The sequence below is a fragment of the Schistosoma mansoni genome, chromosome 3 (genome assembly GCF_000237925.1).
Source record: "Schistosoma mansoni strain Puerto Rico chromosome 3, complete genome".
NCBI lineage: Eukaryota > Metazoa > Platyhelminthes > Trematoda > Strigeidida > Schistosomatidae > Schistosoma > Schistosoma mansoni.
This window is the reverse complement of record NC_031497.1, coordinates 24,494,783-24,566,871: the sequence shown is the minus strand read 5'-3', so window position 1 is coordinate 24,566,871 and position 72,089 is coordinate 24,494,783. Positions and strand designations below refer to the sequence as shown.

The window sequence follows — 72,089 nt, the reverse complement described above, 5'->3', positions numbered from 1 at the left end:
AACCGATCACCAACAATTGATTCATACGCCATTTGTTCCTTCAGGATCCTGGGGCCGATGTGCACCATTGGTTTGGAATCAGGGTTTTCCAACTCCCCTAGGTGAACATTCCGAGTCCACCAACCCGGTTAAGGCGCCTGACATTCGCTTTTGGTTCTCTCAATTTCGTAAACAACACCCGTGGTGTGAGAAGGCAGTGAGTAGGACTTGTGTGGCAGAGGTTATATATTAGCGTGGCCATGTGAGAGCATTTGGAGGAGAGCGGACTCTCCCCACTCTCGGCCGTACCAGGGTATTTGGGGGCCCAGTAGTGATCAGTCATGCTATTTTCGCATTTAGAACTTCTATCAGTCAGTCAGCTATAACGTAGGACCAGGCGCATATCAAAAGAAAGATATCGTAGCAAATAATAATAAATTTTTGTATTACAATATCAAAAATTTCAGCAGTAATAAAGTTTATTTAATGATTTGTCATATATCTATATATTTCTAGCGGATCAGTAGAAGTCTAGTAGTTATGAATAAAGGATCATAAAGAAAAATAATGAATCAAAATAATTCATATAATAAGAGGCAAATATCAATCGGTTCATTTGTGAACGCTTTAATCATATAAAAAAAAATTCAATAAAATGATGTGGAAACCAATATCCGTCTCATTCTAGAAATGATTTTATAACACCGGATCAAAACGTACACCTAAACTTTCTACACCACATTCATCTGTACCACGAAGTATTCGAAAATAACCTTGTTCACCCCATTCAACACCCCAACTATTTTTTACTTTCCAATATGGTTCACCGGATAATTTATCCACACCATAACCAACCAATAAAACAGCATGATTAGTTAATTCGAATGGATTGAAATTGTAATGATCGTTCTAGAAATAAATTAAAAAAAAATAAAATGTACCACCAGTCAGTGATTTGATGGTGAACAATGGGGTACCACCTCTCATCTGCCCTCACTGTAGGATACTTTTTCTTGAGGAAACTAACAAGGAAACTAGATAAGTAGTAGTTGCAGCGACCTGAGAGTGTGACCTCGGAGTCCGAGGGACAGCTGCTTGAGGCCGGTCACACATGACCTTTCTGTAAGCGGTATTTTTTATTTTTCAGCTCCGAGCTTTAAAAAGCCCTATCGACGAAGACGAAATCCATGGGGTAAAGTGAGATGTGAAATTTCTAGAGCTGACCTTTTCTAGCCCTTTCCTTCCGTTATGAGAACGTGGTGTCGCTTCAGATCCTAATTGCCTGAGGGATACACCTTGCTGTTGTTGCACCCTAGCACAATCAAGAGTACGAATTCTCCCTCGGACTATGAGTTTGTTGCTTTTAGTCTTACTGTTCTCCGACCGACCTGTCTGGTATATTAGAACTTGGAGGATTAATTGTTTCAGACAATATAGCTTGATCGGATCATTACGATAGCCAAGCTCGATCACAAAGTAAAGATAGCAGCTACGATCATAAAATAAGAGGAATCATTTTCTCCTAAATTTGACAGTCAAATGAACAAGTCTGTGGGCTTGGTTTTGAACAGGATCTTCTCATCTGTATGAGGTTTAGCAATAATACTTAAATACTAAAATTGAAGTAGGTGAATTGGAGTCCATCGAGTCATCGCCACCACAGATTATTTACGCAAATATTTAGAGAAATAATAATAATAAATTCAAAGCAATAATTGGTATTCTAATTTTGTGATTTAATCTGTAAACTACACAATCAACAGTGTTAAGTAATGACGACAACTAGAGGAAACTTCAACTTGTGATCTAAGTAACAGTCTTGAATTTAGTTGTAAAAAATTGTTTCAACAATTGGAAACAACTGGAAAGGAGAGCCCATGACAGAATTGGTTGTAGAATTCTGGTGAGCGGCCTATGCTCCTCCATAAGGGGTAACAGGCGTAAGTAATTGAGAAAATTATACTATTATTCCAAATACTTTACCAACTGTATAATGTGAACTTCGAATGTTAGATGAATTGTACAAATGATTTACAAAAATAGGCATATCAGAACTAAAAGAAGTGGAAATAAACTACGTCATTGATTTCCGACTTGAAAAACAACATGAAACTGTACTTAAAACCAGCTAAAGACGACTGATAATATGATACGAAAATTTTTGGAACAGACAGGTTTTCAGCTAACAGTGAAATTCAGTACATGGGTTACGTTTTATTTGGGACTTTCCAGTTGAATGTGTATGGATTCACTTGTTTGTGACTACATTGAGACTTGAACCCGGTATCTTTCAAGTCAAGGGGTTATCATCCACTGAGCCGCTGGACTCAGATAATCAATATCCTGTTTAAGAAGATGAAACGAGCACCTTGGATCACACTGCTAGCGAGAATCCATCAACTTGAAAAACTTATCATCAAATAGCTACATCGTAGCAATCCGCTCAAAATGAATGTATGGCAACTAGGACGAACCAAAATGTAGTCCCAAATATCAACAATCGGATAACTTAAATCTTTAAAATGTCAAAGAGTCGATCAGTAATACATGTAAAATAATACTAAACATTCATAAAAATAAATGAAACAATACTAACTTGAACTGTCGTATGGTGGTAGATGCCTTCTTTATAAAATTGAAAATCTTCATATACTTCAAAACCCACAGGAAATGGACCATTAGAAATAAGTTCTAACTGCATTAATTTCTCATTAGTAGCGCCATAATAACCACCAATATAACTATAATCTGTTGTATAGTAACGTGTACAGTTTTTTGATACAGTACACTTTCCAGTATCTTCACCAGTATATGGATCACAATTTTCTGAGACAAAACCAAAATCTTCTCCATATTTACCAGCAATTAAGAAAGGAAAACCTCCATTACATCCTAAATATCATCAATAGATGAAACCACATATATAAACAATGATTTATCACTAAAATAATGTGTTTGAACGTATATGTGATATATAGGGATTAAAAAGAAAATTTATATTATTTAACTTGTGATTTTTGTTTAAAATATGATATTCATGTATGAAATTAACATGAACTATACTCAGCATGACACTTAGCAAGTGATTTGTTATAACTGGAGTTCTAGTGAGAAGCAGTAACCAGTGGAGTTCAACCAGGTCTGTCGTGAGATATCAACTCACTGAAGACAATTGGTGAACGGTTGCTCAACTTCGTGGATCAGTTGAAGTTAGACATTAACACCGTTAGATGCCGGCCGGCTCGGTGGTCTATCGGTTAAGTGCTCTGGTGCGAGACTGGTAGATCCTGGGTTCGAATCTCGCGAGTGCGGGATCGTGGATGCGCACTGCTGAGGAGTCTCACAATAGGACGAAACGGCCGTCCAGTGCTTCCAGGTTTTCCATGGTGGTTTAGCTTCAAATGACTGATGCTTTCAATTATCAATTAGTTATCGAGTAATTTCACTATGTATACTATCAAAGAATTTTTAAATTTCGTTTTCAATTCTGAAGATATTTGTTCATATGTTGACATTTCTAATAAAAATATTAAATGTACTTTGTAGATCATTCTGTAACTTCGTAGTGAAATGAGGAGTCCCATAATAGGACGAAACGGCCGTCCAGTGCTTCCAGGTTTTCCATGGTGGTCTAGCTTCAATTGACTCGTGATCTCAACTCTATAAAGATATAACAATTGGCGACGCAGTCATAACAATATGAGTTAAACATCAGTTCGATTTTAGACTAGTTAGATACATATCTGCCTCATAATGAGTGATAAACGTAAATTGGACGAATATTATTCTGATATGAAACCCTAGATACAATAGAATTATGCTACATGTCTGATGAAATATCAGGATCGATTTGGAGAGCTCGAATGGCTTTGGGGAGTTGCATTACTTGTGACATGGGTGAGATGTTTGCCTGCCAACCAAAGTACGAGTTTACTGCTAAGCGATTCCCGTTGTTCTACTTTATAGGTGTGAAACACGGCCATTAATGACAAAGGATACTCGCAGGTTACTTGTATTCAATTATAGGTATATTTGAAGCATCTCCCGAGATCATTGAGTAAGCAATTCAGAGATGTGGTGTAGGATACTGGCTAAATATGGTAATTCGATCATTGAGGTAGTGAATCTTCATCAAATGACGTGATTCAGATATGTATTACGTATCTCCAAACACCGCCTACCTCGACGGACGATGTTGTCTGGTGTGGATCTACGAGATAAATAAAACCAGTGAGTGGAAACCACCCCACAGTTATTACAATAGCGAGAACTCACACAAATACATTATCTTTCAGATCCTGAATATTTGACTGTTCTGCATTTGATTTGCTTTTATACTCAGATTATTCGTAATATCTTTATGTTTCGCTTGTTTTTTTCTTTTAATGAGTTCTCGTGGAGTGTGACGAACAGCGCCGATCAACCTTGAGTGAGATTGTATGCTATGTATCTCTGTTTAATTAATACGATGGGCATGAAATAAGCCTAACAGTCAAATCTTAGTTTATTGGCGAGTCAGTAGCCACCAGTCGCTCATAGTGCTTAATCATATTTAGTTTTGTATCCAATATTTTGTATTTAAGCATGTTATTTCACCGGACAAAAATGTCTACTCTACCGGCTAGTGGTTTTGCCACTGATCTCATCCAATTTCATAGCCTATGTAAATAATTTGTTCTTGTGGAGAGTTTCCACTTCTCTACATCGTATCAAAGTGTATCATTTAATAATCAGCACTTCTATTCACAACACCATCGTCTACATGTTGATGATCTGAAAAACTATTGTAACATACTGTGATAGTGAAAAAAACATTCAATTCTGAAAAAAGATAATTGAGAAAACAACTTGATTTCGGTAATCAAGAGACCAGGGAAACGAACTTTTTTGTGATAACTATCAAGTACTGATACCCTATTTTGAAGTAGGTTTAAACTGTATATTGTCATAGAGTGTATAGGAAAGGCGGAATAGTTTTTATGGCATCCTAGTAGTGTTGCGTGAGGAACCAATACTTTGGGCCAATACATAAATTTAGAAATTCGTGACTCATAAATATTTATACAAAAAATCAGTATTCCTCACATCATTCAGAAAGACTGATCAGTATATGTATGAACAATAAACAACCAGAAACTTCAACATATTACGAATAAGTACAGCTAATAACAGGTGATTAAAATACCTTCGGAGTAGGGGCTACAGTCAACCACAGCTTGAGGAGACAAGATAGGTTGTTCGGAAAAATTACTAACCAAACGAATACGAGCTTCTAGTGCAGCAGCAGAGGCGAATGCATAACAACTCCCACATATACCTTGGTTACGAATCGGTGTAACAGGACTTCTAGAACCGTCCGGTGGACTGGTCCAGTCAAATTCCAAAGGAAGATTTCCAGTTAATGAAATTAGTTCTTTTGATGGAGTTTTCCTATTTAGCACTGAAGGTCTGAAAAAGGGAGCAAGTTTATGAGATGGTGCAATAAAGGTACTTCCCAATTAAAAATATTGAGATTTTTAAGATATCATATGACATATAGAATAAACCAGTTCACGTTTTTCAGCGAGAATGGAGCTATTTTTATTCCATACAAGTTAAAACATTAGTGAACGCATATATGCAGATGATATGTTGCTGACAAGTTCTGACAAACACGAAACCCTAATCTACTTTCACGTAAAGCATGTAGTACAGTCTAAAGAGTGAACTGACTTTTTGATTCCTGTTAAAATATCTAAAGAGAGAAATTTCCCAGATTTCTCTGTTAAGTAACGTGAAACTGCACTTGCTTTATGTACAGCCAAATCTTACACTGTTCTGTGGAATTAATAATAACATAGGAATTTTAAGTTTTGAAGGATTACAATAAACGATCACGAAATTAAGGACAACAAAACCAAATCGTGGTATCAATTCATGAAGTCATTGACTGTTGGTCTTAAGTAGGTTGGTAGACACAGAATAATTGGTTGGGGTCAGAATGATAATTACGACCGGTGGTTGAAGACTGAGTGAAAAAATTGAAGATCGTTCATAATGGCGCAGATGCACCTACATCTTATCTTCTTTTCGATTTTGAATTTCAGTATTCCTTTACATATATCTTTCCAGTGTCTTTTCAAACCATATTCCAAATTTTAATCTTTCTATCATCGTTATTTCATAATCATCATTTTTTGCCATTATTATTCGGTCTTATTGTAATATAGTGATTTCCACCAGGTCTAATCACATTAAAAAATCAACTTATTGAGATATTATCTATGTATCATTTTAATTTGGTTAAAATTAGAAAGCTAAAATTTGGTTACAATTCTTATAAAAACCAGTGTATATCGGTGATCAAACGTCTTGAACGATATAGAACGAAAACTTAAATAAGTTAATTAATTACAAAATTGTTTGCAATGGCGAAGGTGTATCCACACTTTGTGTTCTACCAAATTCTAATCTTCTGAATTCTTCATGTCTCTATCTTTTTTTTCTTTCCAAATTTATTTCACTGGATTATACTCCATTAATAACATCTTCAAACCCTAATCTTTCGGATTACTGCTTATACTATTACTACTTCTACTACTATGGGATTTGAATCGACAACTGCATCTCTGTGTTAATGTGGTATGGCAACTCGAACTGGTGTACGTACGTAAGAAGTTCTACGTTGTGACTGGTTGACTGAATTAACTTAAATGTACTTTTAAGCCTACTGGGATCATTATTAACAAAGCTTCCGTTACAAAACTGAACTTCATACTCTAGTTAGTGGATTAAAAAAAAGAGAATAGTAGTCTCGTTTACACTAATGAGGGTGGAGTTACAAAATACCCTCTTAGTAAACGAACGTATCAGCTCAAGGTATAAAATGTTTACATGTTGTTTGTCACGACAGAATACAAAGTTTACTGTTTAAAAGGTAAATAATGTTTTACCTAGTAACCATAGACTTTACACCACCAGCTCGATTTCTGAGTTCATCTATTGTATACTTTGATAATTCTGGATAAATTTCTGCTCGCCAAGATTTTTGATGTGCATTTATTTTGTCGACAAAAGAAGGGTTAATGTGGTAGAGAGTTCTACCGAAACTTTTTGAACCAAATAATTTATTAATATGAAACCTGAAATAGTATGGATATGCATTATTATTCTAACAATAAATTAATAAAGTATTTGTAACCAAGGGTCAGTCAGTCTGTCAAATCCATATTTTCATGAATGTGCTTTCAAACTTATATACTAATGAAAGTAATTACCATGAAAAATGTTTTCGCAGTTTGTTGTTGTGTACGTAGAAAAAGGTATAAAAACGACAAAGTCCTGTCTTTTTAGCTTTCCAGACATTAAGCTCTTTGATGAAGCAACTCTACCATCACATATAACTCTTTATTTTCTTAAAAGACATTTGCAGGGAAAGTGGTCTTATTACAAACTGTTTTAAAATTCTTATCTCTTGTTAATGGTTCTTTGGATTTCAGAGTATAAATGAATACGCAGTAGGAAACCGAACCAGTACATTAGTGTGTAGGAGTCGATTTGATAACTTGTCCGCAGTATTAACATGGCCAACGTATGTAATAAACAAAGCCACATTAACTATCCTACTATTGTCACTGCTCAGCACTTACCACTTAGAAATCGTAAGGATATATTCTGAATTTTTATCATCAGTTTTATGAAATCTCCCGAATCAGTTCCTCTTTTTTTATTGTTACTAACAACGACTGAAGCTGCCAGGCTAAATAATCTTCTACATCTGAAGCCGTGCCTAACTAAAAATACGCCCTGGTACGGCCGAGAGTGGGGAGAGTCCACTCTCCCTCTCCAAATGCTCTCATATGGCCATGTGTATATAGCCTCTGCAAGGGAAGCCCTACTCACTGTCTTCTCATGACATTACTGTTGTTTACGAAATTGAGAGGACGAAAAGCGAATGTCCAGCGCTTTAACCGGGTTGGTGGACACGGAAAGTCCACCTAGAGGAGTTGGAAAACCTTCATTCCAAACCAATGGTGCACATGGGATCCAGTATCCTGAGGAAACAAATGGCGTATGAACCAGTCGTTGGTCACCGACTACCATGGGACTGAATCTCACGATGTTCCACTGCCTTGTGGATCAGACCTTTAGGTCAAAGGCTCGGGGTATGGCCCACTGAGAAAACCACCTGCTTCAGTTTGGGCTCCTGGGCAGTATTACAGCCCTCACACAAATGGAATGAGATTTGTGCGGTGTATATGTATCTGGTGCTTCCTTGTACAAATATTTATGTATTTAAGTAAATAAACAAATAAAACTAAAAATACACGCAAGTGTATAGTTTGGGCATACAGTCACTGCTGTGTTCACTGAACCAGAGTACCCCACGGTTACTTACATATTTGCCCCTTGATTTACAATATACGCTTGAGTATTTAAACCAACAACTATTAGTAATTCAACCAAAGTTTATGTCTTTCAGTAGAACCCTTTTTGTTCAAGCTGCATATGTTTGGAGTATAAGTCAAAACTGTGAACAAACAACGGCCCATTACACACAGCAACTTTAGGGTTTTCATCACGAACTGACAGCTATAATCCCAAAACTCTATTTAGCCGAATTGATGAGTAAATTTCGCGCCGAAATTCGAGACCTAACATCATTTACTTGATTGATTCGTCCATAAATAACAGTCTCGCCGAATTTTCTGCTTAAAATTTAGCAAACGATATTTTTATAAACAGACCACCGTCAAGACGAAAATCACCTATAATAGAATACCAGTGCGAAAATCACTTTAACCGTTAACTAATAAAAATTATTTGAGAACAGCCTACTTATCATGCACTCCAATCTTTTCGGCTACAAAACACTTCCACTGTCGAATTAAAGTGTCATGTGTCCACATTGGCATAGATTTATGGCAATTAAATTCTCCATTTGATTTGTAGGCGAATATAACTAGCCATTTGCGATGATTTATTGTTACTTCGAACCCCTAAACAAAATGCATAAAATTCATCTCTGAACATACTTGATTATAGATTAGAGTCCAATGCCCTCTATTTCCAAATTCATCAATAGCTATATCCGGGTATAAGAGACTGATAACAACAGACTGTTTTGAATTTACTAAAAGGAATTGGAAAAGCTATGAAAACGTGACTTACACTTCTCAGGGCATTTAGACTGATAATCACCTATATGAAACTTCCAACGACCATGCGCATCTTCATAAGTACAGTTAGCAGGAGTATCAGCACATGTAAACCGCAAACATGCCAGTATTATTAAAATGCAGTGGAACACCCAATGCATTTTAAGGAATCTGTTACAGCAAAATACACTGGTTACAGTATATAGACTATGTATTTAGATAAATTTTAAGAAGGGTCAATTCAAATAAACAGCAGTAAGAGCAGAAACAAAACACCACAGATACTTCATAAAACGATGGAACAAACACTTCTGTATCATAGTACAGACCAACACTACGCTAGTTTATATATTAAACGTATTGTTTTGTGAATATACACTGGATAGCAACTTAATGCTTAAAGCCATTCAGGTTTGAGATTATAAAGCTGAGGTCCCAATATTCATTTTCAAGTGCATAAAGAAATGGCATCCTCTTCTGGAGGATACACTGACAGTACATTCAGTTGGCTAGCCCAAAAGAAGGTACATTATTCACTTTAGATTGTAATTGTACTGTTGCAACAGTACATCTGCAGTCTCCATGGATACTAGATGTTTTCTTATACTACTTCTTTCATTATTAACTAATGATTTATTATTCCAGACTCACAAAGGACCAAAAGTGAGCTAAACTTCTTTGTGATCAAGCGACATCTTTTAACAGAGATTCCACACAGCCAACGGTTTATTACCTTTGCTCAGTAAAGTTTGAATTGAAAGGGGAAATAATGTATATGGACGACCTTAGACTACATTCTAGTTAATGAAAAAAAGTTCATAGCTAAGAAACAATTTATGATAACAAAGCAGTACAACTATATTTGATAGAATTTCAATACATATAATGAATCTTACTGTATGAATTATTGGTGTTTTCAGCACGTTAAATATAATGGAAGAATGAACTTTGAACGATAACCTGGTTGCCTCGTCCATATACATTAATTCTCCCAAATTGAGTTTTATATACTTACTTTAAAAGAAATTCTATGATAATAAAGACATACCTCGACCTCAAACAGATTTATGGAGAGCGAACATAATAACCACACGGGAAAGTGGTGCGACGGATTAGTCAGTAAATACTAGCTCGTCAACTGAAGAGCCATGGTCCATACTGAACGGTAGGCTTGGTTCAATTAAATCCCCGTTAATAACGCACTTAGTATCGCGTAGACCTAATAACTGTCCACCATGTGCAACCAAACAGGTCAAGAAACTTCTTAGACGTACGATAAAGCGTTTCAGTGCGTTTATCTATCACCTTATTTAAAAGGTGACTCGGATATCTTGGAAGAAGTAAAAAAGGCGAACGCCCATGCAATTCGAGAACTCGTGGGTATACTATCTAAAAAGCGGCTTGAGAAGTTAGACCTCTTTCCTCTGTCCTATCACATATTAAAAGGTGATCTAGTTTTAATGTATAAAGTACTGAGAAATGATTTCGGAACTGATATATCTTCTCTTCTTCCTCTTCTCAGATCAGAATAACTCAATGGGCATACCAGGCAGATACAGAAGCCAAGAACGAACAAATTCCTCGTGACATACAGGTATTCACATCAAGTCACCAATTCTTGGAACCTGTCACCCTAAGAAGCAGTGTCCCCTCATGCGATCCCCCGATTCAATAGAATATTGGTACTCATAAGCCTACAGAAAAAGGGCTAGAATAGGCTATGAGCCTCCTGATCTCAATACACGATTCTACATAGTAAATCGGCAGATAAAACTCATGACGACTGCTGTTACGGGAATGAAGTCTGGTTAGAGTCTTCAGGCAATAGAATTCAGTAATTAATGAGTAGTGATGTGTAGCTAGGTGGAAAAGTTTCAAATGAGAGGAAGATTGAAGTTGTGATGAGGAATTTTTTATTAGAATCGAAAGTGCATCAATAGAGAGTTAAGTGTTCAGAAAAATCAAGAACTATATATTCTATTGTCTGCTATTTTATTATTATTGTTCTCATTTTTCCATCTGTCAGCCTGTCAGGCCATAATGTAAAATCATGGTTTAGCATGTCATGAGATATTTTAGTTGAATTGTACATTTAAAATATAATTGGGAACATGAGTCTGAGTGACCAACGTAGGAGAACAACCTCATTATCACTGATTGGTCGCCTCGTCCTCAATCATGAAAGCTTAAATCGAACAAAATGTTCTGTCTCATAAACTTAGGTAGGTTAATATCATCGCTACCACAATCAATGTTTGCTGGTCACTAACTTCGCTAACATCCTTTTGTCATGTTGTGCTTTATGGGGTTACTTGTAGATAAAATATTGTGTTCCACAACATTCTGGTGGAAAGCAGTATCTCTATAAGTGCCATTTTAGGAGCTTATCAGGCGTTTACAAATTAAGGACTATGGGTAAGGGGTCGATGCAATGTTTTAAACAACTATAGTGTATTATTATATATTTCAGATTTTTAAATAGTGTAAACATTAAAAATGACATAATGCAGGGCAAGTGTTCACCGAAGTAGACGAAGAGGCGCAACAATATGATAATTAGAGATAAGATAGTAGATCATGAGATGAAGTTAATAGTAAATCAACAAAGTGCACGCGAAAGTAGTAAACTGATTTTAAAAATTAGCAAGAAGGAACTCTCATGAACTTGGTGTTCATGGTGTGTTGTGCTATTTCAACTGTGTGAGGTTTTACAGGCTCCATGGGCCCAGGACCACTGGCAGAAGGCAAGACATTTTCGGGCTCATTTGAAAACTCTTTGTTATGGTAGTTAGGTCCCATAATGGCCGACCACAGTTGATCAGTATCAATAGGTTCAGTGAATTGTCTCTCTATCTTATATGCAGATTAAAGAGGAACATGTAGCTACGGAGACATGTCTAATACAACTGTGAAGAAGAAAATAAATAGAAATTAAACTTGAAGTTTGACATGGTTTGAACATATACAGAGCCCATGGTATCTAATAAGGACGTATGTTTATTCATGTATGATAGTAGACCAGTGCGAAAGAGGATTTCGTCAAGAAATCTTAAAAATTTATGCCATTCATCTGCCATGTGTATTTTGGAGGCAAGACTGCTTCATTTTAGTGCATACTTGATAAGAAGTTTTACAGTGTAGTCGTTCTATATTTTTCAAAGTTGACCTTCTATACTTTGCCTCAAAGGTTGTATATGTGTGATCCTGAGGTAAGGACTACATTACAAGTGGATCAAGAAAGATTTCTAAGGCGACTGGGGAAGGGAATCGGATCGGACTACAACCTTCTTTTCCAAATAGTTTCAAGTCCAGATATATGGCATTGGAAGTGCTTGTCAAAGAGTTAACAGGTTTGAAGCATTTCGCTATTGAAATCCTAGTGTATTCCTTTCACCTTCAGGATATCATACTCTTATCATTCTTTCAGTAAGAAAAGTCTGCGAAAGATGTTTCAAATCATGGATGTCCCTCAAAATTTGACTTTCGTCCGTGAGATACAACCGTCAGAGAAGATGGTAAGACGACACGTGTTGCATAAGAAATAATCGAGAAATGGTGAATTCACGTAAAAATTTGTTATAACTTCCAACATTCGCTCTATCCGGTATTTTACGTTAGGCATAGTAATCATGGATTTCGACCTACTGGTCGGTTTAGAAGAAAGTGGTGTTATTCGCTCTGAAGGAAATTACGTAACGTAATTGCAAGCTGATTGCACAAACTGCTCATCTAATTAAATGTTGAGTAGTGGTACTTAGATATTGTTAAGGGTTTACTGAATATGCATTTATGATAGTGTTTGTAGGAAGGAAATTCGAGATAATGTGTGTGGTCATTAAGTGAGATAGTAACTATCGATTGACCGTTTAAGTAAGTTATATCAGGTGAAAACCACTTGTCATTTTCGAACGTTCATACTCGAACAAAAACCTCATTGACGAAAGTCGACAAAAGTTGCGTTTTAATTTATAAGTGTTCTTCAAAACCTACCTTTCACAGGTAAAATGTAACCCTAGAATAAATTTTGACGGAAAGTTGTATCAAGTCTATATACAAGTGAAGAAAAACAAAAAATGACGTGTTAAAGCTCGATAATAACAAATCCAGATTGGGTGTGAGATTATATACTTTGTAGAAGTATTGGTTCTTAACCATACGATTCTCGAAGCTGAACATATGGTTACTGGGGATATCGACATTTTAAATGTGACACTTAGAGGAAGTCAGGAATGGTGGACGCGGGAATAATCATTAGAAATGCCATAGCTCAACCACTTAGTCGTGGTAACTCAGCATAACTTGTTTTTTCTATCTAATATATTGCTCTCTATCAAGCCCAAATTTGTTCTTCAGAAGTGTTGTTATTACTATTAATGTCGTCGTGTTGCTGACTTCACGATAGGATAGATCATGGGTTACATAGGTTAATTATATTCATTTTCAACGTCTTCCATATCTTCGACGTTAAAATTTCAAATTTATCATTACGTATTTTGAGGTGTCAGGCAAGGTTGCTTACTCCCACTTCTTCTCTTTCTCCTGGTGTTCTACTGGATCATGAAGACGTCAACGTCTGGAGGGAAGCACGGGATAAAGTGGACAGCTGTGGTGCAGCTGGACGATTTAGACTTCACAGATGATCTGGCTCTAGCTCCCGAAAAGCCGAGGTTGGCCAAAAACGAATTCAATCACATGATAGACTTGGGAATAATTCGACCGTCAAATAGCCCATGGTCGTCTCCTTTGCACATTGCCTTTAAAGAAGAGAACGGTGATTGGCATCCGATTGGTGAATGTCGGCGATTGATTGTGAAAACCATTCCTGATTGTCACCCGTGGCCTCAAGCTAACCACTTGACAGCTACCTGGAAAGGTACAACTGTCTTTTCGAAAATCTAATTGGTTGAAGCCCATAACTAAAAACCGCTATCATCACTCCCTTCGGCCTCTACGAATTTTCGCCGATGCCTTTCGGCCTATGAAATGCTGCCCAGACTTTCCAGAGGTCCTCAGATGACTGACCAGAAAGCACTGATGGTGAGGGCGATGATTTCAATCCACCCGTGTTTGTAGGGCAGAACATTTTGTTTGTATCAGGCTCTTTATGGATGAGAACAAGTCAATCAATCTGTGATATTGAGGTTGTTCTCCTACACTCACCATTCAGACTCATGTTTCTAATTTTTGTGCTGGATTAACTATTCTACTAAGACAACCTTTAACATGCTAACTCGGACTTTTACATGAAAACTGTGTGGTAGGCATCGGATGATGAAAAAAACAGACTGTAAAGGATATGGTTGTTATTTTACTCAACACTCTACTCTATATATGCACTCTCTGTTCTTCCTCATTCCAACCTTGACTTCCCTCCTTCATTGGAACCTACTCCACCTTGATAAATATCACAACTCATTGTTCGTTATTACTGCATTCTCTCCTCTGGAGCCCCTAATCACAGTTCACTCTTGCAACATGAGCTAGTATCAATTTAATCTAATAATTTATCATACCTCCATCTGTTCCACTAATAAATGTTAAGCATTGGTTATCGTTCATATCCAAATGCCTTGCTGCTCCTTGGTTTCTTTTTCCTTTTTTTCTCTTCAGAATCTTGCTCTGAGGGTGAAGCTATTTAACTTCTGACATCTGGAACAAGCTCGACGAACGCGCTTCCCCAAGGTCATAGTTCGAACCAGGCGCTCCACAAGCCTACTTTATAACAACTATAAACTTAAAAAGCTGCATTACATAAATACTTAGCACGACTGAAACCCTAATACGCTTTTTGTCGAGATTGGATCTGGTATGTAACTTGGACGCCATGCCCCTTTGGAAACTATTCTTATGAAAACACATTATATCTGAACGAATGAACTGCTATCAACTTTTATAGATTATAATTACCAAACAACCTTGCTTGGGATGCATACCGTAAACCAGTATATGTTGTAAATTGTAGATCATGCCTGTAAAAATGGCGTGTGCCTGCTATTGCAGAAATATATTATTATTATTATTATGACGTTTTTCGCGGTCTCAACTTTGTACATGCATGTGTTGATGACTGCTTGATAGAAAGTCCGGACAGAGAATCTCATCTCCAGCATCTGGGCATTGTGTTCGAACGACTGCAAAAGCATGACATTACTGTAAACATCCAGAAATACCAAATCGGAACCGACTCCTTAGATTTCCCAGGACACACTATTGATGAGCAAAGCATCCGACATCTCAGAGGCAAAGTGGTGGCCATTCTGGATTACCCAGAACCGACCATAATAAGGCAATTATGCACATTTAACAGTGTTGTAAGTTTCTATAGACGGTTCATACCAAAATGCGCATCCTTCATGAAACTGCTAACCGACCAACTTCGTGGAAGTGCGAAATCCATTAATCTGGACGACACCGCGCGAGAAGCATTCTCCACAGTTAAGGAACTCATCGCAAGGGCAACCATGCTAACACATCAGGACACTCAAGCGCCCATTAGTATCGCAGTAGATGCATCCGACCAAGCAATCGAAGGACTCTTACAACAATGGGTTAACCACCCTTGGCGACCTTTAAGATTTTTCTCGAGACGGTTGCTGGACGCTGAATTTTGGTACAACACTTTCGGTAGGGAACTCTTAGCTATGTATTGTACTGTATGGCATTTTCAACACACTGTTGAAGGCCGAGAATTCACTCTTTTCACCGACAGCAAGCCTTTCACCCTCTCTCTTGGTTCATCTTCAGAAAAATACGTTTTTGTAGAGCCTCGATAACCTGACTATATTTCGCAGTTTACTTCAGATATACAACACATTTCTGGAGCAGACGATGTGGTCGCAGACCCACTGTCCCTTATAACTTCCTCGAACAATTTCCAAGGAATCGATCTTCTTAAACTCGCCCAGCTTCAAAAAGAAGACACTGATCTTCAGCACGAGTTATCTTCGACAACCCTTAAGCTGCACATTAAAAAAGATGAGAAAAAGTATGGAAACCTTACTATGTGACACATCTACAGTTAAGGATCGCCCAATCGTGCCGAAACATTGCCGACACAGCGTCTTCAATACGTTGCACAAACCTTCACATCCAGGTGTTCGTGCATCCATCAAGCTCATAGCAGAACGGTCCTGCTGGTCTTGTATGAATAAAGACGTGAGGGAGTGGGCACTCTCCTGTGTAAGCTGCCAGAAATCTAGGGTGATTAGACACAACGAATGTCCATTGGGCTCGTTCAAAACTCCTGGTGCTCGTTTCGACCATGTTCATCTGCATTTGGTAGGACCCATATCAGATTCAAATGGATACTCTTATCTTTTAACCTGCGTAGACCGTTTCACTCGATGGCCAGAAGCAGTACCTATTAAGGACATTACTGCTGAAACAATGGCTCGCGCCTTCGTCGAACGATGTGTAGCAAATTTCGGCTGCTTTTCAACCATCATTACTGACCGCGGACGCCAGTTCGAATCTGAACTTTTCCGTTGTTTGACCACACCACTAGGAATCACAGGCTTCTGAACAACCGCCTACCACCCACAAGCAAACGGGTTGGTAGAACGCTTTCACCGACAACTGAAAGCCTTACTATCAGCTGCAAACGTCTCACGGTGGACTGACGCTCTTCCACTCGTTTTACCAGGTATTTGCGATGCAGTGAAAGCTGACATTGGATACACTGCAGCTCAACTCCTTTATGAAACGAGACTTCGACTTCCAGGAGAATTCGTAGATCCTTCATCTTCTTCATTGAACATGGATTTAAACTCCCACATGATCAGGCTTACAAACGCAATGCGTCCAGCTACACCTATTTCCATTCTACCTCAGTCAACTGGTGTTTTCGCCCAACCTGACTTATTGTATAGTACACATGTATTTGTACGTCGAGACTCATTTCGATGACCTCTCGAAATAGCATACGAAGGAACTTTCAAAGTTCTTCAGCGCGAACCTAAGTACTATATGATCGATAAGAACGGGAATAAGGAGGGCATCAGCACCGACTGCATTACAGAAGAGTATTTTGAAGGAAGCCCTATACATATGGTTTTTCCTTCAGTACAATCGGAAGACGCGAGTACCACATTTACGATAGCCAACAAATATGATAACACTCTGGTGGTATTTGAAAACAGACTCAAAACTATGCGTTCTGGAAGAAGAGTAAGGTTTCCAGAACATCTAAATGATTACGGCAAGCAAGGTACTACATAAAACTTTCGTCTCGATTTTTCTTTGCATTGCGCCAAAAAACTATTTTCAGTAAGCTTATACATATTTATTCCAAAAGAAAAACAGTTATTTTTGTTGCTAATATGCTCGCTTATATGTGTATATTCTATCTTTTCGAAAAAATCCCAAGAAATTCATTCTGAAGAAATAGTTTTCATGCTATTGCATGTTTACGAAACTCATGTATATGAATTTATTTTCATTTTTTCGCCCTTTTTGTGCCTTCACGCACGTACGAGTGTAATTCCACATGCACTAATATACTCTCTTATTCTTTTTCAGGACGGATGAAAAAGACGGGAAAAAACAACGAAGTTTACGACGAATCAAACTTTTCACTTCATCCGTTTTTCATTGCTATATTGTACTGTAACAGCTCAGGTTGGTTGGTTAAGAGTTGACCCCAAACAACCAAGCATATGCTAAAACAGTATTGTTCAAGTATGCATTCACTTCCTTACCTTTTGTAAGCGTTATATTCCCTACTATCTTATATGGAATGTTGAGAGCCTTTGTTTGTCTGAACAGATAATCCCACGCTCCACTGTGACTGCGCGAAGATCGAAATAAAGACCTATTCACTACTTCTCTGGTTTCTTCTATCAATAGCACGAGGGTTACCTATAGGCACGAAAGTGGTGAGCCCTTTTTGATTATAGTAAGGAAAGACGAACAGACGCTGCTAAATAAAGCAAGCTATCAGGAGAGTGTTTGCCTACGACAAACTTGTTGAGTTTAAACTTCTGGCTGGCTGCGTCTTAGGATAATTACTACCCCACTAGCAGGGGTGTGTGATCTGGAGAGGTAAATAGATCCACAAAATCGATAGCTCTGTGGGTTTTGGATACTGACCACATTAGTTTTCATGGACTCATCTGGCTGAAGGCACTGAAGGTGTTACTGGTTAAGGTGTTGTCAAACTCAAAATACTTGTGACATCTTCAGATCGTATCGGATTTTGCTGCTGGATGATTTCAACGTTCTTGATCTCTTAACTCTATATAATGTTTACCAAAATGTTGCAGAAATTGAAGGTTTAATTGGTGAGTCAAGCTTGTTTGAAAAAGTAGAATAGCGCACACTGTAGTTACAAAATGGCATGACCAATAGCCTGGATTACATCTTCTGTAACCAAGTGATCGAATTTGTCGATTTGGTAGTACTTTAGCGCTCGTAGTCGCGTTAGCAAACACCAAAATAGAATAATTCAGATAAGAGTGCGTTGGGCTGGGTATCTTCCATACGTTTATTATTGAACACAGACAATAAGAATTGGGAAGCAAGAAGGGTAAACTTCTCTGCTCACCGAATGATGGGTGAGTCAGTCTACAAATATAACGAACTGTGTATAAATAAAAGCCAAACGATTGGAGTGTGGATGATAAACACATAGGGCGAGCACACGTTGACAAGTACAAGATATGAGTAACAAGGTTGTTGACGACAAACTATGTAAAAAAAATCATAAAATTCCAGAGCGCGTTAAAACGATATATTTAGGGACCAAACAAAAACAAACTACATGAGTAAATGACAAGTGTTGCTTCAATGTCATACCCTCTTGATCAAAGTGACCACTCATTTTTACAAATCAGTAACCACATAATAATAAATATATTCTGAATATAATAATTACAGAATTCACGCCAGTTTATAGGCACGGTCAATTTGATATAAATAGTAACATTAGACATAGAGAACAAACATATGATATAAGACTGTCCTAAGTTTGCTAGTTCAGTAATTGTTTTGGTAGTTTAGCTATGACATGTATCACAGCAGGGAACTTTTAAGTTGATAGCCTGTTGATTTATGAACAATGTTATTTAAGGTTATTTCCTGCGCGGCAACTAATTATTGATAATTATCTACATTTTGAGAAGGTAAAATGAAAACAGAGAGCACGAAACAACAAAACAATGATTACTAAAACATGTCAGTCAGGTTTACCACTGTTCATGCTAGATATTATTCAAATAAGTTAAGGTCGCTAGGGACAGTGTTAGCCGAACTGCTCATAGAGTGGAACCTATTGTGTAAAAACTTCCGAAGAATTGATCCCCATACTATTGGAGTTGGACTCTGAAGGACATCGAGCGAATACAACACCGTTGAAGTGAGATATTCCTTCCAGTCTGTCTATCGATACATATCTCGTAGCTGGTCATATGCCAAACCCTCTAGGTTTCCCTCTTGGCCAAAGTTTAGCATCGGGAAACTCATCAGGAGTAAGTGCGTCTCTACAACGGCACAAACGACTGTTGTTTTCTTTAAACGCTCTTTAGCCACCTTATGACTGGAAAAAGGGAATATTGACGTCCGTAAACAATATGAGCAGCATGATGGAAACTTCCAATCACTAACCCATTTACTTTCGTTCCAAAATAACGGACATCGTAAGACGAGTTATACTCAATTGTCTACAAAACTATCAACCAGAAAACTATTGTCTGATTCATGGCGAGGTTTTTCCTTATGTAGATGATGTAATAAAGACTTTTTAAAGGTCTAGAACAGTTGACCTCTTTCAGTAGTGCACTACTAGCCTGTCCGAAATAACCTCTCAGATTTGTTGAACAATTAGAATTAGATTCCGCGTCTGTAACTGAGATAGATGGGTGCCTGATAGAGTCGTTTTTAGACTACATATATGCGGAAACAACCAGCGATAGGCATCTACTATGTCATGTTTAATTGTTTTTCAAGGACAAGTGGGTTGCCAAAAAGTTTAATTCTTAGACCACTTCTCTTCATATCAAATATCAACAATTTATCTAGATCACTAGACTAGTAGGCTCCTCCATACCCTGCTTGTTTTAAAAGTTGAAATAAGAGCTTACCTCTTTAAAGAGACTTGACTGAGATATGTGGCTGTACACAAAGACATAAAGATGCTACAGGTGTTCGTATTTTGACAACTCCCTTACCAGTAACACCTTCATAATCTGAGTAAACCAACCTAGTCGAATTAGAAGTCACAAATGAAGAAGATCGAAGATATATTTGGAAGGCTGTCGATGTATCAGGAAGGGTCTAGTCTGAGTTGGCTAATAGTTGCACATGGTTCATAGAACTACGTACTCACTCGTGATCTAGTCCGGGTACGTGACCGAGCACCTTCAGCTAGGTGTGTCCAGTAAAACTAATGAGATATGCATCAATGTTGGAAAATTTCAGAACTATTTATTCTGGAGATTTATTTACCGGTACATATGCCCCCTCATTCCCAGCAATATCAGGGTGAGAATACTAGTGGACAAATATGGTCACAGTTCTTTTACCCTTGCATTCTAGAGGATTAGAGGATGACATAATTCAAGCGATATTGTAGACCATCAACGTTGATGATCTATGTCGATTGATTGTAGGCCTACTCGAGTTAGACGGGAACGGTGTAACGAACAAACTAACTTCGAAGTCACAGTTCGCGTTCAGCATCTACCGTGGTTTACCCTACTCGACGTATTAAAGTACTATGTCTGCTTCGAAGACTGTATAACACAAAGAGCGTGATTATGTAAATATATTAGTAAGAATGAGTACAGAGATTTTAATGAGACCACCATGGAGTCCATGGAGTATGACTAACTGATGCGCTTTAACAGGGATTGATGATCTGTTCGATATTCAGATACTCAACTGCCGGATGATTTGGCTAGGGCTCAGTGCCATTTCACTGACCTTACAATATAATTTAGGCACCTCTTCCCACCTACATGCTTCTGTTAACAAAGCATTTTCATTCTTAAGGTCTCTTTTCAAAACGATATCTTCTGCGGAGTCTTCTTAGAAGCTCAGATGTTTAATTTAGTCTCGCTGGTCCATAAAGTGACTAATCCAAATATTACCTCAGGATCACTTCTACTATTTTCAGATAACTTGTTCTGCTCTACATTTTCAGGAGCAGTATAACAAACATTATGTATTCACACAGTGAAGGACGCTCTATTACTACCCAGATGCAGACTTCAAGAGATAATAGTCAGCTGAGTCTGTTCAGAGAAGTTTGAAGTTTGAATCTGTGGACTTAGATGTTCTTCGACCCTTCAAGGTTGTTCTCAGTATTTATGGTTATTTAAACGTTTTGTCACATGGTTCTACTCCATTCGTTGAACTAACGGGTTAGTTATTTTTTGAGTCCACTTCCTTACTTACGCTTTATATCAATACACTTAATTGTGCCCTATATTCTACACCGATTGCTGTACAACTTGGAGATTGAAGTAATAAGTACCCACTTGTATTGTAAATCTGAGGAACCGACTTTAGAATGTTGTGTTACTCTTTGTTTGATGTCTTAATATATGTCACAGGTAATTACCAGTAAAGGTAGGTGATTATATAGATACACAAACCAACTATATAATTACTAAGCTGTTACATTATACACATGTGTAATGTATAATAAGTATATACTTATTCTTATCATGCACCTACATATATCACCTGAAAGCCATCAAAGTTTCGATATTGTCTAAAGAAAAGCTAACCAAATGTTTTTTTTACCTACAATTCTATTCTAGACGAAATATGGGATGTGAAGTTTTCCATTTTTCAAATTTAATAATATTTAAGCTCAATATGAGTAAAAATTTACAGTCGCTCATGCTTCCAAACCACTATGATACTTATTAACCTTACTACCGAACAGTCATGATATTTTAACCCTGTTCTTTCTGTTGAAACTATAAAAGAGCTACATGGTACCAGAAAATAACATGTACTAGACTAACTCCAAACTATCATATTTACATTGAAAATCAACAACGTAATAACCGAAATGAGTATCAATATCCACTGTCATTAAAAGCTATCTAATTGGAAAAGTGGAATTTACGATACGACACCTGTGATCAAACTCTTTTGCCTTACACAGGTCCTCTACCTTCGTCTCATGGTCATGGAGAGATACTGAGTAGTGCTTTATATGAAGCGATCTCTTACAAGCATATTAGATAAATCTACTTTACCATAGGTAGCGCAAGCTAAAGCAACCTATGTAAGACTCGTATTTATTCCAAAACTTCGTTAACCACCAATCCACGAGGGCTTGTGAGGATTGTGCGATAGGTGAAGTAGTCAACACTTTTCATCAAAAATCAACCATAAGGCAACGCTGTACTTGAAAGGAGAGAAACGTATTCTAACCAGTCTTGAATTGTTGCTAAGCGTGCTCAGGTGATCCAAGATCTTCCAACGGGGTCATTTACGTATTCTAAATAAGCGAGAATTCGATTAATTATGAGTCAGTTTGTCAACACATCGCTTCTGGTAGCATATCTATATCAGGATCAAATGTAAAGTGCCGATCAAGTGACGTTCTGTGTACGCTAGTTTCCTTCTGAACCCAAGTTGTCAACCACATTAAGACTTCAGAAATAAATTCCAGTTAAAATTGCCCCACGGAACCCTCGTAATTAAGCCAGTGTGTAAATGAATCCAGCTATTTTACAGTTGTCTCCGCAAAAGTAATCCTACCCCGATATTGACAAGTGTTTTGCGGTTGCTTCAGCCTGAGGACATGCGTATCGTTAACCACAGACCTGATTTTCTGGTTAATTATGGTGTTTAAGTGGCGCAGTTGTAACTTGGAGTACTAGCTCAACCCGATAGGACTTGGCGTTGTACTTATTAGTGTGAAGGTTAATATTCCATAAGGTTCCATCAATGTTTTACAGAATATCATTTTGCGAATGTCATCGGTCATCTACCGCAACGATTGTTGCGGCGGTGTTCAAGTATTTGTTCTTACCATTAATCTATCTTCAGTTGTTTCATTGCACAACCATCCAATATTTGTTAATTCTATGAGTTATAATCACTATTCCAATGTTCCGGAACTTTCCCTCCGAAACTTTATTTTTCTGAAGCAAGATTTTTATAACCTTATTAACTCTATTAAAATCTTCGCTACATTATGATACATATATTCATCTTTAATCGCCTTCGTATGTATAAGTTGTAAGCAGCTGATGAGAACAAAATAAAATAAATTCATATTATCCTGCACCAATCTTCGTTCTTGCTCTCTTTAAGATAATAAAGGGAAGTATGTGTGTGAAACATATGTTCGAAGGTGACGACTCTGTGATGCCTTTTGTGAAGCCACAGAGGGCTTTACTCTACACTTTTGTGATGTCTTGTTACTGTAGCTAGTGTTCACCTAGTTTCCCGGGAACTGGCTTTAAACTTAGTCCGGTTCGAAATTTGGTTTCAACGGCAATTGTGGTCAGATTATGTGCATCATCCCCCTTAGGTTCATGACTTCTTTAACCACTCACGATAATTTCAGTGCATATTATAGGTTGATTGAAGCCTAAGTAATGAATTCAAAGAGAGCTAGTCTTGTACACATTTTTGACATCAGCTGCTGATATCAATACGTTCAATCTTGGTTCCAACAAGTCTTGTTTTCTTTATTGAATGGAGATGTATACAAACCCTGTATTTATTTTATTATTTTATTTAAACATATATATTGGTACAAAAGGGCACCAGATACATATGCGCCACACAAAATAATGAAAGTAGGAAGAGAAAGGATGAAAAGATAAGGCGGACTAAAATGTACAACCAGAAAACTCTTTCAGTTAAGAAAGTTAGAACCACTCTTTATGAAGAAAGTAAAAGAAGGTTGCAGCAGGATCGCCACTGGCTTCTATTCTGAGCCATATCTGATAACGTCTCTAGCCACTGTGTTGCACCATCTCTCGGACCCCAGCCAGGGAGTCGTGAAGGACCAACAGAAGCTAGCCCTTTGCAGCTTTCTTTCATGCCACGACACCATGTCATACACTGACCTCCTCTCCGCTTTTTCCAACCAGTCCCAGGGTCGGCAAATAATGCACGACGTGGAAGTCTCTGGGACGACATTCGTAAAACATGTCCAAGCCACCGAAGTCGGTGTTTCAAGATGGCGACACCAATTGAATTATCGTCTCTGCGCCCGAACACACGGTGCCGAACCTCTGCATTACTAACATGGTGTTGCCACTGGATGTCAGCAATCCTTATACAAAGCGTGCTGGGCCCATACAAACCCTGACTGATTAATTTTGTACCAGAGTTGATATAATCTCAACTACTACTGTTGTATGCAATCTAGAAAGTCATGTTCCCAATCTTTTACTCTTGCACATTTTAAAACTGTTCAACGACGCTATGCACTCTTGTTTCTTTCTCAACTTTGTTTTGTGAAAGTCAAATTTCGCAGTCTTTAAAAAATATAATGAATCAAAAGCACTAAGCGTTTGTCTGGATATTATATGAGCAAATGAACCATCAAATCGGCAATCGATCCGAAAGCTTATTGTCTATCTGATCAAATTGTGCTTGTAACTGCCGATAAGCATTTCCTACTAACCTTTTCCAATGTAAAAATAATCGGCACGAAAAAATCCTTGAAAATCTATAATATAACAATAATGGTTTTATTTATAAAGATACAGCAGATCTCAATATCAGATTATAAGACAGTGTTTTCTGTGTCAAAAAAGTTGTTGAAGAAAGGGGTCTGAGATTTATCATAAACAGGATTGGATGTATATTCATGTTGAGCCTACTTTTTATTGATTTGGTCCATATAATCAGTTTGGTAATGGTTAGTATTTTGTATATCTTCCGTTTTTGTGAAATACAAACCACCCATCGGTAATAAATGTCGAAGACTATTTGCTGCAGAAAACGCTGTATTGACCTTAACTCATCTGGTTCCTATTGAGCTGTATTGATAGCAAACTATTGCATACCAAAAGTCATATCACCTCAGCACTATTATTCAGGCAAAACACTTATTAGTTATTGTTTTTTACAACCGTTGTATTTTATTAATGTAATCTAAGTGTTTTATTATCCCAAAATATGTATATTGATTTATTCATTGTCAGTCACTTCACTCGTCTCTCATCTGTTGACTAGATTATTTTGGCTAACAACTAAAAACTTTACTTGATTACATTTAAAGGTTTTGTCGATTTTTCCGTACCATACTTTGAAGTAACTTCCGAATTTTCTAACACTGTTTCACTGTTTTATGTGTGATTGAGGAAGCTAACATTTCCTTTACATTTATCCAATTGTCGAATGGTTTTATTGAGGTATTAGCGATTCAATCCGAAGTTTCACAATTTCATATCAGGATGTTGTGAGTGACTTGTATGTTCATTGGTCTGTGTAGCTGATTTTAAGCAGTATTTTGGTTGATAATAATTTACGTTTACTAATCCCGATGAAAAGCATAATACTCGAAATAGTCCTCAGTTCATGTCATTTTCTAGCTAATGTGAATAACTGTTTCAATGTTTCTTACTACAACTTACATAGGTTAATTATATTCATCTTCAACGTCCTCCATATCTACAACGTTAAAGTTTCAAATTCATCATTTCGTGTTTTAATTGGATTCTATGTCTGCAGTCAAGTTTACACTATCTAGTGATGACCAAGACGGTGTTCCATGCCCAGATTCTATTCCATTGACAGTTGACGAAATAACAAAAAGTATAGTCGGTCATCTTAAAACTCAGTGCTCCAAAATTCTCTCTGGATGCTGGTCTGATACAAATAATTTCTGTGTTGAGCTATCTAAGTAAGCAAAGTCAGTCTTGATAAATATATTAAATGTTTATTTTATCTAGCCGATTTAATTAGGAAGTAAAAATATATGTTTAGTTAAAACAGTTGAGATCATGAATCAATTGAAGCTAGACCACCATGGAAAACCTGGAAGCACTGGACGGCCGTTTCGTCCTAGTATGGGACTCCTCATCAGTGCGCATCCACGGTCCCGCCTCGCGAGATTCGAACCCAGGACCTATCAGTTTTGCGCGCAAGCGCTTAACCACTAGACGACTGAGCCGGCATCCGATGGTGTTAATGTCTAACTTCAACCGAAATTGAACGACACATCCACCAATTTCTTCAGTGAGTCACTATCTCACAACAGACCTGCTTGAACTCCACTGGTCATTGCTTCTCACTAGAACTCCAGGAAATACCTCTTGAAGCCGGTCACTAGTGAGCATATGTTGATTAATACCAGAAGGGGTTTTGTAGATATTATAGTAATTTTAACAGTTGAGATCATGAATCAATTGAATGGTTTGCTCCAAATATAAAAATCTTTTCAAAAAACACTCAAACATTTGTATATTGTAGTAGTGTTTTTGTTGAGTTTTCGGAGCTAGATGGTTTAATTGCGAAGCTTCCATTGTCGTTCTGTACATTATCGGCTTCGCGATTAAACCTTCCAGCTTAGGAAACTTAACAACAATAACAGCATCCACCTGAGCCGTAAATGTTTATCATTTCAGTGTTTGTACATCCTTGATATCCGATGCTTAGATGATGATTTAACACTTTATTGGCAAGTCGGTTATTCTAACTGTTATCTTTTTTATTCCTAAATTTAATTGTTTTGCTTACTTGGGGAAGTGAAGGGAACAATTCTTTTATCTTGTAGATGCATAATTAACTGAATTAGTAGGAATATTTTTTGAAAAATACTGTTTTAGTTGCCTGATGGAAATGTCCTGGTACTTCCGAGAATGGGGAGAGTCCGCTCTCCCTCTCCAAATGCTCTCAGATGGCCACGCGTATACAGCCTCTGCCAGGGAAGTCCTACTCACTGCCTTCTCGCACCACGGATGTTGTTTACGAAATTGAGACGATGAAAAGCGAATGTCCAGCGCTTTAACCGGGTTGGTGGACACGGAAAGTCCACCTAGAGGGGTTGGAAAACCCTGATTCCAAACCAATGATGCACATGGGCTCCAGGATCCTGATGGAACGAATGGCGTATGAATCAATCGTTGGTCACCGGCTACCATGGGACTGCATCTCCTCACGATGCTCCACTGACTTGTGGATCAGACCTTTAGGTCAAAGGATGGGGGTGTGGCCCCTTGAGAAAACCACCTGCTTCAGTTTGGGCACCTGTGCAGTATCACAGCTCTCACACAAATTGAATGAGATTTGTGTGGGGCATATGTATCTGGCACCCCCTTGTACCAATATTTATGTGTATAAATAATAAATAATAAATAGAGTAAATAGACTAATCTAACATGAAGTATCCTCTCAATTCGGTTTTTTTTGACTAGACTACCTTTGATTGAAATGAACTGTAACTGTATCAGAAAGCAAAGACAAACGAACAAAATTTATCTACATTCTGAATAAAAATCAAGCTTGTATCTTTCAGTTAGTAATTATTTTCCATAACTCCAGTAAAATTTGACTAGATTGTAATCTTTTAATGTAAATGTGATAGCCAGACACCTGGATCATTAACTGAAGTTATGTAATAAGGTTTGTCGAAGCTTTACCTATCTGGAAGGTTTGGTATCGATCATTGTTAATAGGATTATTAGATATGATGGTGTTGGATTTATTCAAAGCAAACATATAACATAACATAACATTTCTTCTTTATATTGTAATTTAAATAAAGAATTCCTAACTTGTAGTTTGTTACTGATCACAAATGATAAACAAAAGTAAGGCCATATTAGTTGTCCTATGACATTCATTATTTACATCTTTGATTTATCATTTATCGTATAACTAAATTATAGTCATACTTTTTTTGAATGTAAATTACAATTTTCAGCGATGATCTTAATTTTCTTCACAATTCACTTGTTTAAAGAGGAGTTCTTTCTATTCTTTTTAGGTTTATGTTTGATTTTATTAGAAAATAATCATTTTGGTCAGTTGACAGTATTTTTTATCAATTCAATCAATCCGTCATAATAATGATATTTAACGTGATTTCAAAAATTACTTACTTACGTATGCCTGTTACTCCCAATGGGGCATAGGCTGCCGACCAGCATTCTCCAACCCACTCTATCCTAGGCCTTCCTTTCTAGTTCTATCCAGTTCTTGTTCATTCTTCTTATGTCTGTCCCATTTCTCGGCGTAATGTGTTCTTTGGTCTTCCTCTTCTCCTTTGTCTAATAAATAAACTTTATGAAAAATTCACTTAGTATTGTTTGTTTGAATCTTCTCCATTGATGTTTAGGACCTCAACTGGTCAGTCTCTAATTTGCATATGTGCATACTGTGCGTATCGCCTCGATATAGCCTTAATTCACAAGCAGCAGTGAATGGACTCGAGACTGACTGGCCAGTTGCAGTCCTAAACATCAATGGGAAGATTCAAACAAACAATACCAAGTCAATTTAAACTTCACCCCATTGCACAAGCAAGTGGTTGTCAGGACTCAGTAGCTGAGTGGATAACGCGATGACGTTGGAAGCGAAAGGTACTGGGTTCGAGTCCCAAAGTGAACATCAACTCTGAAATGCAGGTACATCCAGCTGAAAAGTTCCAAATAAGACGAAACGCACGTCAAACTGGATTCCACTGCTAGCCACTATCCATCTTTGCTTTAAATGAAAAATTAGTTATTCTGTGTAATTATTCTATTTTAGATTATTTCATAAATGATTATCTTGATAATTTCAAGTAGCAACTATGTATAATATAGATAAATATAATAAGAACTAAATGATAATATTATTAGCACGATACATTTTCGAACTATTCGATCATATATACATTTGTTGATTTCTTTAAATATGAAAAAGTAAAGGTCAAATTAAAAAAAAAATTTAAAAAAAAATAGTTCAGTAAAATGATCTGGATCACACACTACTATAAGATGTTAAATTAACATGTTCATGATAGATTTACTAAAGAGTAGAGATTGTTTTGGAGACATGTATTGCTCTAGTAACTGACACAAGTCTAATGAACTTTGCCTTTTGATTGCACTGTTTAGATTGATTAAAGAGAGATTAATTGTTCTTAATTGATATGAAATATATATTGATCACTTTGTTAAATACGTAGTTACTATAATCATCACATGTGTATTTTATAAAACTATCTATAATAGATTGTTTTCATTTTAGGAGTTGTGGATTAAGTAATTATTTATATATTGGATATTTAAATAATGATATTATTCCTATGGATAATGAACCACGTAAAGTACTTATTCGTGTATATGGTGAAGTATTAAGAAGTTGTACAGATTCAATTATTTCTGATTCAGTTAATTTTGCATTACTTTCGGAAAAAAAGATTGGACCTAAACTTCATGGTGTATTTCCCGGGGGACGAATTGAAGAATATATTGAGGTAAAATGGATTGAATTGTCTTTTGTTAGTTAAATAATGGTTTCTGTGATGTACTTCTACGGACTTTCATATTAATATTTCATTAGAGAAGTTTAGTGTTCTGCTTTGACGAGGTAGAGATCGGACCATAACTCTGAATTATAGGAGCTTATTGTTAACTAACGATATATAACACAAGCCAATCAGTCAGTCACAACGTAGAACCAGGAACATATATGCATCGGTCCAAGTTGCCATATCTCGTTAGCACAACAAAATCAACACAGAATTCATAGAAGTAGTTAATTAAGTGGTGTTAATATATAAAACAAAGGTTATATATCAGGATACAGTATAGGAAGGAAGATAGATATGGAGGAATTTTAATCTCAACGTTTAAGGAAAGATAAAGAGTGTATACACCTGCGCCATTGTGATCTATTCTGAGCCATGTCACCTAGAGTCTCCAACCATTGGTTACGAGCTTTTTGAATCCGTGCTGAGATTTCGTCAGACACCAACTCATTAGGGCTGATCAAACTCCAAAGATAAGTGAAGTTGTCAACGGTTTCGATTACTTTATTCCCTATCCTTAGTTCAGGTGTTGACGCAGCCCAGTCCTGGAGGAACAATTTACATTTAGATGGGGAGAAACGCGTCACAAATATCCTGACATTGTTAATGTAAGGACGGCTCGTCGGTAGACTCTAGGAAGCCTTAAGAAGCCTAGGAAGAGCCACAGACATTCCATCCAATCACGGCTAGGGGAATGTTCTAGAATGTCGACGTGTAGCTTCCCCATTGGATGGATTAGCATGACCCCTATGTACCTATTGGTAGACCGAAATGATGATTTACATTCAGCCAAAAAACTATAAATACACGAGATTTCTGTACTATATTTTGACACTGATTTGGGGAATAAACTTTCTACTTACTAGTCTTTGTCTTCTCTCTTTTGCGACGTTGCGGGTTCTATCGTTCAAGTAGTCTAGTAGTTCGCGGCATATTAAGAATCAAAGCTCTAGATATAACAGTTAATCAGTGCTACCAAAAGACCCTGCATTTTGTTACCGTCTTCATCAAACAGGACTTTGTCATCTGCATATTCTGAGTCAATAAGTGGGCTTCCTGGTAGGAGATCAATCCTTGAAAATTCAGTTGACGAGAGTGTTATTTCCAGCAATAGGTCTATAATGAGTTAAACAAAAATGGGGATAGTGGACATCCTTATCGGACACCACTTGAGGTTGTAAAGTCAGATGACAGTTCGCCATAAGCTCTGACTCGACTGGTAGTGTTCCAGTAGAGAACCTTCACAAGGTTTATGTACTGTGTTCTAAAACCTGACGAATAGTGAATATGTGTTCGATGCAGCCACGACCAGGTCTGAAGCCAGCCTGATTTTATCGTGTTTGCAGTTCACGAGTCTATGTTGGGCCACCGATCATTATTGAGGCTAGTATTTTAGATGCTATATTAGTCAAACTAATCCCTCTATGGTTATCACAGGATGATTTTAACCCCTTCTTATATATTGGGACAATTAGTGATTGTGACCAGTCAGATAGGATTACGTCCAACTCCCAGATTTTAGCCAAAATATTAGTCAACCTGATCGCTAAAATTGGACCACCATATTTAAAGACCTCTGGAGCCAATGTATCTGGACCAGCCGATTTGACTTACGGTACGTACGTTGAAGGCTCCAATGTGTAGTTTGGAGCGGGGTTTTAGTAGACCTGGAACAGTGTTTCGCGCACTAGAATCGTTGGCCATGGTGAAACTTGAGGAGGAAACCGAAAGAGGAAGTTTAGTGTTGAAAGTCAAGATAGAAGGAATAGTAGGAAGCGAAGAAAGAGATTGATTGTGAATACAGTGGTCTTGAGTGCTGTTAGAAGTATGAGGGCGGTTATCACTTCCCGGTTGCCCACACTATGGAAGGGTTCTTCTAGAGGTACCTGAGAAGGAAATCGGATTAGAAGTGGTCTTAGTGACCTGAGAGCGTGACCGCAATGCCCAAGGGACAACTGCTTGAGGTCGGTCACGCACGTCCTTTTTGTAGGTAATTTTTGTGTTAGCTCCGTACTTGTTGGGACCTTACAGCCGGAGACGGATATCCTTGGGATAAGGTGAGGTGTGCATTTTTAGGGTCGACCTTTTCTAACCCCACCCTTCCTTGTGGGGAAGACAGCATCGCTGTTATGCTGGTTGTCTGAAGGAAACACCTTACTGCTGTTACACCTCTGTACAGTCAGCAGTACGACTTGGCCTTCGGACCTTGGGTTTGCTGCTTTTAGTCTTACCGCTCTTCAACCGACCTGCCTGGCATGGTAGGATTTTGAGGAACGATTGTTCCAGCCAGTATAGCTCGATTGGTTCATCACGATAGGCAAGCCCGACCACTACGTTAAGGTAGCAGCAACGGTCGAGATATGTAACACAAACATTTCAGCCGTTCTTGACCCATGTTCATATTAACAAGGGGAGGATAAGGCATTTGTAAAAGAGATGTTATATTCTCCAAGATGTGCAAAATTATTGTGTATCTCGTCCGTCAATAACACAGAGTACTGTTAATAGCGAGATTTGCAGAATATAATGAGTTCGTTCCATCTCAAGGGATTTTTATTCTCTATCATTTTACCAAATCCGTTCAATGTACAGTGTATGCTTTATCTAGTAAATATTTTTGTATACAATTATTCTCTATCAATATGCTGACATTTTGCTGTTATAATTTTACATTAATGTAGTTTTCTGTACTCTTTTTGTTGTAACATTTTCAGTCCAGACCTTTAACTACACAAGAACTTCCATTAATTATTGAAGTAGCAGCACGGCATATGGCTTCTTTTCATAAATTATCCATGCCATTTTCAAAAACTCCATCATTCATAATAAGAATGTTTGATAAATATCTTAGTCAGTTGACAAGCACGCCTGAACATTTACATCGTCCATCTCCAAATTTTTCTTCAAATACTTTATCTGAATTACAATCAAAAGGTTTCTCTTTTGCAAATGATGGACATATATTGACGGAACCATCTTATGAAGAAGCTAGAAATATGGTATATGAATTATCTCTCATAGAGGAATATAATTGGATAAAGTAAATCTTAATTGTTTTCAAAATGTTCATTTTTTTCCCGTACTAAAAACATTTAAAATAAGAAAACATCTAGTTATTTAATTCAGTGTAATACTCCTGCAAGTCAACGAAATATAAGATGGTGGTAGCAGTAACATTCGTATTTGTTGTCCGTGTGAATGCCTTTTTATTACAGTTCATTCGGGTATTTTCACAGTTGAAATCATGAGTCAATTGAAGCTAAACCACCATCGAAAACCTGGAAGCACTGGACGGCCGTTTCGTCCTATTATGGGACTCCTCAGCAGTGCGCATCCAGTTTGGGTATATCAAGAACTTTCTTGGGCAACGTGTTAATGGAAAGTTAGAAAATAGTCATATCGTTTAATAAAATCAATGGACTGTCTTCATACAACCGATGCATGTATGACACATCCATCTCGCATGAAGAAGATGCGTAAATTCTTCAGTGTTATTCATCTTAAAATTCATTTTACGTTTGAGACAAAGTTGAGTATACTCCATTTTTTGATATTTTACCATCGAGGAGAATATATAGTAATATCTGAGGTATAGTTTCCCGTATGAAAAACTCATGGGTTGTTCAACATATCTTTAGCGTCTAATAATGATGCATATTATATCGGTCTGTTGATTCATTATTATCAGTTTTCTATCACTCATCAAAAGTTGCTCTTAAGTAAGCAATGACGTGTGATTCTATAGTAAAGAATATCTGGAATTAACTGTTTGTAAAGATGTAAGGTCATGGGAAATGAAATGAATTCATTTCATCCACAAATGTTTGCTATTTTCATGGTACAAAAGTTGGTCATAGAAACCATGTAATTGTAATCAATAGATGTTGAGTAACTATAAACTGGTTTGTCAGAAAGCCTAAATGTATATGTCAATGCTTCCAGCTTGTTTTTAATGATAGACTCTGCGATTATGAGATAGGTCATTTTTAAGGTTTATTATGTGTATATGCTACTAACTTTAATCCTATTAGGTTGTTGGAGGCTGTCGACGCGAAAACCTACTCAACCTATGTTTTGTGCTAACTGGCACTTGTCGCTAAGGCATACGTGTAATCTTGAAGAAAGTGATTCACCCTGTGGAATTTGAGCCCGCGTCACCCATTGTTCTATCTGGGTTTCGACCTATCTTCTGTAGTACTGATATCTTTACAATTGACTGATCATTTAATAGTAACCAGTGTCATTTTTATTTATTCCTTTATTGGTAACCGAGTCCTTTTCATCAAGTTACATTGTAGCCACTAGTTTGACCACCTTAACATTGCATCCACTATGCTTTAGTCATACTTTCTCTATGTTATAGTGTAACAGATAGTATAAATATGTATGCCATTGTTTTTGCAAGTTTGTTATTTCTAGAACAAACTATTTTACCCAATGATCAGAAATGTTGTTTTTCACTTTCTTTTCTCGTTGTTGTTAATTCGTGGTTATTTATTCAGAGAAAAATTTGAAGTTCATTATGCTGAAGTATTCCCGATTGTATTTTGCCATAATGATTTCCAAGAAAGTAGGTTTGTGATTTTCTTATGTTTTTAATCATCTTATGGAGTGTATTTAATAATAATAATAACAATTATCAGAAGGAGTTTTTTGTGGAGATTTCAGTGTTTTCATAGTTGAAAGCGTGAGTCAATTGAAGCTAGACCAACAAGGAAAACTTGGAAGCGCTAGACGGCCGTTTCGTCCTATTGTATAACTTCGTAGATTGGTTGAAGTTAGACATTAACACCATTGGATGCCGGCTCAGTAGTCTATCGGTTAAGTGCTCTGGCGCGAGACTGGTAGGTCGTGGATTCGAATTTCGCGAGGCGTGTTCGTGGATGCGCACTGCTGAGGAGTCCCACAATAGGACGAAATAGCCGTCTAGTGCTTCCAGGTTTTCCATGGTGGTCTAGCTTCAATTGATTCACGCTTTCAACTAAGAATAATAACAATAATAATAATTTTCCTACCATACCGCATTAGATTACGCACCATTTGGCGGATTCAACTCATAATCATCAAGTCAATTTCGTATTCAATTGTGTATTTTATGAAACTACCAAATTAAATATAACTTTTACAGTAGATTAGAATAACTAATCGATTACTCATTGCTCAGTTAAAAGTGTTTACTTATTTTACAGAATTTAACTACCGTTTTTAGCTTAGCAAATGGTTTAATCAATTAAGTTCATTTTGTAAAAACGTCTCAAGTCAGTGTTAAATGTGTTGTGGAAGTTGTAAATGTATTTACTTTTTCAACGTTACTATACAAATAATAAAGATAATATTTCATTCATTTAGTCGTCTGATGAATTCAGTAAAGCAGTCGCAAGTCCCATGAGTGTATATTAGAGATGATATTTTCAAGGATCATCTGGATAAGTCACTACAACAATTATTTTATGAAGACTTATAATGAGCATCCTGCACTAATCAATCACAGGTACATATCAAGGTAAAGGATAAATCAAGCCAAGACATACTTATTTATCTGTATTTGTGTTTATTCTCAACCACTGCCTACCTCGACGTGCAATGTTTGTTGATGTAGGGGTTGGTTGAGAAGGGAGTCAAACCAGAATGTGGGATTAAGTAATTGAGTCATCAACTATTAGACTGAGCCATGTTGTTAAGTTCAGACTATCTGGTAATGGTCCACATGCTTATCGTGATCAATCGTTGGAGATGGTTGATAGGGGTTCGAATTTATCACAATGGCACAGATGTATTCACTTTTTATCTTTGCTTAAAACTTGAGTTTTAAATTTATCTTATATTTTTTATTCCACAGACTCATTCTTAAATCACATTGTCTATGCCTAACATTTTCTACTATTACTGATAATGTTACTAGTTCTACTGCCCTAGAATATGTCTTGATAATCTGATCTCGCTTTGCTGATATGGTATGGTGGCAACTTAGACGGGACTCATTTATGTTCTAGGTTCCACGTTACTAGTGACTAACTGACTGACTTATTCATCTTTTACGGAGCTAGTTACATAAATCATTCATCAAAGTACATTTGATGTGTTAAAGATAACACCTTCCAGACTATAGCCACGTAGCTTTGGTCTCATCACTCGATATCGTCTTTGAATAAAGTTTAATTTAGTGAAGTGATGTGTTTGTGGATATTTCCGTCTCCAGGTTTGATGACTTCACTAATATTGTTTTATTTAAAATCTTTTGGTTGTATTACATTTTCTAAACTTATTTCGAAACTAGGTTAGTGTTGTTGTTTCTTTCTTCCTTCCTATACTATATCCTTATATACAACCTATCTTTTATATATTACCACCACTAAATTAACTACTTCTATGAATCCGGTGTTGATCTTGTTGTGCTAATGAGGTATGGCAACTTGGACCGAAAATTTGTATTTTTAACACATGAGAGCTTCTTAATTATTTTGATGTAGCTTCTAAAAGAATGTCGTATACGTGCTGATCACTAGTTCAATCAAACAGATACTTCTTTTCAGGAGTTAATTAGATAGTATTCTGTATGAACAGATTTTATTCAGAGACTATTCTTTGATTGTATGTAAATTAATTATACAGATATGGCATTTTCGAATTTTAAAGCATTATGTACCATCTTATTAACTTTCTTTGTGGAGATGGATTTCACCGTTTTTTAAAGGATTTAATATGTCTCACTTGCAATATATACTGCTAAAATAGATGAGTGTCTTGGGAGCTTATCCAACTCACATTCAGGCTAAAACAATCAGGATTGATCTAGACATTGTTATTTTGAGACTAGTGATATTGCCCGGTCTGGTGAGGCAGAATTCGAACATGCAATTTTGTAGTGAGGATTTTGTTGAAATCACAAACTAATATCAGTTAAACAACCACTAGAAACCTGGAAGCACGGGATGTGTTTCGTTTTAGCGTGGAACTCGTTAGCAGTGTGCACCCACGACCTCGCCAGTGGCGATCAAACCCAGGTCGTTTTAGTTTCGTTTGTAAACGCTTAACCTATAAATCAATGGGCTGGAATTCGATGCCGCACAAGTCTAACTTCGATCGATGCACAATATTATCGAACATCTTCTGTTGCTTGCATTGTGTTCCTTCTTTATACTCAATACAGTCGAGCTTCACTGATGAGAATTGTCGAATTCAGCGGCGGAAATTGTAAATAATTTGCAAATACTGAAAACAGCAACCAAAAAAAACATCCATATTCCTTTTTTTTTCTATGAGTTATGATTGACATTAGTCAACTACATCATAAACACTGCATCCATTAAAGCTAACAACACTATTGGATTTTGTTGATTAAATTAAGACTAACAAAAGCATTTAAACCTACTACATTACTATTTTAGTGTCACGAGATTAGATGGAAAAAAAAGTTTATCCAAAACTTTGACATTAAACCATTTAGATTTATGTTTCACAGTTATTATAATGCAGTTTACATGTTTTAAAATCTTGATTGATTAATTTTTTGTTGTTAATGTTGCTCAAAGGTATCTATATACATATATCCGTATTATCCTTTTGTGTGTATGTGGGGTGTGTGTGAACAACAACAGCGTGACTTCATTGTAAAACATAACATAACATAACGTACAACACAGGCTAAAAATCTCATCTAAGCTAAGTCTGTGCTTCTTGTTATTACCGTTTATACCTTGTGGTATTTTCTAAAAATCTTGCTTTTTTTCTGAGGGGTTATGTTTTTGGCATCATGCTTGCTATTGTTTTAACTTTTTTTGTTTTTCTTGCTTCCTTTCTTTAAATGTTACATTGCAAATTTTAGTAATCTAGGCTAGTCCTTCAATTGTTATGTTGGTTTCGTAAAGCTTCACATGCTAAAAATTCTCACATTCATAAAATAGCCCATCAGTTTTTATGTTTAACATTTCATTATTTTAAATGAAAAAAGATATAGTACTAAAAGGTATTCGTTTCTACCGAACAGTTAACTGTTATGTGAGGGGATTCAGAAACCCGGTACAATAATACAAAACTGCTACAACAGTAGTACTGATTAGGTATTCGTGCCGCAATTGACCTTTAATTGTAAATATGTTACTGGTAGTAAATAATACTAATTAGACTAATGACCACATTGCAACCTGATTGACAGAAGTCAGTCGGCACTGAGGGACTAGACAAACATGATGTTGATGACTACTATATAGCTATCAATAAATTGTGTCTCGGTTCTACTGGAAGTCACTCGCAATTCAATTGTCTAAATAGTAACGTCTCAAGTTCTGAAGCTGGACGACACGAGCTTGAACCCCACCGGTTGCATCTGTCGTCTCAAAACTACAAGTACCCCTTGTTGACGAGTACCAACTAAAATAAAACGTGGGCCGAGCAGGATTTTCTTTTGGTTATTTTAAAACACCTAACTGACAATGTAATTCATTTACTGGGTACATCTTTGACTACCCAGCTTTTAGAGTTACACTTTTGTGTATAATTTCAAGTGATACTACCCAGATCCTTAAACCCATGGTTATGAGAGGTCTGAATTTGGTACCTATTGTTCTAGAGCCGATGGTTTAACCAATAATCCACTTTTCAACTGGTGGTGGCGTTTCATTTACTAAAATGAATTCCAATAATCCTTTCACGTATAAAATGTGTAAAAATTATGGAACAGTTATTGCTAAATAAAAAATTATGTTTTTATTCTTTGATGGTGAAGATGCTAGATAACGTATCTCCTGGTAGATTGTTCCGTCTTATTTAAGTCATCGTATTTTCTAGTGAAATAATACTGCTCTGTATAGGCAGTGATTAGGACTTCTCTCACAAAAGCTATGAGCGCATGACTGCATGAAAGCATTTCCATCGGGAGGGAGGAACCTTCGCACCCTCGATCATACCATGGCACTTGGGGCCTCTTAAGCCCGCCTTTTTCATGTTGATACAAAATTATTATTACCTTGTTGTTATTTTTTTCCGGTAGATAACCTACTTCTTTTAAATGATCCAGAAGTTGAAAAGTTCTATCGTATTCTACCAATCGACTTTGAATACTCTGGTTATAATTATCGGTAAGTAATGGGAAATTATATTATCTCTTTAGTTTTTTTCTTCATATTTTCATGTTTTATTGAAGTGATCTAACTTCAAATATATTATGTAAGCTTATTATTATTAAGCTTTTATAAGCAAAGATGAATAGTGGCTGGCAGTGGAATGCAGGACGCGCGTTTCATCCTATTTGGGACTCGTCAGCTGGATGTACCTGCATCTCAGAGTTGATGTTCACTCTGGGACTCGAACCCATTACCTTTCGTTTCAAACGCCATCGCATTATAAAGGCATATCCAGCTGACGAGTCCCAAATATGACGAAACTCGCGTCCTGCATTCTACTGCTAGCCACCATCCATCTTTGTTTACAATGCTTGTGAATTAAGGCTATATCGAGGCAATACGCACAGTATGCACATATGCCAATTAGAGACTGGCCAGTTGCAGTCCTGAAAAATCAATGGGAAGATTCAAACAAACAATCCTAAGTGAATATAAACTTTTATGCCTCAAATTCTTTGTTTATCTGGAAACATTTTCATAGTTTGACGTATAATATAACATACTTACTCAAATTAAACCATTTATGGTTAGATTGTTCATGTCATAGGATTCAAAGAAAACGAAGTCTTAACATATAATTTGTGTCGTTCAAAAGTTTTTTTTACATGTATCGAGATTATGAAGATTTCTAACTCACGAAGAATTTTTCAGTGAAGTTGAATTCTTCGGACTGGATAGTTTAGGTATGAAGCTTTCATTGTTTTGCTAGAAAATAACATCAGGATATACTTCAAAAAGTAGTGAACTAATGGACCTTTTTCACAATTAACGAATAGCTTATTCTGTCGATATTGAATTCGTCTCTACTTACTACTTATGGATTGGTAATCGTTTGTATCATTTTATTATTGTTTACACTGTTCATCTTAAGGATAAGACGACTAACCAGTTCACGAATAAGAATACTATGTAATATTCAATAAACCTTTGAGCTACTACAAAGATCTCTTTAGTTACAAGACTTTACTTATCAACAATGTGTACCAAACTTTCGACAGTAATTCAGTAACAAGGTTCGGAATAACAAAGGTATCACCTGCAGACTGATTGTCACAAAGTCTACGTAAAATAATAAGATGATTAATGAAATATATACTTCTAATTGTTTCACTCCAACAATCTTTTTATCCGATCACAATGATTGTATGCGCTTAACTTAACAAGATTTCAGTACAATCGAACAAAGACCAGTCGTTGATACTCCAACTACCTTGTCAGTTGTCTTATAATGGAGTGAAATATATTTCACTCTACTACATTACGTAGCCTTCAAGTACTTAAGCAATGTTTTCTGAGTTTATGAGTTATTTTGAACTATATACATTTTTATAATATAAAGCAATAAGTTTTCCTGACTAGTTTAGTAAACCTTTTAGACTAAATCACCTTACATAACTTGACAACGTGATACTAAAAGTCTAATGTGAAATATTCCAGGAATCGATCTATTTCCAACCGTAACGAGCATATAAGATGTGTGAGATTTGAGTAATGCAAAAAAAATATTAGGTGTCGAATTGTATGTTGTATGGATTGTTGTAGCTATGACATAGTGATTCAGTTGATATAGCGACTAATCGTAGTGTTGTGTGGAAGAGCCATCAGTTGTCAAATGGACTTAAACTATCCACCTGGTTAATAAGTTAAGTAGACAAATAAGGCCAGTCACACGCATATTGAAAATAAACATGGACAAAAAACTAATGATTAATCATAACAAGCACAAAATAATTAGTAGGGTCAAAAAGGTGCATTTTTAGTCATATTGTGGTGTGGGCTACTTATATCCACACAAGTAGTATATGATGGTGGTCGGGCATTGAATGTATTTCAGTAGAAGATCGATAAGGAAAGAACGGAAACGAAACGCGATTAGTATGAAAATGCATGAACAATAATAATCGGAGACTATGGACTGATATTTGCAGAGGGAATGGTCAAGATTGAGACAATTGATTGATAGTTTGCAAATTAACTGTTTACTGTATGGTTATCAGATTTTAGTGAGATAGTCTGTAATTTTATGCTCAAATACATTCGATTGTCCACACTCGTGTTCTCATTCACTATAACATGAATTCGCACCTATATCCATTTGAAACAATTCCTGTACAAACTCCTCATGGTATGCTCCTTGTATTTAAAGTGAATAATATGAGATTGCTAAAGCAATGTTTCAGAACTTTTCCTTGTCTTCTCATAGATATTATTGATTACTATGATAGATTGGTCGACAGTACTGTCTCTTCATGGTATATTTTAATTGTTCTGAGTGTTCTGAGTGCTCAAACCAAAGCAAGTAATTTTCTCATAAAATGTGGAAATATATAACTTATTAACCAAGTGTAGGTTTATTTCCTCGGTTCAAATTGTATCTCTTTGTTAAAGTATTAGATGCACACTACTCGGGTATTCAAACTGAGACAAGTGAATTATGGTTCAAACCTTATACTACTTATCGCATACTATAGTGTGTAACAGATCTTGTCTGTAGTTTGGATCTTACTATTAAGTGAAAGTAATTGTTAAGACAACAAACTGTAACTAATTATCCAATAGGAATTATATTGTACTGACAGCAAATGTTATCTATATACTGAAATACAATAATTTATTATCACTTCTAGCTATTTATCGTTAACAAGTTCGACCTAACTTTTTGCGGTTTTTGCAAATCAATTTACAACTTCTGATGATTGAATCGATTAGCTTAATAATTTTCTGTATGTGTAGTTTTGCTAAAGAAACTGTTACATGCCTTCGTAATTTTTATGTTTTTTACTGTGTCCAACACTCAAGATTATATACAAAATTATATATACACCGCTGAGGAGTCCCACAATAGGACGAAACGACCGTCCAGTGCTTCCAGGTTTTCCATAATGGTCTAGCTTCAATTGACTCATGATTTCAACTATGAAAATACTGAAATCTCCACAAATCCCCTTCTGATTATAATCATATGCTCACTATCGACTGACTTCAAGATACGTGTCCTGGAGTTCTAGTGGGAAGCAGTGACCAGTGGAGTTCAACCAGGTCTGTTGTGAGATAACAACTCACTGAAGACAATTGGTGAACGGTTGCTCAAAATCGTGGATTGGTTGAAGTTAGACATTAACACCGTTTGATTCCGGCCGGCACATTGGTCTATCAGTTAAGTACTCTGGCGCGAGACTGGTAGGTCCTGGGTTCGAATCTCGTGAGGCGAGTTCGTGGATGCGCACTGCTGAGGAGTCCTACAACAAGACGAAACGGCCGTCAAGTGCTTCCAGGTTTTTCTTGGTGGTCTAGCTTCAATTGACTCATGATTCCAATCATGAATATACTGAAATCTCCACAAAACCCCTTCTGATTATATACTAATCTCAAGAAAATAAACCTCAGACACTGTAATCCACAAGAATTTTTTAGCTGTTTCATGTGTAACCAAATCCTACGTCATTCACATTGAACATACATTTGAAGCAACATTTTTTAATAATTCATTGAGTATTGTTTTGTTTGAATCTTCCCCATCGCACAAGTAAGTGGCTATCAGGACTCAGTGACCGAGTGAATAACGCTATGGCGTTTGAAGCGAAGGTACTGCATTCGAGTCCTAGAGTGAACATCAACTCTGAGATGCAGGTACATCCAGCTGACGAGTCCGAAATAGGACGAAACGCGCGTCCTGCATTCCACTGCTATCCACTATCCATCTCTGCTTACCATTTTTTAATAATCTTTGAAATCTAAATTGGAGGAATTCCATTCAAAATTAATTTCTTCATTTGAATGGTTCTTAGCCTTATTTATTTTAGTTATTAATTATTTTTGGTGATATTTTGCTCTCATTTGATCGATTATTTATGTCTTTCCTTTCTTTAAAAAAAGTGCTTTTGATATTGGGAATCATTTTAATGAATGGTGTTATGATTACACAAACCCTAATCGACCAAACTATTTTCATAACATTGAAAATTATCCAGATCGTTCAAAACAAGTTAGTTTCTTTTTATTTGGTGTTTCCAGCGTTGTTCAATTGTTAATGTGTCTTTTCTAACTTCTACTCTTTCGAGAAAGAAAAAGTAATCCCTAGTCAAAATCAGCACTCTATCTGTTCATTGGTTTATTTTTGAAACAATTAAACATCCCGTTACATATGTATGGAAAAATCACAATGATGTAAGCTATCTGTGTAGTGGAATATCATTTTCCCGTGGTAAAGTTTTTCTATGGTTTTGAATTTGGTAAGACTTAAAAGAATTTCTAAAAGGTTACTGATGAATACAAATATGTATGAGTCGTTCGCCTGTGCATCTCACAAAAATTTCTTCATTTGCTTTGATTGTTATATCGTAAACAACTAAGTGGTTTCAGTATTCGATAAAATTCGACCAAGACCAAAGACTACACGAAAACAATTTTGGTCACTACTCAGTAATCAACCATTAAGGGTATCAGTATTCATCTTATAGAAAACTGAAATTAAGATGGGAGGTAAACAGGTATGGCAGTGAGTGATAGTGGCGCAATATATTCAGTTCTTAGCATACTACCTAAAACGAAACATATACTTTGTAAAGTATGATGGTGTTGGGCTCGATCTCTGTTAAGGTCATGGGTAAATACTGCTAAACGATATCATACTAAAACAAAACAGCTGTACATGATTTTCTAGCTAAATTCAACCCATGATGTAAGTCATCATTTCGAAAAATTATTGTCGAAAACTTTCAATTAAGACGTCTTTTTAGAACTAATATTCTCACTTTGTCAACAATAAAACTAACATTGGTTGGTTCGTAATCTCAACAGAAATTCAACAATCTCCGCAACTCTATACTGATAATTATCACGTGTTCGTTAGTGACTAGCTTCAAGAAGTAATTCTCGGAGTTTGATTGAATAGTCATGCGTTCAACCGTGTCGAGTTCGAGGCAGTTACCCATCGAAGAAAAGTGAAAATGGTTGCACAATATCGTGGATTGATTGAAGTTGTACATTAACACAGTTGGATCCCTGCTCTGTGGTCTAGAAGCTAATCGTTCGCGCGAGACCGAAGGCCCTGTGTTCGATTCCCACGCACGAGATCGTGGATGCACACTGCTGAGGAGTCCCATACTTGAACGACACGACCGTCTGGTGCTCCCTAGGTTTCCATTGGTGGTCTAACATTGATTGGTTCATGATTTCAATACAAATAAACTAATACCATTGATTTCAATAGATTGTTTTTCTAATCTACTACATTTACTTGTTTATTTGTGTACCACTTACTGTCACTTTGAATGAGTCATAACTTAAAGAATTTATTACAGTTGGAAATATTTTTCTCTATGGTATCTCTATTTGTAAACTTGTGACAGAATGTTTTCTTTAAATTACTAACCCAACATTTAATGTTATTGATGTATGTGTATCATATTGATAACTGATAGATCTGATAATATGTCAATGTCAACACGATGTTTATTGTTTAAGTAATACTTAATGTAGTATATGCACAATAGGAATATCACTGAAATATAGTGTGTAGATGTAGTAAAATTCTTTCTATACTAGAATATTTATTATATTAATAATTATAATCTTATAATAACCATGGATCAACTTCTTTTCAACATAATCTGATTGAATAGTTCAATACAGTTTGTATTGAGTAATAACCAAAGAAAATTACAGTTCAGAATAACACATTTATTTATTTAAACACAAATATTGGTACAAAGGAGCACCAGATATATATGTGTCACACAAATCTCATTTAATTGTGTGAGGGCTGTGATATTGCTCGGGTGCCGAAACTGAAACTGGTGGTTTCCTTAGGCAGCTACACCCGGAATCTTTGACATAAAGGTCTGATCCACGAAGCAGTGGAGTATCGTGAGGAGATGCAGTCCCATGTTAGCTGGTGACCAACAAATGATTCATATGCCATTTGTTCCCTCAGGATACTGCAAACTACAGAAAACCAGGCTGGTTTTCGACCTGGACGTGGTTGTATAAACCAGATATTCACCCTACATCAGGTCCTAGAACATAGACGCACATTCAGACGTCCCACAATCGTAGTATTTCTTGACCTTAAGGCGGCATTTGACTCCGCTGATCGTGAGGTTCTATGGTAGTGTTTGTCACTGAAAGGAGTACCAAAGAAGTACATTAACCTCATAAAGGTTCTCTACTCGAACACAACTGGTCGAATTAGAACCTATGGCGAACTGTCATCAGAATTGGTTACCTCAAGTGGTGTTCGTCAGGGCTATCCACTCTCTCCATTCTTGTTTAACTTTGTCGTTGACGTGCTATTAGAAATAACACTTTCATCATATCAATCTCCAGGAGTTGAACTTTTACCAGGAGGCTCACTTGTTGACTTAGAATATGCCAACGACATAGTTTTATTTGGTGAAGACGCTGACAAAATGCAGTCTTCTGACCACTATAAACAAGGATTGGGTTGCATAGACTCCTGAACTAATGATAGGGAGTGAAGTAGTTGAGCGTGTTGACTGCTCCACTTATCTTGGGAGTCTCATCAGCCCTTGTGGTCTGGTGTGTGACGAATTCTCAGCACGGATACAGAAGGCTCGTCTAGCTTTCACCAACTTGCGTCATTTATGACATAGGCGAGATATCCGTCTAGCAACAAAAGGACGGATATACTGTGCAGCAGTTCGTTCCGTCCTACTTTATGGCAGCGAAACTTGGCCGATAAGAGTAGAGGATATTCGTAGCCCCCAAATGCCCTGGTACGGCCGAGAGTGGGGAGAGTCCGTTCTCCCTCTCCAAATGCTTTCACATGGACACGCGTATATAGCCTCTGACAGAGAAGTCCTAGTCACTGCCTTCTCACAGTGGCATTACTGTTGTTTACGGAATTGAGAGGACGAAAAGCGAATGGCCGGCGCTTTAACCGAGTTGGTGGACACGGATAGTCCTTCTAAGGGATTTGGAAAACCTTGATTCCAAACCAATGATGCACATGTGCTCCAGTATCCCGAGGGAACAAATGGCGTATGAATCAATCGTTGGTCACTGACTGCCATGGGACTGCATCTCCTCACGATGCTCCACTGCCTTGTGGACTAGACCTTCAGGTCGAAGGCTCCAGGTATGGCCCTCCAAGAAAACCACCTGCTTCAGTTTGGGCACCTGTTCAGTATCACAGCCCTCACACAAATGAAATGAGATTTGTGTGGCGCATATGTATCTGGTGCTTCCTTGTAACAATATGTTTAAATAAAATAAAATAATAGTATTCGATCATAGGTGTCTTTGAAGCATTGCTCGTATATCCTGGGACCACCGGGTAGGTAATGTAGTTGTTAGGAAACGGGTACTAGGTAAGGATGGCAAATCGATTGATGAAGTAGTGAAACTTCATCAGTTGAGATGGCTGGGACACGTGTTACGTATGCCCAATCACCGACTGCCCCGACGTGTAATGTTTCATGGTGTAGGAGTAAGTTGGAAGAAAGCTAGGGGCGGCCAGACCAAAACGTGCACAAATCCATGAAGTCACTAACAATTGGACTGAGTCATGCTGGTAGGTGTAGACTGCCTGGTTGGGATTCGCGAGATGATAGCAATCGATGGTTAGAGACCTTGAATGACATGGCTCGAAATCGTTTGCAATGGCGAAGGTACATCCACTCTTTGTGTTCTACCAAATTCTAATCTTCTGAATTCTTCATGTCTCTATCTTTTTTCTCTTTCCAAATTTATTTCACTGTATTATACTCCTTGAATAACATCTTCAAACCCTAATCTTTCACATAAGCTTATACTCTTACTACTTCTACCACTATGGGATTTGAATCGACAACTGCATCTCTGTGTTAATGTGGTATGGCAACTCGAAGTGATGTACGTACGTACGACGTTCTACGTTGTGACTGACTGACTCAGGATACTGCAATCCAGGTGCACCATTTGTCTGGAATCAGGGTTTTCCAACTCTCCTAGGTGAACTTTCCGTGTTTACCAACCCGGTTAAAGCGCCGGACATTCTCTTTTCGTCCTCTCAATTTCGTAAACAACAATAATGCCCTGAGAAGGCAGTGAGTTGGACTTCCCTGTCAGAGGCTATATACGCGTGGCCATGTGAGAGCATTTCGAGAGGGAGAGTGGAATTCTAAATGATTTATCCATTACCTTCTGAAATAGAATCCGTTTAGTTATTGACTACAATTAAACACTATAGTATAACATTAAATAGGAAGAATATGTATTTGTAAAATCTCAGCGAATGAATTTGAAGTAAATCCAACGTTTCGCCTGACAATCTGGTCCAAACTTTTTCAAGGAAACTATAGTATAAACACATAGTATTGTTTGTTTGAATCTTCTTATTGATGTTTTTAAGGACTGCAACTGGTCGGTCAGGACTCAGTGGCTGAGTGGATAACACAATGGCGTTTGAAGCGAAAGATAGTGGGTTTCGAGTCCCAGAGTGAACATCAACTCTGAGATGCGGGTACATCCAGCTGACGAGTCCGGAATAGGACGAAACGCGCGTCCTGCATTCCACTGCTATCCACTATCCATCTTTGCTTATAGTATAAACAGTTTTGAAGAAAATATATTCCCATATTTCTGTATGATTTTATTCAATTTAATTATTTTTTAAACTTATATTTATACAGAGACTATTTTGGAAAGCATATCTAATTGAAGCCAATTCAGTTGTAGAAAATGATCATTTTAATAAAAGAAATGGTAATTTCAATTGTGTTGATAATTATGACAATACTACTACTACTACTACTACTACTAATAATAATAATAATAATAATAATAATGATCAAAATGTTGTTCGATTTTCTAATCACCTCCATAATGAGGAATATGATGATGAAATTTTATGGATTGAAACAATTTATGGTTCATTATTATCACATTTATTTTGGTCTGCATGGTCACTTGTTCAAAGTCAATTATCAAGTATTCAATTTGATTTTATGGTAAGTATATTTTACCATGTTAATACTTAGTTACGTACGCCTGTTACCCCTAGTGGAGGAGAATAGACCGCCCACCAGTACTCTCCATCCAACCCTGTCCTGGTCAATCCTTTCCAGTTATTATTCATTCTTTTCATATCTGCTTCTATTTCCCGGCGTAATGTATTCTTTGGCCTTCTAATTCTCCGCTACCCTTCTGGATTCCAATTTAGGGCTTGCCTTGTGATGCAGTTTGATGATTTCCTCAATGTATGTCCTATCCACTTCCAACATCTTTTCCTAATTTCCTCTCCAGTTGGAAGCTGGTTTGTCCTCTTCCATAAAATGCTGTTGCTGATAGTATCCGGCCAGTAAATGTTGAGTATTTTGCGTAAACAACTGTTCATAAATACTTATACCCTTTTGACGATGGATGTAGTAGTTCTCCACGTTTCAGCTCCATACAGTAGGACTGTCTTGATGTTCGTATTAAGGATTCTCTTTTTGAAGTTAGTTGACAGTTGTTTTGAGTTCCATACGTTCGTCAGTTGTAAATAATGAAGGTGTATTCCTTGAATTCTAAGATAATTTATTATCCTGTATATAAGAAGCAAAGATTAGTCATATTGAGAATATGAAATGATAGATGTTGTACACTTTCAAGTGATTGGTCATTGCTACATTTGATAATTAGTATTGAAGGAAGCGCACTTTATGTTAAGTATCGTTGTTAAACTTATGGTGCTGCGTAATAGGAATCAACCATTTGATTATTCACTTGACAACTTAGTGGTAAGTACCAGTCTGTTTTTGTGTTTTAATTTTTAGCTAGTTAACCTAATTTAAGGGTAGTAAGTTGTCTACTGACAATTATTCAACAGTTCTGATGTGAATTATCTTCCCTATTTCGATCAAATTCTTTCAGTAGCTTTTAGGAGTATGTTGTTTATGGATATGTTCATGTCTGAGATAGCGTTAACTCGAAAGAATATTTATATGGTGAAAAAATAGTTGTCAGTTGTGATATAGTTCAAAACAGTTACCTCCATATTTCTTTAATCAAATTCTACTTCAAATGAATTACAAAACTGTTGGGGTATTCGAACTCTGTAAACCGCTTTCTTTTTGTTATATTTGGATTTTTGTCTTTGTGCTGAAATTCCTTACAGTATCCATCTCTCGATTTTACTACGAGCAAAGATGCTTTTCTCTACTAATCTTTCACTTCACTCACACAGATATTAACCATTTTCATACACGGATATCTATTTCCGTAATTATATTTTTTCTTTAGTCCCATACACTAAATCTTCAGGACACCATTTGTCATATGGATTACTCCGATCTTAGTGAAAAACAATTCGATTGAGTTATCTGGTTACTCACTATAATGATCCTTACTTACTTATGCCTGTTACTCCCAATGGAGCATAGGCCGCCGACCAGCATTCTCCAACCCACTCTGTCATGGGCCTTCCTTTCTAATTCTATTCAGTTTTTGTTCATTCTTCTCATGTCTGTCTCTATTTCTCGGCTTAATGTGTTTTTTGGTCTTCCTCTTCTTCTTTGGCCTTCAGGATTCCATGTGAGGGCTTGTCTTGTGACTCGATTGGGTGATTTCCTCAGAGCGTGCCCTATCCACTTCCAGCGCCTCTTCCTGATTTCTTCTTCCGCTGGAATCTAGTTTGTTGTCTCCCACAGTAACTTGTTGCTGATAGTGTCTGGCCAACGGATCCGAAGTATCTTGCGTAGACAACTGTTGATAAACACTTGTATTTTCTGGATGATGGCTTTCGTAGTTCTCCAATTTTCCGCCCCATACATTAGAGCTGCCTTGACATTTGTATTGAAAATTCTGATCTTGGTGTTGGTTGGTATTTGTTTTGAGTTCCAGATGTTCTTCAGTTGTAAATATGCTGCTCTTACCTTAACCAAATCGCTACTTAATAAAAGTATCAGTGTACTTCAGCCACTGAGTTTTTTTTTTCAGCTATTGTTTAAAATGTCGACCGTTTTTATTTGATAAAACATGCTATCTTTATAGCTACCTTGTATCAGTACGTATCAAAGTTGAATAGATATACAATGGAACATATAAATTAGTGATCAGGGTGCTATCTGAATTAGCCTTGACTAAATAGATCTATTCATAGAACTATCCACATAGATGACAACCAAAAGAATACTTAAGTTATAATCAGATTTGAAGTGTTCTGTTAAGCATTTTGAGAACTTCAAAATATAAGTTACGTAATTTGAAACATCACATTATGGCATTTGGGAATTCAAGTTCAAATTTAACGGTTCTTACTTGAAGAATACTTATCACGCTGTACTATAGTGTGTATCTATGGATGGATTATTATGCAAATTTTCCAATTCACTTTTGCAAATAGTCAATCAATGACAAAACGGTGAACAAAATAGTCTCATATTTGAGTGAGTGAGAGAGAGAAGACTTCCATACAGTACAGTTATCCTTCTAATTATTGAAATATTCTAGTCTGAGGGGGTTTTGTGGAGAATTTAGTATTTTCATAGTTGAAATCATGGGTCAATTGAAGCTAGACCACCATCGAAAACCTAGAAGCACTGGACGGCCGTTTCGTCTTATTATGGGACTCAATTATGAAAAATACTAAATTCTCCACAAAACCCCCTCTGATCTATAATCATATGCTCACTAGGGACTAACTTCAAGAGATATTTCCTTGAGTTCTAGTGGGAAGCAGTGACCAGTGGAGTTCAACCAAGTCTGTTGTAAAGATATCAACTCATTGAAGACAATTGGTGAACGGTTGCTCAAAATCGTGGATTGGTTGAAGTTAGACATTAACACCGTTGGATGTTGGCCGGCTCAGTGGTCTATCGGTTAAGTGCTCGCTCGCGAGACTGGTAGGTCCTGGGTTCGAATCTCGCGAGTGCGGGATCATGAATGCGCACTGCTGAGGAGTCCCATAATAGGACGAAACGGCCGTCAAGTGCTTCCAGGTTTTCCATGATGGTCCAGCTTCAATTGACCCATTATTACAACTATGAAAATATTCTAGTCTATCTTTATATTTATTGTTTCTTTTTTTTTAGGATTATGCTAAAGTTCGTATGCAACATTATCATCTTATGAAATCTTGGTTACCTCGGGAACATTTATGAAGAAAAAACGTACATATCAGAATTTTTTTACTGACTTGTTTGTTTCTTTTTTTGTGTTATCACAGAAAAGAATAGATAACCATTTGTTTAATATAATTTCTAGGATAAAACAAATTAAATTGTTCACATGGTAACAATAATGGTTGTAACTTTCAACTAATTTACTACTCAACTTGTGCTTTTAGTGTATGTACATTTGTGTTTAACTATTTTTGTTTTTTTAAAAAAAGCCTAGTTTGTTGCGTATATGTGTGTCTACGCGTTTGCTATTATATTACACATCGCCTGGAACCCGGTTAGTGGTATTTCAAAGAAGAAGAAGAAAGGAGGAGGAGGAGGAAAAATTGCACCACAACCTGTGATATTAATGAGAAAATTATTATTATTATTATTGGAACAAAGTGGATAGCTTTAATCTTTATTCGTAAGTGCCGTTTTCGTGCTTTTCTTTTTCCTTACTTTTAATTACCCTTTATTTCTTTTCTAGTCTTCCAATTGACACTTGTAATTATCATTTTCAATTGTTAATCATATATTTTTGTTTGTCTGTTTGTTTGTTTGTTTATTTCTTGTTTTAAGATGTATTTCAATTGTTTTCTTCATATTGTTATTCATTGACACATTCTATTATTTTTGATATATATCAACGTATAGACAAAAAAAATATTTCCAGTGCTTTAAATACAACGATATATACTTTAGGATTAACAACTTATGGTTATTCATTATGTCATAAGTAATACTGTTAATTAGATGCGTACATTTATAAAACATGTCAGGTATAATACTTGGTAACTTAATCGGTGTTAATATAACCGTTGTTGATGTTATCGTAAGTGTAAAAAGCTCCCAAATGCCCTGGTACTGCCGAGAGTGGGGAGAGTACGCTATCCCTCTCCAAATGCTCTCACACAGCCATGCGTATATATCCTCTACCAGGGGAGTCCTACTCACTGCCTTCTCGTGGCCACGGTGTTGTTTACGAAATTGAGAGGACGAAAAGCGAATTGGTGGACACGGGAAGTCCACCTAGGGGAGTTGGAAAACCCTAATTTCAAACCAATGGTTCACATGGGTTCCGGTATCCTGAGGAAACAAATGGCGTATGAATCAATCGTTGGTCAATGGCTACCATAGGACTCTATCTCCTTACGATGCTCCACTGCCTTGTGGATCAGACCTTTAGGTCAAAGGCTCCGGGTATGGCCCCCTAAGAAAACCACTTGCTTCGGTTTGGGCATCCGGGCAGCATTACATCCCTCACACAAATCAAATGAGATTTGTGTGGCGCATATGTATCTGGTGCTTTCTTGTAACAATATTTATGTATTTAAATAAGTATAGTGTAAACTTCTAGTTAAAGTTTATTTACAACTCCAGTATGTTATCGTTGAGGAGTCTCTCTGTCTGTTCTTTATTAAGATATTCCACTGCTATCAGACTAAATGTTCCAGTATTTTTGTTTAAGCAAATATTATCTGTGTCTAATATTTACTGATTTAAAAAATTATAGACAAAATGTACCACCTTGTTTACATCTGAGTGGTTCATTTATATTTCTTTTTATAAGCAAAGATGGATAGTGGCCAGCAGTGAAATCCAGGACGTGCGTTTCGTTTTATTTGGGACTTGTCAGCTGGATATACCTGCATCTCAGAGTTGATGTTCACTCTGGGATCCAAACCCACTATCTTTCGCTTCAAACGCCATCGCGTTATCCACTCGGCCACTGAGTCCTGATAGCCACTTGCTTGTGCGATGGGGTGAAGTTTAAATTCACTTAGTATTGTTTGTTTGAATCTTCCCATCGATGTGTTAGGACTGCAACTGGTCAGTCTCTAATTGGCATATGTGCATACTGTGCGTATTGCCTCGATATAGACTTAATTCACAAGCATGATAAGCAAAGATAGATAATGGCTAGCAGTGGAATCCAGTTTGACGCGCGCTTCGTCCTATTTGAGACTCGTCAGCTGGATGTACCTGCATCTCAGAGTTGATGTTCACTCTGAGACTCGAACCCAGTACCTTTCGCTTTTTTTGTTTGTTTTTACTTACATACACAGCTATACTTTCCCATAAAATGTCAATGACAAATTGATCAAAGCTACTGTTCATCTAATTGACTGATACAATATAAATGATTTTAAAAATATATTGCTACATATATATGGTTATAAATAACCAGTTGTTGTTGTTGTTCTTCTAATCACTATCTACTTATAGGCAATCATTAATTAGTAATAATGAAATAATGTTACTTACCATAGACAATATTTACGATCGATCATCAATTTATCAGTCTGAGAATATTATATTCTATTTGAACTAAAGAAACTAACTATACTAATTAATTAAAATGGTAAATAAGTTTACATACTGTTCTTTTGTTTATTCAAATATAAGATGTATGAAGTTTGGATATTTTAGAATTATGTACACTGATTTACTGTAATACATTAAATAGAGATATACAATAGTCGGAATTTTTCATTATTCTTACACCTACCAACAGTTTGTTACAACACAGTATTGATTATTGAGATGAATAGTAATCGTAGAAAAGAAAAACCGTTAGATTATATTTGAATCTTGTTTGTTACTTTCGATAAAGTTTATACTCGACTATCATGAGATGTACCTTCTTCATAACTCTATAATTATGTGAGACGTAGGTCATTAAAAAGTAGACAGACGTGATGTTAACAGCTAACAGAATAAATTTACTTTTTATATTATCTGAAGATCCATCCATTTTTATTTGCATGTTTACTGCTCTGAATAACTCATACAGAGGTGTTTTCAACCTATATTAACAGATACTCGCAAGTTACTTGTATTTAACCACAGATATCTTAGAAATATTGCTCGCATCTGCTGGGATCACCGGGTAAGCAATAGTGAGGTTAGACACAGGGTATTAGAGAATGATGGTAAATCGGTTGATGAGGTCATGAATCTTCATCGACTGAGATGGTTGGGCGACGTGTTGTTACGTATGCCTGAACACCGATTACCACGACGCGCTATGCTGACTAGTGTAAGGAATGGTTGGAAGATAGTTAGGGGTGGCCAAACCAAAACGTGGCATCAGAGCTTTAAGTCACTAACTTCTAGTCTGAGCTATGTTGTAGATGCAGACTACTTGGTTGGGGTCCGCGTGACTATCGTAACTAATGGTTACAGATTCTAGGTGACGTGACTCAGAATCGATCACAATGACGTAGGTGTATAAACTCATTATCTTCCCTTAAACCTTGAGATTAGAATCACTTCATATCTTTCTTCTTGTACTATATCCTTATATACAACCATTGTTTTATATATTAACACCACTAAATTAACTACTATGAATTCGGTGTTCATCTTGTTATGCTAATGAGGTATGGCAACTTGGACCGACGCAGTTTTGTGCCTGGTCCTACGTTGTAGCTGACTGACTATATTAACAGATTTTTGAAGACTGGTTTCATAAATAATACGTAATGATAGACATCTTAAACGATTAATCATTATCGAGTTGTCATTCAGTAGTTTACATTTCTACTTCAGTTTGCTTATGATGTTGAATAATCGTCATCCATTTTCATTGATCATATCTGTCTAACTTCTAACGTCGTGGAACTCCACCGACTTCATTGGAATTTCAGGAATCCTTGTAAATACGTTTTACAATGATAAGAAATTATAAATCACTAAGATTTAAGAATAACGTTTGTCACAAGTATAGTCTATTTTAATGGTATTTAATATGTTGTCGTGATTCCGATGTATGATAGATGAAATTGTTTATAACCCTAATGACTTTAATTAGACTACTGAATGTACACACATGTGAATGAAGTCTATGGATTGTTTATTCTCTTAAAATTTATAAGTTATGCATTATCATACTTTAGTACCAGTAATTTCTCGGTCATTCACGTGGTATTCTTAATTACTCGTTCTGCTAAGATTAAACAGTGGTCACAATTTAAATAAAAACAAAACTGTGGGTGGCGCTTAATTCCATTAAAAATATCAACGGCGTCGAATGAATAACTAAAATTACTCTTGAAGTGTGGTCTACTTATATCTATATAAGTAGCATATGGCAATAGTCAGACATAGAATGTATTTTGGCAGAAGATCGATAAGGAAAGAACTGAAATGAAGCGCAGTTGGTAGGAAAATGCACAAACAATGGAATTAGAGAAGATGGATTAATATTTACAGAAGGAACAGTCAAGATTGAGACAATTGGTTGTTATTTTGCAAAGTAACTGTTCACTGTATGGTTATCAGAATTTAGTCAGATAGTCTGTAATTTGTGTCTAAATACATTACATTGTCCCCACCTGTGTTATGTTCAATACACTCTATCTGCTTACAAACAAACAGTTAGAATTTATCAATTTAATTGAAAACAGTTCAACACTTGGAAGAAATTTACAAAATCAATAGATATTTCAATTTCAGTGGAGTTAACTGTTACTCATTAAGTCCTCTTGATTTCAAACTTGGAATTAATAACTTTATGTTACTCTGTGATAGATTTTCATTATATCTACATGAATCAAGTTCATACGACCCATAGAATATATTTTCAGCTCCACACCAGGGAACTTTCATACTGATATTGCCATGGGCCAAATTGTGTAATAAAAATCGAGATGATAAGTGTAGAATGGAGTAATAGTATATATATTTTTATCTATTTAGAGGCATGTAGAAGTCTTACTTTGCCTCAAATTACTTGTTACTACTAACATTTTATACTACAGAGTTGATGAAAATATGATATAGCGAAAGCAAGGAAAAGCGAAACAAGAATGTTGCTGATATAATGAGGTACGGTTTTTTGTGAACTACTTAAACAGTGAAATAATAAATGACCGTTACTTTGTTGAAACGATGGGAATCTGTTCTGTTTAATTTCCATCCTAATGAAATTGAACAGACTGACGAATGGATAGAGACCTGTGAAGAAGGTGTCTAGATTGACTGATATTATGAACTTCCAAACTTTTACACCAGCTTATCTTGGTATCAATAATATCTCAGTCATTCGACTACAACTGTTGACTATTTTTTTATCCTAATGTAGTCAATGATCTGACCATATGTACTAAGTTTTAAAACCAGTGGTTGTAGTGCTTGTTTCACTCTTATCTCTAGATATTCTTGATTAGTGAATGTTTCTTTTGTCTCCTGGGACACCTGGTCGTGACCAGTGATGTTCTTGACAGACGACGCCAAAGACAGACAACCATAATGTAGTTTGATTACTCTACTATAAACCACACATTATGTAAGCCATGAATGTAATATAACAACAGAAAATAGTGAATTTCATTGTTAAAACTCCTAGAAGTGTACCGCCAAATTTAGTTGACGACAGGCTCTATTCATAGGAACTAGTACTCGTTAAGCGGAGGTAAATGCCGTAATTCTGTAGATAGCATTCTATTACTTGAGAAGTCGACGTTCGTTTAGCCTAAGAATGGGGAACATTTAGCGCTTACAAGCATATGGCTTTATCAAACTGGTTAATTTGAACAAGATTAAATAAATGTTGTAGATTCAACCTCAAAACCCGACTGTGATAAAGTTTGAAAACTCAACAAACTCTTCTGTGCACTGACTTTTTTAAAATTAATCATCATTACAATAACAGCTTGAACTTTGGAAATTGTTGCTTTCCCATATTTAAAATATGGGTCGATTAATTTTGGACATTAACACAATTGAATGCCACCTGTGTGGTGTAGATGTTAAGATTTCATGCGCGAGAACCAAGGTTCGAGTTTCGTGTGAGGTATCATGGACATACACTGCTAAGGACTTCCATACTGGGACAGAAGGGTCGTTCAGTGCTTCCAGGTTTTCAGTGGTGGTCTAGTTTAGATGGAATCATGAATCCAACTGTTAAAACGCTATATTCTCAACAAATCCCCATACTGATAAAATATATCTCTTTTTAATGCATCTCATCATTGATGAAATCAATTTATATCTTTTATTTCAATAGTTGTTTCACATAAATTTAGTTAGGACGTAACAATCATTATTATGGAATAACACATGACTAGCGAATAATTCCAGTAAAAATAATTAGCATCATTTTAATATGATAGTGAAAATCAGCATGATTTTGTTACAATATGCAGATACAAAATTGATTGATTTGTCTGAATATATAGTAAACTTTTGTAGAACGGTTTCACATAACTGCACTAAAATAAATTTATCATTAAAATAAATTTATCATTTGTTCTTCAGAAATAATTGAAATGTTTACTATTGGATTCAACTACATTATTGTTGTATTTGGTTCGAAAATAGCTTGTTCACAAATCTAGAAAGTCGCATATATATATATATATATATATATATCTTCCGATGACAGTCAATCAGCTACAGCGTAAGACCACGCGCGAATCTGCATCGGTCCAAGTTGCCATACCTCATTAGCACAACAAGATCAACACCGAATTCATAGTAGTTACTTTAATGGTGGTAATGTATAAAAGATTGTATGTAGGGATGTAGTACAAATTGGAAGAAAGATACGAAGCACTTTTAATCTCAAGGTTTAAGGGAAGATAATGAGTTTATACACCTACGTCATTGTGATCGATTCTGAGTCACGTCACCTAGAATCTGTAACCATTAGTTACGATAGTCACGCGGACCCCAACCAAGTAGTCTGCATCTACAACATAGCTCAGACTAGAAGTTAGTGACTTAAAGCTCTGATGCCACGTTTTGGTTTGGCCACCCCTAACTATCTTCCAACCATTCCTTACACTAGTCAGCATAGCGCGTCGTGGTAATCGGTGTTCAGGCATACGTAACAACACGTGGTCCAGACATCTCAGTTGATGAAGATTCACAACAACATCAACTGATTTACCATCATTCCCTAATACCCTCTGCAGATGCGAGCAATATTTCTAAGGCATCTGTGGTCAAGTAGTGGCAAATTGCGAGTATCTTCTACTCTTAACATAACGAACTGCTGTGCAGTATAATCGTCCCCGAATTGATAGACGGATATCTCGTCTTCGCCATAGGTGACGTAAGTTGACAAAAGCCAAACGAGCTTTTTGCATCGATACAGAGATTTCGTCAGACGTCAACTCATTAGGGCTGATCAGACTCCCAAGATAAATGAAGTTATCAACGCGTTCGACTACTTCATTCCCTATCCTTAGTTCAGGTGTTGACTCAGGCCAGTCCTGGAGTAACAATTTACATTTAGAGGGGGAGAAACGTATCCCAAATATCCTGGCATTGTTACTCAGTGCTACCAAAAGACTCCGAATTTTATCAGCGTCTTCACTAAACAGGACAACTTAAACTTATCTTCCAGGCTTTCACTCTGTATTGAGTTTGACATGTGGTTTGAGACCAATGTATTATTATAATATAAACAGGGTAAAATGATGATTGTAACATGGATACTGTACAATTAATAATATATCAATATGAACATGAAATTTATGTTGTAGACAGTTGAAGACAGAAAGTTTAGTTTTATGACAAAACAAAGTATAAGTAACAGAATTAGGCTTACTAACTTAGTGCTTGCAGTTATGTGTTCTTCTCCACACTGAAGATAGCGAGGTAAACGTATTTTCGCTATGATTTGTCTACCTTTGTAAGACAGTCAAAGAATCCAGAGGTTTTTACAAGGAGAAACACTAAGTGTTCGGTAACCATCATAGTCCCTACTCCACCCGCGAGTCTTAGTATGCGAGAACACTGAGGGTGAAGCAGTCCTTAAATAAAGATTGATACAAGCCCCTCCATGCTATATCTAACACTGTTTGGATGCCCAAGACCTGGACACACTTTACCTCCCTCGTCCCCCAAATGAATCCCATACGATTCGTCACACACAAAAATAGAATAGTCAAAAGATCATTGAAAGTGCTAAACGTCTCACGGAGACTGTCATCAAAATTCAAATGGATCACGAAAACAGGGGTAATTCACCACAACGACCAAAGTACAGGCCATAGGGTTAGTTACGAACGTCCAGAAGAAATGGAAAGATTACAGAGCATGATTATATCCACCAAAATTGACTTGGTCAGGGCATATCATGAAATGTTGAGAATAAATATGGTTTTCAAAGCTGATTCACAGCGTTAAGCTATCCCTTAGGAAGACTCTAAGACTACCAAGCGAGTTAATCAATCCTTGTATTAAAAGTAAAAATCCTGGCGTAGCAAGTTTGAGATCAAAGGTCCAAACTTAAACCACTTAATGATTGTGAAGACCCGCTAGCTACATATATACCCAGAAACTTAAGCAAATTTGCACACGTCTGGATAAGGTGTGAAGAGGTGAAAGCAACACTTAGAACTCCATTTAAAGGCCCATTCAAAGTTGCCTTAGGAACACTCAAACATTTCTTCGTACAAAAACAAGGAGGTAGATACAATGAGTATCGACAGGCTAAGATCGGTTTATTTATATAATGAATCTCCATATATGTTATTGGATCGTTTGCCTGACTAAACAGTCACGGAGTTGACAAGTAATAACGAAGATTCTCTAGAATTGACAAAAAAGACGATATGAGCACAAATTACTATTCAGCCATGTATATCTACGTTTCAGTCTAGTCATAAAATTTCATCGCATATGCACTAAAAATGAATGGATTTTTAAAAATGTTCTCGATGTGTGCTCAACCGGCAAAGACAAAAGAAGGGAAGTTTTACACACCGTTTCACTGTTCTTTTTGTAACTACACTGACAGAGATAGTACCAAGATAATTGTAGCCTTAAGAGTATCTTACCCGACCCTGGACATATCTTTGACTCTTTGTGCATAGGTGTTACATTTGTTTTTATATCAATCAAATAAGCGATTTGCTCTTGGGTAATCCAGAGAGAGCTGTAAATCGATAACAGCACAACAGCGAGCGTAAGTCATAAAGGAGAGTAGAATCATCTACTGAGGTGAGTGGTGTGTGTAGTAACCTGGGAGTTAATGGTATGTCTGAAGAAGTTAGTGTAGCTGTAAATAATTCCACAAAATCAATAGCCCTTTAAGTGCTCGACATTGGATGCTGACCACATTGTTTAAGTGGACTTGTTTAACTGAAGGCTTTCGGTCATGCATCCGCACCAGATCACGTTTCGAACCAGCATGGGACACAGCTCCTACGTTCGCTAGCCAGATCAGAGTTAACGTTTCTCGATATATTGATAACGTATCAAATATATCTTTCCTACCCCTTCTCGTCTGACTTCTGATTTCCATTGGTTGGGGAAAGCTTCGAATATAGAAGGTGTTACTGATAGCTAGTTGTCAAACTAGAAAACTAGTATCTTCATTAGGTTCATTGACTCCTATTCCCCAAAGTGATACCATGTTTCAAGAGCATTTTGAATCCTATATCAAGATATATCTCGATAGAACAAAGTCTGAATAAACTGATACCAAAATCTTTCATAAGCTGTACAGAAAAATAATTAAAGAGGACGGTATGAATTTGCTGTGTATAAGATGGAGTCAGATTATACTGGAATTCGAGTATGAAGTGCGTCACAATTCATTGAACCTTTATCCTTTCGATTATGGGCGTCTTAGATGTGACGCTCTAATGACTTACATCCTCTTGAATGCCTTCTTAGGCTCAGTCTCAAAACAAACCTTAGGGGTGACACTCTGAAAATGGAGACCCAACATGGCAGAACGGACTGTAGACACAACCTGGAATTCGCTGCCGACTTAGTCCAAGTGAATTCCCAGGAGTCTTTTAAGAGAGAATGTGACCTATTCTTAAAACTAAGAATAACATCTCATTATGATTTGTCAATTTATTTATTTATTATCGTTAATATAGCTAGGTTCCTGCCTAGAGGTATCGATGATCCACTGCTACTAGACACGGAAGCCAGTTAAGCGAAAGCTTCTATTCCATCCACAACCATTCGAACCATTTCAGTTTCAGTTTGAAAAGGACAGGAGGCTTGATGGACTGTGTTAGTCCTGGCAATGATGGTCTCTCAGCTGATCCAATTTTCTTTTGAAGGAGTCGACGGATGGAGCCTCAACCACGTGCTGAGGTAATGAATTCCACTCGTTGAGGTCGGAAAAGCTGAAAATACACATGCACGATATTATAGCATAAAAAGTTGAATGGCGACAACCTTACTGACGGGCTCTATTATGTTTGGTATACTTTGAGGCTTGAAGTTCATACTCGATCAATCGCACTATTGAGGTACTCTGTGGCGGGAAGAGTCGCTTCTCCTCTGGTGACTAAGTTTGAATTTATGAGTTAGCGCCTATCGGTTTTAAATTTTAACTTAACTGGTTAAAAATCACCTAATCAGCTTAAGTTTACAAAGATCGTTCTAACTATTCAGATTCTTAACACAATAACTTGTGATCTGTGGTACACGGAAATCATATGCTAAAGGTTTCACAGTCACCTTTCAGTAAAAAGCAGCATTAGGTCTGAATATAAGAAAGTCCTCTTGCCGAAATGACTTTTCAACGTCTTGCATCTCAGTACGTATTTAAGATACGAAAATATTTTCACAATTAGTTAGGCTTATTTTGTAAAAAGAACCACAAAGTTATCTTTCGAACTCTAAGTCCATTAGTGAATTTCAAGAACTCGACGTAGATCAGCATATCCTTGATATCCTTACTATTCCAACTGGGCACATAGAGGACATTCTAAGAAAGTTCAAAGACATACCAAATCGTCTACTTTTGGAGTTTCGTTTCTCATACCGAGTAGTGAATTAATAGGATTCTCTACCAGAACACCTAATATCGACACTTTCTGTTCACATATTGTGAACGAGATTGGACCTCCACAGTTTTACAGACTGCAAGGATTAGTGTGGGTTGATAGACCTATCCTTATTACTGAAGACTAAAGATCCTAAGATTAAAGCTGTACATCCGACGCCTAGTGCGTCAATTAGTCTGGTTTGAGTTTTCAAATGTATTTCTGGCACGTAGTGCTTTATAAGATTGGCTGTATAGCCTATTGTAGTGAAAGATACTTAATAATGTTTCATGATATATGTAGTCATCTGCAAAAACTTGTTGACCCAGTATTATTTTGGCTTGTTTAGTTCATTTGGCTTGATTTTTATATTCGATAAGTAAATAGGAAGTATAATAGCAGTGGCCACATGTATTTTCAAATCAATGCATCTCACAGAACTTATTACATTAAGATTTCTGCTGGATATGCTTTACATAGATCTAGGTGGTCCTTTGAGAGCCATTTTGGTGGAGCAAGTTTGTAGAGACTTGTTTAAGTTGGGATTCCATCAGTGTTACTAGGATATTATGGTTTTTGATATTCTTTGAACTCATCTGGTATAACTACACCCATTTGTCTTGTCTATTTAGTAGTCAATACAAACTTTTATCATAATCCAGATCCCATCTTTGTGAGTTACTATTATCAGACTTGCTGTTTATACCCCTTGTAGGTTTTCTCTCACTTTCAGTCTGTCTTCAGACCAGTAGTACGCTGTTTTCAATCTGTTAACATACTCAGAGCTTGCCAGCAGCCTATACTTCATCGTAATATGGACTTCTATATCAATGTACCTCCTCCTGTGCATTATCTTGATGTTACTGAAGCGTTCAAATCACTTAGCAATATGGAAAAGGATTATGTTTTCAGCTGCACTCAAGCCTCTTGGATTGGAGGTCTCATAGGTTTAATTCAAACATCTCCTGAGTCTGCTGGAATATTTTTGTTTGTCAGTCGCTTTTTCCACTTGGAGAACGTAAATTCCTTTGTTGAAAAAGCGACGAAAAACAATTTTTCCGATGAAGAAATAACTCACATTTTATCTTATTTTGCCTCAGTTCTGGGTAATTTCGGGAATTACTTGTCTTTTGGGGACACCAAGTTCATCCCAGCTATCAATGTCGACAGGGTAACAGAATTTTTATCCTTGAGCAGTGAATTTTCCAACTCAGAAGCTGGTCTTAAAGCTTTATGGAAAGAAATAGCTCCGGCCATGTATTCGTTAAATCCTCGCCGTTTACGCCTTGGTTTTGGTCCCACTGAAATAACGTCTTATTACTCTGAAGACTGTATTCGAAGTGATGCTGAACTAGTTCAAAAATATCTGGAAAACGTGAAAACTGAAGCCTATAATACCCGACTTTTTAAGAGTAGTAACTCTAACTCCAAGGTTTATTCGATTCGGTTTGCATCGGCTGAAAAAAAAATCCAACCTGCGCATTTTGATGCCCTTCCTTTGGGAACTTCTTTGCAGCTCGAGTACGGTGACTACTGCGAACTTATGAAGTTACTGGTTGACTGCTCTTTAGATGCTAAAGCACACTCTCTTAACAAAATTGAATCAGAAATGTGGGACCATTATGCTCAGAGCTTTTGTACTGGGTCCTTGGACGCTCACAAAGATGCTTCTAGACTATGGGTCAAAGACAAAGGCCCTGTAGTTGAAAATTATATTGGCTTTATAGAAACTTATCGTGACCCTTTAGGTGTACGTGCAGAATTCGAGTCATTTGTCGCAGTTGTGAATCGATCAATGTCATCTAAATTTCAGCGGCTAGTAGATAATGCTGTTGAATTGCTGTCTCATTTGCCATGGCCTTCTACCTACGAAAAAGACAGGTTTTTACAACCAGACTTTACAAGTTTGGACGTAGTAACGTTTGCAACCTCAGGAATCCCCGTTGGAATTAACATTCCTAACTACGATGATGTGCGCCAAGTTGATGGATTTAAAAATGTATCTTTGGGAAATGTACTCAGTGCTCGTTTCAAGGTAAAGTCTGTTTATATAACCTATTTTTTGTTTTAGGACCCTAAATCAGAATTTATTCGAGAGGAAGACAAAAAGTTGTATGTGGATCATGCGGAGAGTTCTTTTGAACTACAAGTTGGACTTCATGAGTTGTTAGGCCATGGCTCTGGAAAACTGTTTCAACGTAGTGGCGATGGAATACTCAATTTCGACACAAGTTCTACGAAAGATATCATTAGTGGAGGTCCCATTCGTAGTTGGTATGTCGGTTACTTTCACTTTCCTGTAGTTACTATTATTGCTTCCCTTCCCTATTTTCTTATATCTACCAAGTAACAAGTGGTTTATAATTTTGACCGTTAGTGTGAACTTAGATCTAGCCGCTCGAGATATTTGCCATAGATGTCCAATTAATTAGTGTCAAAAAATTGTAACACATTAAACGTGAGCGATTGCAGGCAGTTATGACAATTTAGTATGACACAAACGTGCTTCTGTTTAAGTTGCTGCAATTCACATCACAGTGATGAAAATCAACGAAATAGTAATATTTACATTAGTGGAGAAACAAACTGGCGAATTAGTAATATTATGTTACGGCTTTCAGCCTTTCCTCAACTGGCTTGTATTTTCACCATAATGCAAATGGATGGGGGTAAGCATATTCTAAAGTATGGATAATAGGAAAGTGTCATCCGCTTGTCTGTCTCTATTCGCACTCAAACTCACAAAAAATTTGTTCCTTTTTTATTTTTATCCTTGACACCAGTCAGTCGCGACGTAGAACCTGGTACGCAAGTACATCGATTTAAGTTGCCACGCTTCAGCACAGCCAGATGAAATTGTTAGGGCGAATTCCAGAGTAGTAGGGGTAGTAACGTTATTAGAGGTATTGGAGGAGATTAAGCATCGAAAATACAACTCTAGAAAACGTAAATTAGTGAAGTAAATAGGAATAATGAGGAATTCAGAAGCTAAGAATTTGGGGGAAGATATTGGACGAATGCATCTGCACCATTGAAAACGACATTTGGCCATGTTATTCGGTCTCTAACCAATGGTTACGATTACCACATGGACCTCGATCAAGTAGCCTACACCCATTAATGTGGCTCAGTCCTATGATCAATGACTGGACTGATGCCGTGTTTCTGTTTTGCCGTTCCTAGGTTTCTTTGAGCCTACTTCATTGGATATGATCGCCCGTCGAGGTAGACCATAATCGGAGATACGTAACACATGTCACAACAACCTCAGTTGATGCAGGTATATTGCCTCATCAGTCAATCTATCATGTTTACCTAGTGCACTTGGTCATTACCAGGCCAGAACACATGATTTTGTGTTGTTTAGATGTGTGCAACCATGATCTAGGGACTTGACTTCTATCCTCTGTATCCGCGCCCGTCCATTTTGATCTGAGTAGCATCACTAAACCTCGGTGCAACAGGTGAATCTGTGGGGTCGATAAGGCACTCTAATGTTATACCGGTCGTTGATTGTGGGACACTTAACCACCGACTTCTTAGTTAGACTCACCAGTGGTGGAGTAACTAAAGGAAATGTAAAAAATCTCATAGTTCGACTTTGCAGCATATACCTTTGAATATTTCCTCGTGATAAATCATACTTTTAGTGGAAATAGGCCTCAGTTCTTTTGAACTAAAATATGAAAGCCCCTAGCTGCTTATGAAGGCAATGTTAGTCTAGTGCAGGTCTGCTATTAAGATAATAAGTCAGTAGATAACTCAAACGCATTCGAGTAACCGGTTCATGTTAAATTAGTGTCCTTACTTATCGGTCGTTTTCAATGTACATTCTTTGTTATGTCATTTTTGACTTTTCATTGGAAGTTTCCAATGGATTGTAACGTAAACACATTCTCTGTTGTTTCGGTTTCCGTCGTAATCTACTTAGAACAAATACACTACAGCATCTGTTCATTATTCCTAACTTTTGCCGGAACTGTAAAGTTAAGGCTTACAAGATTATGTGTAGGAGTATATGTAGTTAAAAAACAGTATTCTGAATAGTTTAGTTTACCATTTTTGGTAAAAGTAATTAGATCTTGTTTTGCTCAGTTAAAATAGAAAATTCAATCTCGACAAATTACTATAAGAGAAATATTATGTACCGACCTCCTTGTTACATTTAAACTATCAGTAAGTAGGGACTTTACTTTCAGTTTGAAATTTGTTACGAACTAATTGGTATTTCTGATCACTCGATGTTAACACTACTCAGGTCGATGTTAATGTTATATTTTCGTGCATATCTCTTCGGAGTGAGCCAGCGTGATCATCAGTGAACACGTGTCATCCTTGGGAAGGTGAAGAAAATTACGTGTTGGGCATAAAATAATGTGATCATAGCAATTTTTCTTGAATTATAACTTCGTATTGGGTACGAACAATTACTCATATACTAGTTGGGCGATGAAGCAGATTCCCATCACTATAAACCGTTAAAACATGTTTTTTGGGTAAAGTTTCTGACAATGACTTTCATCAGTGGTATTTTCTTTAACTCCTAAGGTACGAACCAGGCGAAACATACGACAGTAAATTTTCGAGTTTGTCTTCGGCAATTGAAGAATGTCGAGCTGAATGTGTTGGAATTTATTTATGCAATTTACCACTTGTCTTGGAACAGTTTAATCTTAATACTAATTGCTCACCAGACAGTGTTCCAGATGTTGTTTACGTTAATTGGTTGTCCATGGTTCGTTCGGGTGTGACTTCTATGGAGTTCTATTCACCTTCAGAAAACGCCAGTGATATTGGTTCGTGGCGTCAAGCACATTGCTGTGCTCGTTATGCAATTTTGCGGGTAATTGTTTCCACAAAGTTTTGCAGGTTACACTGAATTTCTATTTCGTGAAACTTCCCTCTTAGTCAAATATCCCGCCACCTTTCTATTTTCTTGCGCTTACATTCTCATTGGTTAGTCCAGATGTAAGCTCAAATGAAACACTTAATTCATTTTCCTTCTGGTCATTACGTAGTAAAATGATTAATAATGAGGAACTGCTATGCTTACTGTGAGTTTTAAATCTCTCGACTCAATTTTCTTCATAAAGACTATTCAACTAGATGTATCTTCTTCCAACCAACAGTACTTCCTGCTTTCTGTCTTCGTATTATTGACATTCTTCTAAGTTATGTCAGCTAAAGGATAAAACTCCATTTTCTGTAAAATCACATTTATCTTCTTTCTCTTAGGCTTATAATCCAATACAATGTAGTTTTGTTACCTTATTGTTTTTATCAATATCATTCCTTTTATCGCGTCATACTTGTGATTTTAAGCAAATGATCATTGCCTCCACCGTAGTAGATCCGGAAATACGGAGCATAGTCAGAGAACAAAATCTTCGAGATCCAGTCCTACAAGAAGTTAGGAAGTTCCACCATGAAGAGTGGCCCTCGAAAATCAGCTACACAGAGCTTCAACAGTTTTACCAGCGTAGACTCTCTTAATCATCGACGACTGCCTGCTGTTTGCCGAACGTGTCATGATTCCTAAGAAGCTGCAACCAGCAGTGCTCGGACAGTTGCAAACAGGACATCCTGGAATAAATCTCATGAAAGCACTAGCACAAAGTTATGTATACTGGCCGCATTTAGACACCCAACTGGAGCAACTATCTCGTTCGTGTACTAAATGTGCATTAGCAACAAAAACACCGCGAAAATCAGAGCTGCAGTCATAGCCAATGCCACAGTCACCATGGCAGCGTATACACTTGGACTTTGCTGGTCCAATAAATGGACAAACTTGCCTTCTGGTAGTTGATGAGTACAGCAAGTGGCCAGAAATTTTTCTCATGGAACATTCAATTGCAAGTTGCACAGTCAAAAAACTACGTCAATTATTCAGTCGTTTCGGGGTCCCGGAATTGATAGTTAGGGACAACGGAACACAGTTCCCGTCTGTTATTTTGGTGTTGGTGCACGCTGATTGGCTAATTCTTACCCAATCAGCGCTAGTCGATGCTTGGAGAAGGCTCTAGAATCTTCTCATGTAAAAACTATAAATATACTAACGTATTTCTTATCGCGCTTCTTACTTCCATCTATCCTTTTAATTCGGCGTGTAATTTCTTCCCTGTTCAACCGTGTTCTGATTTAGGGACTTGTTGAGTGTCCAAGAATACTAAGCAATAGGAATAGCTGGGTAATAATAAGGAGAAATTATAACAGATTCATATTTGAATACATCGTGAATCCTTTTCAGAGGAGGCATTTTAGCATCCGATTACTTGTGCCAGTCTTTGAAAATCGTTAATGTCTTGTGATGTGGGTAGCTAGTATCTCTATAATTTCTTTCATTTCAGTATCACCAAATGCTACATATATTACTCCTAACTGTTATGTCAATTTTAGATATACTGTTTGTTCTTCACTAGGTTCTAATTGAAGCTGACAATTCGCTGGTACGTATAGACGAAATAGTTGGTGATGATGGTGCACCTGATTTAACTATTTTCTTAGATCGTCAAAAGCTTTTGACAGTTGGTCGTCCGGCGATTGGCGAATTCTTACGAAAAATTCAGGTGAGACCTTTTCATTGTATGTTTCTATGGATTCTTATGAATAGACACATATCGTGTATGGGCATCTACCGGCATGTTACTGTTCCATTCACGAGACCTCAAGAGTTGATACGAATAAGATTAATGAATTCTATGTCGTAGCATGACAGTTTATAAAACCACTGACGTGTTTGGTCCAGGTTTTCTAAGAAATTGAAAGCTTCTTGGATGGAATTACTGTTATTCATTGTCAAATACTGCAAGTGATATAACTTGAGATAAGTCAAGGTGGCCCAAATACAATCATCTCCGGTTCCTAAAATCCTAAACTATTTATTACTTCATATATTTCATTCATCTTCCAAGCCTCTTCTTTCGTTCTCGACAAGTGTCATTATTACTTTATTTTTCAATCTTTGAATTTCTTGGTTTTCTCATTATGTTGATAAAATTTATGACAACATGTATGAGTACATTCATGCTAGATACTACTCTATGTATGGTGGCTTTCATATGTTGACTTTGAAAGTCTGGATAAATAGCATATTCGAACAACGTGATATGACAACTTGATCCAAATCGTTTATGTGCCAGACTCTATCCCAATAATGAATGAATAGTTGATGAACTATTTCCTGGAAGTATCATCTTTTTCTAAAGTTTCATTCACTGAAAACATTTTATCGAAATACTTTCTCTCAATTCTTTTGTTTCAGTACTATAAAAGTACAGCCAATGCTAAAGATGGTTGTGCCTTCTTCCAACATTATTGTCAATTGCTACCAGAACATATTAAATTGCGCCAAATTGTGATTAATCGCAAAAAGCCCCGACCTATTTTCGTTCAACCTGGACTCCGTAAAACCTCTCACGGTGTTGAACTGATATCATATCCTACAACTTATCCCGGTGTTATACAATCATTCGTGGATCGTTACAGTGATTTACCTCTTGGACAGAAAGCTCTTGACGCACTAGAAACAATTTGGCGCCGTGACCTTCCGTATTTCAAAAACATACCTCTTTAAGTGATTTGTCGCAAATTGTTATTTTCAATTATATTTGGTTAATATATTGTATGTTTATTGTCTCCACATGGATAGATGAATATTGTTTTCACTTATTTTTGATTGGTTGTAATATTAGTGGTTGTGTGATGGGTTTCTACCTCCAAGTTATGGTAAATAAGTTGTGTTATAACGTTCAAACTTCTCGATTTTAATTATTAAAGGTTCAAAGTTGCTTTACGTATATGGTATTACCAACCCATACATAGAAACCGGTTTAAGATTATGTTGTTAAACCTGTTCTCTTTAGTTAATAGAACAGCTTACAAATGACGGTTATAGTTTTCGAAATTTTTGTCGTAATGTAGATCTTCATCCCACTTTTTTGTTGATATTGTGGTAAAAGTTACAAGCCTGATGTTTCGACTGAAATGAAAATCATTAATTGAGGTTAGAATGAAGCTCATGTTCAACAGTAAATTTTGTTCAGCTGAGTAATGTGTGGTCTGAAACGCGCTTAGTAATTACTTACGATTTTCTCAGTAAAATAGTCATTTGATGCATTCCTGTTACTAATAACAACAAAATATACTGACTGATCTTTGATGGGCAATTTCACCCGTAATTCTTTCAAGTGGAACTAGAAAAATGTTTGTTTAAGCCTCAATATACTAATTTTTCAAATTCGAAGCAACGTTATTTTCACCCGTTTCTAGTCTTATAAAAATGCCTTGATTACTTAGCTTGCTTAACTTCTGTTTTATTGTTACACTATTGGGTTCCAGTTAATATCAGACATCTGAGATGCTTTCTTTTCTTATTGGATTGTTGGTGTGAGTGGTAGTAGCTTCCGAAGTTAAGATTTCTACTTCTGTCAGAAATTCTTAGGGTTGTACATGGATAATTCTGAGTTGTATACATCTTGTACCAAGTTAATCCCACATAGGTTATTCTAGCTTCCGGACAGACCAGTTTATTCATTCTTTTTGAGTGACATTTTGACCTTGTCAGTTATTCGCTTATTAATCTTGATTTTTAATATGGACGTATGTATGTGTATTGCTTATCCTACTCATCATATATCTGTAGCTTATTTTTGTTTGACTATAAATACTGAGCCTCACTTGCCGAAACGAGTTGGTTTGTTGCCTTCTCCGCCTCGTATCGCTTTGCATATATATGTATGTACTCGAATTTTATTAATTGATTCTACTCCTAATTCGCCTCTGTTTGCGCGCATCTGCTCGAATTCGTCTGGTGTGTTTGTGGCTTATCGATATGTGCTATTCAATAATAAACTGTGGTTGGTGCTTCGTGTTGCCTTCTGAATTCATGCGCCATTGGGATTTATTTAATAACGGTTATTAGGGCGGTTGATATACAAAGCCTAAGGAATTATGTCGATGCTAATCCACTTCAGAGTGTCTTTTTGTTAAAGGAAACTATCATACTGGATGGGGTTTCTATCGACTCAAGATTGTACGTATATCGGTCACCGAAAGTCCACCTAGGGAAGTTGGAAAACCCTCATTCTAAACCAATGGTGCGCATGGGCTCAAGGATCCCAAGGAAACAAAGGGTGTATGAACTTATTGTTGGTCACCGGCTACCATGGGACTGCATTTCCTTACATTGCCCCACTGCCTTGTGGATTAGACCTTCAGGTCAAAGGCTCAGGGAGTGGCTCCCTATGAAAACCACTTGCTTCGGTTTGGGTACCCGAGCAGTATCCCAGCCCTCAAACAAAGCGAATGATTTATCTGGCGCATATTTATTTGGTACTTCTTTGTATCAATTTTTATGTGTCCAAATACATAAATAATTTGATCGATAATTAGAGTACACTTGATTGCTCTTGTGAATAACTTAGCTACTTTGAGTTGCATTGTAGTGTGTCGATATGCTCCGTTTTATATTCATAGTAAGTTGACAAGAGACGTATTTTTCTGAGAGTTAATGTCACAAGCTAAATTAATCTAAAAGGATTCTGTTTGTACAAAGAATATAAATCGAGTGATTTAGAAACTAAACCTTTTATATTAACACAAGAAGCATTACAACAACTGTCACCTAAATGTTTAGACTGATATGTTGACAAAGGTGTTGATTTTTGTCACAGGAGCTGATCAGAAGGGCTAATTAACCTTATGTTTATATAAGTAGGTAGGTACATACAGTCGATTTTTTTGTACAGTAACAACCGGTACTTCAGGGTTCTTATCATTAGACGATCCTTCATTGTTTTCTGAAATTAATTAAAACTAATTGTGAACGTGTAAATAAATCTAAAATGATATATACAACAGGATAGATTGATATATGGTTCAAACCAGTCCGTAGTAATTGTTCACTTCATGATCTGATGGTGTTAGCCTAAACTGTATGTTAGAATCACTGAATATTAGATTAGGGTGCATATCCGTTTCACAAGTGAGTGGCTATCCAAACTCAGTATCTAAAAGGATAAATTTTTGAGTATTCGAAGCAAAAGATAATAGATTCGAGCACCAAAGTGAATAGCAACCCTAAGGTTTAGGTATATCCGGCTGATGGATCCTAAGTAGGTGAAACACGCATCCTAGATCCCGTTGCTAGCCATATCCCATCTATTCTATGTACGCATTAAGATGTTTTTTTACTAGTTATAAGCGTTCGTTGTTTACACGGTCTCAACTCTTAATTTCAATCTTACCCACTAGACAAAGAAAGCCATATCTCATCGTTTCGAATCACTGTCTACTTACTGAGCTGAGTGCAATCATATAGTATAATCAGTACATATATAGTATGGTCAGTTACTAGTTCAGTAACGACTGTTCATTCGTTTAATGGAAAAACCAATAAGTATAAATATTACTAATACCTATGATTAGAAAACTGACCAACCTCAGCTTCCTCATTTTTGTCACTGTAATTGGTATAGAACCATGTCAGCAGTGGTTCTCTAAGTTTTCATTCTTCCTTTCTATTTTTATTTGATCATAAGCGTATTGTATGGTTTACAACTTAGTTGAATACTTACTGCTAATTT

General features: G+C 36.8%; 3 protein-coding genes across 3 annotated transcripts; 2 read left to right on the top strand and 1 right to left on the bottom strand.

Annotated features, from left to right (window-relative positions):
* Window positions 1-398: 398 nt before the first annotated feature.
* Window positions 399-9,875, bottom strand: Smp_019030 (putative cathepsin C). Its single transcript, XM_018799751.1, has 8 exons — window positions 9,850-9,875; window positions 9,130-9,287; window positions 8,994-9,091; window positions 8,797-8,957; window positions 6,912-7,100; window positions 5,165-5,427; window positions 2,576-2,871; window positions 399-888 (listed from the first exon to the last, which is right to left on the bottom strand). Exons 2-8 carry the CDS (start codon window positions 9,275-9,277, stop codon window positions 676-678), a joined length of 1,368 nt encoding a protein of 455 aa, XP_018651509.1. The 5' UTR covers window positions 9,278-9,287; window positions 9,850-9,875; the 3' UTR covers window positions 399-675.
* A 15,881-nt stretch (window positions 9,876-25,756) lies between these two features.
* Window positions 25,757-38,634, top strand: Smp_132570 (putative choline/ethanolamine kinase; the record flags this gene model as incomplete). The annotated part of the gene is made up of 5 exons (XM_018799750.1): window positions 25,757-25,938; window positions 29,271-29,499; window positions 32,268-32,593; window positions 34,056-34,123; window positions 38,543-38,634. 5 exons carry the CDS (start codon window positions 25,757-25,759, stop codon window positions 38,632-38,634), a joined length of 897 nt encoding a protein of 298 aa, XP_018651508.1.
* Window positions 38,635-62,217: 23,583 nt separating this feature from the next.
* On the top strand, window positions 62,218-69,079 carry Smp_019010 (dipeptidyl-peptidase III (M49 family); the record flags this gene model as incomplete). The annotated part of the gene is made up of 5 exons (XM_018799749.1): window positions 62,218-63,538; window positions 63,575-63,777; window positions 66,052-66,346; window positions 67,926-68,072; window positions 68,768-69,079. Exons 1-5 carry the CDS (start codon window positions 62,318-62,320, stop codon window positions 69,077-69,079), a joined length of 2,178 nt encoding a protein of 725 aa, XP_018651507.1. The 5' UTR covers window positions 62,218-62,317.
* Between the last annotated feature and the right edge of the window lie 3,010 nt (window positions 69,080-72,089).

Bases quoted from the DNA above. Each gene is read 5' to 3' on its own strand.
- Smp_019030 (XM_018799751.1), bottom strand. From the start codon at position 9,277: ATGCATTGGGTGTTCCACTGCATTTTAATAATACTGGCATGTTTGCGG. The intron at 7,101-8,796 runs GTAGGCTGTTCT...ATACTATTTCAG, and splicing joins AAGATTGGAGTGCATGATAA to GTTTCATATTAATAAATTAT. The intron at 5,428-6,911 runs GTAAAACATTAT...TCCCTTTTTCAG, and splicing joins GTAAAGTCTATGGTTACTAG to ACCTTCAGTGCTAAATAGGA.